The 66644-nt window shown below is 35.5% G+C and overlaps 1 protein-coding gene across 1 annotated transcript; it reads left to right on the top strand.

Annotated features, from left to right (window-relative positions):
• Positions 1 to 19396: 19396 nt before the first annotated feature.
• On the top strand, positions 19397 to 62139 carry LOC142349587 (uncharacterized). The gene is made up of 4 exons (XM_075401248.1): positions 19397 to 19566; positions 19982 to 20160; positions 38275 to 38468; positions 61827 to 62139. Exons 1-4 carry the CDS (start codon positions 19442 to 19444, stop codon positions 61911 to 61913), a joined length of 585 nt encoding a protein of 194 aa, XP_075257363.1. The 5' UTR covers positions 19397 to 19441; the 3' UTR covers positions 61914 to 62139.
• Positions 62140 to 66644: the final 4505 nt, after the last annotated feature.

Here is a 66644-nt window from a genome sequence, read left to right as displayed (position 1 = left end):
CTCGCATGACAAATTTTGTCAAAACGCTTCACAAACTAGCCAGAGATATTTATCAGCAGAAAAGGAAACACCCTTTCTTCAAAAGCGATAGACGAAGTTAGGAAAAATCTAACGCTACGCACTGTTGGATTTGTGAAAAATTGTTTCCAGAAGCGGAAGATCCAGAGAACACAAATAACTTGGACCATAGCCACTATAGTGGTAAATTCTTGGGATGGGCACTTGAGAAATGCGATAGTTCCAGACGAAATATCAACTTCAACCTTGTTTTGGGTCATAATATTCAAAATTATGACTTACATCACATTTGCTTGGCACATAACAACTGTGAATCAACCACAACCATCAGCGTCATACCATCCACCGACAAAAAGTACATATCATTGATATTTGGTGTGCTTATTGTAACTTTCGTAGTGGAAAAGCGAAAAACGGTGAAATTTTACGAATACCTTTGATTCATAGACTCCTTGAAAATGATGAACAGTGCTTTGAAAAAACTTGTTGAAAATTTACCCAATGACTGCTTCGAAATAATGAAGGCAATGTTTTCTACATTATTTGATGCTAACCTTCAGCTACTTAGCACAAAGGCAACTAACCTTATTCCTATGTGACTGGTCGGGCCATGTTCAGTGACACCAGTCTGCCACCACTGAGCAAGTGGGGTAAAGTCTGGACGGAGCGGCAATGAAGGTAACGGAGACTAATTTACAACATGCACGCAGGGTGTGGGAAATTATCGAATGCGGAGCACTGCAGGATTATCATGACTCATACATTAAGCTCAACTGTGCACTACTTGCATATGTTTGCGAATTCCATAGACAGTTGAGCTTTGATAGGTTTAAACTGTACTGCATGCACTTTTTCACCCTACCCAATATGGCTCAGGAAGCATCATGTAGAATCTGCAAAGCCAATGTCGAGTTATTGACTGAGCGTGAACACTTAGACAGGATTGAACTCACAATTCGCGGTGCAGTCACATCTGTCTTTGAAAGTCGGCGCTTCACTGCAAATAATTTTTATATCCCCAACCACGATAGCACAGAGGAATCCTGTTTTGGTTTCTGTGTTGGCGCTGAAAACTTTTGTGGTTGCGTACTGCAACTAGAGAAACTACCTGTCGCCGACTTTGCGTTCAACACAGAGATTCCAATTCAGGAGATTTTGGACATCGCCGATGACGCTGGCATTGGATACTTTGTAGAGGTCAATCTTCCTTAACCGTTGAGTCATCATGATGAGCACCTTGATTTTCCGTTGGTGCCCACAAAAGTTGTGGTGGAAGACGAGTGGTTGAGCCATTACCAGATCGAATTGAAAGAACATCACAATCTCCCATCTTCCAAAGTAAAGAAACTCCTTCAAACGTTCTTTGATAAAGAGATACGTGGTCTACTACAAACTGCTGAAACTCTATGTCCAATTCGGCTTGGTAATCAAAAAATTTCACAAAGTGTTTCAATTTCGACAAGAAAACTGGCTGTTGCCATAAATTACATTAAATAGTGAAAAGCTGCAAGTTGCGTCCAACGAAGTTTATGGTAAAAACTGTGAATCTAAAAGACGCAGAAATAAAATAACAATTTCACGAGATGCGGAGCATGCGCTAAAGATAATATCCAAATTTGAGTTCGAACGCTATATGATTTTTGGGGAGAATTTAGCAGACTTAACCACACGGGCCGATGTTCATCTTTTGGAATACTCCCACAATTGTAGGAGCGACTCTCTTAGATCTAGCAAAATACCGCATGTACTCATTCCATTACAATGTCATGCGCCCCAACTTTGACTGTCGCCTTCTGTAGAACAATACGGATAGTCTCCTCTATGCAATAAAAAGTGACGATTTATATACAGAGTTATCTCAGAAGCCACAGTCAGTATTGAACCATTTTGATTTCTCAAATTACCCGCCCCATCACTTTCTGTAAAATACCACTTACAAAAGAGACGTCCTCAAATACAAGGACGAATTCGCTGGTGACTATATTACTGACTTTATCTGTTTGAAGCCGAAGCTGTACTCCATCCTGTCGAAAAGTATGTTTATTCTCTCATAAAACCACCTACGCTCAGAGAACACCAGTTTCGAACAAAACTCTACGCCCGATAATCTGTTCATTAATTTTGCAAAGGCAGAGGAAGCAAATGAAAGCGAGTCAGAGGGCCCAGTGTGTAAAACTGCAAGGCGATATTAGAGTGCATAATTAAATTTAATTTCCCAGAAAGAGACGCGCAAAAAACTGAACCAGTATTGATTTTGCATGCAGTGGGAAATTTGATTTAATTTTATTTTGTTTGAGTGTTTTGAAATCAAAAGCAAGCGGCGAGACAGAACGCATAGTTAAAGGGAAACAAAAGCGGTAAGACTTAAAAGGGAAAGATTGAATAGGAAAGGGAAATACACAGCGGCGGAAAGATTTTATCCCGCCTATTCTATTCCCAATTAACCGCTACAATCTATTATCCTATGCTTAAAAATTGAATGATAACCCGCCTATCTTTACGTAGGTATTATATACTACTGCTATGTCATGAATGAGTAATTAAAAATTGATGCAGTAAAACATAAATTGTCATATCGTAATCTGACCTATTTAGTTCATACCCCTAATTTTAGTAGACCTTTTTCCTTTATTTGGTATGCGTTTTCTGTTTCTTCAATTTGTTTACTTCCCGCTTGGCTGTGACGTTTGTCTGTTCAGGTATTTCATTGATTTTGTAGATTAAGTAGTTTTTCTTCTTTTTATTTTTGCATCTGGTTTTCAAATGTTCAGTTTAGATTTTCATCCAGCTCAGCAGTCCCACCAAAGAGAATCTAGAAGAAGTAAGTTTTTCACACTGATAGCCGTTTGAGCTCCGCTACGCTCGCTGACAAAATTCAAGAAGTGATTTTTCACGGAGAATAACAATTCAAAGTAAAAATCCACATTATATCCGAAAAAGTTTTTTGAAATAAAATAAATGTATTGAAAAAGATTTTTTGTGAAGATTGTTCTTTTATATTCCCGGGTCAAGGTTTTTGGGGAAATTTTTGTAAGAAATGCGGTGAAGGCGGTGAATTTTTGTAAGAAATGCGTTGATTGCGGTGAATGCGGTGAAATTAAACATTTCAACGCATTTCATCACATTTCTTACAAAAATTCATAGCAAAATTCACCGCATTTCTTACAAAAAGTCACCGCATATGATTTCCAAAGTTTTTTTTCAAAGTGATTTATATTCTTAAGAAGTTTTAAAGATGTACGTGACAGTTGGCGCTGTGGACTAAGCAGATGAAGGCATGGAGGAGGTCAGAGGTTCGAACCCGTGTGGTAACGATGTTTTTTCCTAAGAATACTGAGAATGCGGTGAAAATAAATAAATCACCGCGATTCACAGCATTCACCGCAAAAAGATGTAAGAAATACGCGGTGGAAATTAATTTTTTTTTCACCGCATTTCTTACGAAAATTCTCCGCCAAACCTCGAACCAGGTTGGAGGGAGTCAGACAAAGAAAAAAGCGGCTGGTAGAAAAAAGAACAAAAGTAATGCGATCAAGGATATTCTAAAACATGGTCATAGAGCTCCGTGAAATCTTTTGATCGGACTCTTAGCAGAACTTTTTCCCACCATGAAAGTGATAAACTAAAATTCAGAAAACAATTTTGTCACAGGTCGTCATGATTGAGACATATACTTGTAGCTTAAGAGACACCATTAATCATTCTTGATCACCGTTCTTTTTATACCCTAATTAATAATAAAATTATTTATATGCAAACTTGATTCTGGCCTAGTTTTTGGAAAAATTTTGCGGGCAAACGGAGTATTCAGTATTCAGGATAAAAAATCTCTTGTTTGCAAGGGGTTCACCTGGAAATCAGCAAGTTCATAAAAATATTGAGTCGAAAGAAAAAATGAGGCTCGAGTCAAAAGCAGCTAATATTCAACGTACACGAAGCAATAATTTTGAATTAAAAAAATTGGTGTACCATGAAATTGTTTTATTCTTCACTTCCTTTGCTTTTTCCATAGAAAACGCAGCGAGGTTTTTTAGAAGATGTAATTGAAAATATCCGGTTGCGGAAAAAAAACCCCACGGAAAAAAACCCCCACTTCATTTTAGATAGGAAAAAACCCCCATGGAAATAAACCCCCACGGAAATGAACCCCCAATTTACTATAAACCCCCACATTAAACCCCCATAAATAAACCCCCACGGCAAAAAACCCACTTCATTTTAGATGGGGAATAAACCCCCAAGGAAATAAACCCCCACTTTACTATTAAAGAACTGCGCATATAGCGCGTTTGGCCAGACCTTGCGGGCCATGGCCAAGCCTCAGCTGCCCGTGGGACTTGATATGAAACTATCACAACCGAACAAACTATCAGAACTAAAATTCAATTTTAAAATGGGGGGTTTATTTCCATGGGAGTTTATTTCCGTGGGGGTTTATTTCCGCGGGGGTTTATTTCCTATCTAAAGTTAAGAAGGTTTTTTCCGTGGGGGTTTAATTCCCACACAAAATAAATCAAGCTAAAAAAATCAAAATAATGGTTTAAATCTGACACCACTAGGTAAACGTAGTGAAGATGGTGTGTTTTAACTTGTTTTCTGTAAATACTAGTATAAGTTTGAAAGATCTTAACCTATCCACTTATTCCGCTTTCAAATGCTGCTCATTTGGTGAGATATGATTTTTTGTACAAAATTTTATGGTGCTTAGACTTTTCTTTTCGGTAACAAGAAGGGGTATTTATGATTTAACATGGTGTCTGTGCAGAACGGCGGCTGGGGCCAAGAACGGCGTGGCTATACATCATCTTAGTAATTATGGCCCTACTTAGGGCCGTAATTGATGATTTATTCGCGCTGTGTTCCCGAATGCCTCTCAAGTAGCAAAATGACGATTAGTGATGATTTGCGTGCTTTTTGTCAGAATTGTGGAGTACAACAAAAATCTCCCTCCACCATCTAGCAACATCAAAAAATTATCAACAATGTTGAGCGCAATTTTTACAAAAAACCTATAAAGAAGAGGTACCTAATAAACAAACACTAATATAAAAAAATTAAGACATAAAAACAATAATTAATAATTAAAAACCTAACAACAACAATTAATAATTAAGAAACTAACAACAATACTGAACAAAAAAATAACGGCAAAAATGCTCATACATTTCCATCCACTGTCTTTTACCTTCCATTTTAAACTCAAATCAGAGTTACTATTATATTTATGTGCAAGATACGACCTTTCCGACATGACGAAAAGATTACGGTGAACCAGAAAAAACAAATTGCAAAAATTTTGAAACTCTGGAAGTCGAAGCTAGAGGGGATTCTCAAACAGTTGATAAGATTTATTTGCAAGTTACATAATTTTTTAACCAGAAAGCAGCTGTTTTGAGCATTTGGAAAATCAGATCACAAATTTTTGCACAGAAAATTTGAAAAGTTCATCGAGTTCTTGCATCGAGGCTGCTTTTCTGCTTTTCTGCTTAGTGGTTGTGTTCAAGTAAAAAATCTCTTGTTTGCAAGCGGTTCACCTGAAAATCAGCAAATGTAAAATAAAAATGAGTTGAAAGAAAAATTTAATGGCTGTGTTCAAGTAAATACTTTTCAAATCAGAAAACAGTTTCGCCCGAAGCCGTAGTGTTTAAAGATTAAAAAAAACTGCATGCCTAAACAAACGTTTAACAAGTACAATAGCAGAATAGGGAGAAAGATTGGCCTTCTTATTCTACTACTCAGGATCAAAAATTTGGTCCCGCAGGATTCACTATTTTTGTTTTTGCCTTTCATAATTTCTTATGTCTTCAGTTTACAACTTTTTCGAACAATTTGAGAAAATCTGATTTTCTGGGGAATTAATTAATTTTAATGGATTGATTTTGTGTTTATCTAGCTGCTGCTTTCAAAGTTAGATATTTTTAATCTTCTAGGCTACACTTGTATAACTTGTAAATTTTGTTCTTTTGAAAAAAACAGCTTTTCAAATTCAGCCAAATACTCAAAAATGACCGTTATGCCGACTCTATGTCCAATTCGGCTTGATAATCAAAAATTTCACATAGTGTTTTAATTTCGACAAGAAAACTGGCTGTTGCCATAAAGTACATTAAATAGTGAAAAGCGGCAAGTTGCGTCAAACAAGTTTGAAATGAACTTCTACAAACTGATGAATAATGCAGTTTATGGTAAAAACTGTGAATCTAAAAGACGCAGAAATAAAATAACAATTTCACGAGATGCGGAGCATGCGCTAAAGATAATATCCAAATTTGAGTTCCAATTGTCTAATCTAAAGTTAGACAATTCATAAATGAGTTTCCAGTGTTGTAATTGTGATTCTTTTCTGAGTACAAAAGGAAATCGCTCCAGGCATGAGCATATCTTCCATCCTGATGAGATTGGTTTACCAGTTTATCAATACTAATTATGTGAGTTTTTTTGGCGGAAGATTTCTTTGCTCGAAGAACACATGAAAACTGCACACGAACGATACACCAATTGCTGTCAAATCTGCCGACTTGGATTCAACGATTGACATCTTTACGTGCAGCATATGACCTCTGTTCATCACTTAGTCGTCCTAGGAGAACAATTTCAGCCTCGAGACACTCCGTCGGAAAGTGTCACTCCGTCGGAAAGTGTCATTCCATGGAGTGCTGAGAACGTTCGAGTCAACAGAGGCCGAAGAGTCCAATGATCTCGAAAACTTCATGCTGATACAAAAACCCAAAGTAGACACTCTAATAAGTGAGCAGTTGACCCAGGGACCTCAAAAAGTTCAACTGTAAGCAATATTGGGGCTTATCAAAGTTCTGTATGGTGAGCCAGATATACCAGAAGATGATCGTAATGAAATATACGCAAACTCTCTGATGACTTTTTCTACGCAAACGGACTGTCGGATGAAGCTTATTGGCAAATGTTGGAGAAGATGATGAGCGTATTGGCATCCTTCAATTCTTTGGGAAGTGGTTGGACACTCGAAAAAGTTCTGAAAGTTGACGTCAAATTCGCACGTTTCAGACCTATTCATAGTTCATCATACATCGCGTTGCCTTCAAAAAATTCCAACTGTAGAAGATTGCTCAACGTTAGGAACCATGAAGACCGAGATTGCTTCAGGTATTGCTTTGTGGAGGCCCATCACAAGTATCACCAAATAAGTCTCTATAAAATTGATAGAAACAAACCAACAAAACATCACCAACTACATACAATCAACCAGGACTTAATCAACCTTTGGGCGATTTCACTATACCTGTGGGCTTGGCAGACATTCCTCAATTTGAAACACTCAACAACGTTCAGGTAAACATGTTTGGATACGATAACGGCTAGTTTTTCCCTCTGAAAATTTCGTCATACAGTTCAGATTTTGTAATGGATTTACGTTTGCTGTATGACTGTGACCAACACCACTACGTCTTTATAACAAACCTTGTGAAGGTTGTTTGCTACGTGCGAGGACTTGATTGTAGATTCTTCGACAAAATTTGTCGAAACTACTTTTGGATTTGTCGAGAAGGTCTTGAAAGTAACAACCTACATCTCAGTAACTGTTGCAAAAATGCACCAGCTTTTATTCATATGCTTTCAAGTGAGAACAACTCATACAAGTTCACGAACTTGGCTGCTATGTGATTTGTCCCTCTTGTCGTCTATTTGTGTCTACGACTTGTGTCTGCGTGCACGGGACCACGTGATAAAGCTTTTACACAAGGCAAGGAGATATATGAACCGTGTGGCATTGCGCTAACAGTGATAGATCACCACTCATCAAAGCCAATCTTTCATCATGTAGACAGTTCTCTTGCTCGCATGACAAATTTTGTCAAAACGCTTCACAAACTAGCCAGAGATATTTATCAGCAGAAAAGGAAACACCCTTTCTTCAAAAGCGATAGACGAAGTTAGGAAAAATCTAACGCTACGCACTGTTGGATTTGTGAAAAATTGTTTCCAGAAGCGGAAGATCCAGAGAACACAAATAACTTGGACCATAGCCACTATAGTGGTAAATTCTTGGGATGGGCACTTGAGAAATGCGATAGTTCCAGACGAAATATCAACTTCAACCTTGTTTTGGGTCATAATATTCAAAATTATGACTTACATCACATTTGCTTGGCACATAACAACTGTGAATCAACCACAACCATCAGCGTCATACCATCCACCGACAAAAAGTACATATCATTGATATTTGGTGTGCTTATTGTAACTTTCGTAGTGGAAAAGCGAAAAACGGTGAAATTTTACGAATACCTTTGATTCATAGACTCCTTGAAAATGATGAACAGTGCTTTGAAAAAACTTGTTGAAAATTTACCCAATGACTGCTTCGAAATAATTAAGGCAATGTTTTCTACATTATCTGATGCTAACATTCAGCTACTTAGCACAAAGGCAACTAACCTTATTCCTATGTGACTGGTCGGGCCATGTTCAGTGACACCAGTCTGCCACCACTGAGCAAGTGGGGTAAAGTCTGGACGGAGTGGCAATGAAGGTAACGGAGACTAATTTACAACATGCACGCAGGGTGTGGGAAATTATCGAATGCGGAGCACTGCAGGATTATCATGACTCATACATTAAGCTCAACTGTGCACTACTTGCATATGTTTGCGAATTCCATAGACAGTTGAGCTTTGATAGGTTTAAACTGTACTGCATGCACTTTTTCACCCTACCCAATATGGCTCAGGAAGCATCATGTAGAATCTGCAAAGCCAATGTCGAGTTATTGACTGAGCGTGAACACTTAGACAGGATTGAACTCACAATTCGCGGTGCAGTCACATCTGTCTTTGAAAGTCGGCGCTTCACTGCAAATAATTTCTATATCCCCAACCACGAGAGCACAGAGGAATTCTGTTTTGGTTTTTGTGTTGGCGCTAAAAACTTTTGTGGTTGCGTACTGCAACTAGAGAAACTACCTGTCGCCGACTTTGCGTTCAACACAGAGATCCCAATTCAGGAGATTTTGGACATCGCCGATGACGCTGGCATTGGATACTTTGTAGAGGTCAATCTTCCTTAACCGTTGAGTCATCATGATGAGCACCGCGATTTTCCGTTGATGCCCACAAAAGGTGTGGTGGAAGACGAGTGGTTGAGCCATTACCAGATCGAATTGAAAGAACATCACAATCTCCCATCTTCCAAAGTAAGGAAACTCCTTCAAACGTTCTTTGATAAAGAGATACGTGGTCCACTACAAACTGCTGAAACTCTATGTCCAATTAGGCTTGGTAATCAAAAAATTTCACAGAGTGTTTCAATTTCGACAAGAAAACTGGCTGTTGCCATAAATTACATTAAATAGTGAAAAGCGGCAAGTTGCGTCGAACAAGTTTGAAAAGAACTTCTACAAACTGATGAATAATGCAATTTATGGTAAAAACTGTGAATCTAAAAGACGCAGAAATAAAATAACAATTTCACGAGATGCGGAGCATGCGCTAAAGATAATATCCAAATTTGAGTTCGAACGCTATATGATTTTTGGGGAGAATTTAGCAGACTTAACCACACGGGCCGATGTTCATCTTTCGGAATACTCCCACAATTGTAGGAGCGACTCTCTTAGATCTAGCAAAATACCGCATGTACTCATTCCATTACAATGTCATGCGCCCCAACTTTGACTGTCGCCTTCTGTACAACGATACTGATAGTCTCCTCTATGCAATAAAAAGTGACGATTTATAAACAGAGTTATCTCAGAAGCCACAGTCAGTATTGAACCATTTTGATTTCTCAAATTACCCGCCCCATCACTTTCTGTAAAATACCACTAACAAAAGAGACGTCCTCAAATACAAGGACGAATTCGCTGGTGACTATATTACTGACTTTATCTGTTTGAAGCCGAAGCTGTACTCCATCCTGTCGAAAAGTATGTTTATTCTCTCATAAAACCACCTACGCTCAGAGAACACCAGGTTCGAACAAAACTCTACGCCCGATAATCTGTTCAATAATTTTGAGGCAGGGGAAGCAAATGAAAGAGAGTCAGAGGGCCCAGTGTGTAAAACTGCAAGGCGATATTAGAGTGCATAATTAAATTTAATTTCCCAGAAAGAGACGCGCAAAAAACTGAACCAGTATTGATTTTGCATGCAGTGGGAAATTTGATTTAAATTTATTTTGTTTGAGTGTTTTGAAATCAAAAGCAAGCGGCGAGACAGAACGCATAGTTAAAGGGAAACAAAAGCGGTAAGACTTAAAAGGGAAAGATTGAATAGGAAAGGAAATACACAGCGGCGGAAAGATTTTATCCCGCCTATTCTATTCCCAATTAACCGCTACAATCTATTATCCTATGGTTAAAAATCGAATGATAACCCGCCTATCTTTACGTAGGTATTATATACTACTGCTATGTCATGAATGAGTAATTAAAAATTGATGCAGTAAAACATAAATTGTCATATCGTAATCTGACCTATTTAGTTCATACCCCTAATTTTAGTAGACCTTTTTCCTTTATTTGGTATGCGTTTTCTGTTTCTTCAATTTGTTTACTTCCCGCTTGGCTGTGACGTTTGTCTGTTCAGGTATTTCATTGATTTTGTAGATTAAGTAGTTTTTCTTCTTTTTATTTTTGCATCTGGTTTTCAAATGTTCAGTTTAGATTTTCATCCAGCTCAGCAGTCCCACCAAAGAGAATCTAGAAGAAGTAAGTTTTTCACACTGATAGCCGTTTGAGCTCCGCTACGCTCGCTGACAAAATTCAAGAAGTGATTTTTCACGGAGAATAACAATTCAAAGTAAAAATCCACATTATATCCGAAAAAGTTTTTTGAAATAAAATAAATGTATTGAAAAAGATTTTTTGTGAAGATTGTTCTTTTATATTCCCGGGTCAAGGTTTTTGGGGAAATTTTTGTAAGAAATGCGGTGAAGGCGGTGAATTTTTGTAAGAAATGCGTTGATTGCGGTGAATGCGGTGAAATTAAACATTTCAACGCTTTTCACCACATTTTTTACAAAAATTCATAGCAAAATTCACCGCATTTCTTACAAAAAGTCACCCCATATGATTTCCAAAGTTTTTTTTCAAAGTGATTTATATTCTTAAGAAGTTTTAAAGATGTACGTGACAGTTGGCGCTGTGGACTAAGCAGATGAAGGCATGGAGGAGGTCAGAGGTTCGGACCCGTGTGGGAACGATGTTTTTTCCTAAGAATACTGAGAACGCGGTGAAAATAAATAAATCACCGCGATTCACAGCATTAACCGCAAAAAGATGTAAGAAATATGCAGTGGAAATTAATTTTTTTTCACCGCATTTCTTACGAAAATTCTCCGCCAAACCTCGACCTAGGTTGGAGGGAGTCAGACAAAGAAAAAGGCGGCTGGTAGAAAAAAGAACAAAAGTAATGCGATCAAGGATATTCTAAAACATGGTCATAGAGCTCCGTGAAATCTTTTGATCGGACTCTTAGCAGAACTTTTTCCCACAATGAAAGTGATAAACTAAAATTCAGAAAACAATTTTGTCACAGGTCGTCATGATTGGGACATATACTTGTAGCTTAAGAGACACCATTAATCATTCTTGATCACCGTTCTTTTTATACCCTAATTAATAATAAAATTATTTATATGCAAACTTGATTCTGGCCTAGTTTTTGGAAAAATTTTGCTGGCAAACGGAGTATTCAGTATTCAGGATAAAAAATCTCTTGTTTGCAAGGGGTTCACCTGGAAATCAGCAAGTTCATAATAATATTGAGTCGAAAGAAAAAATGAGGCTCGAGTCAAAAGCAGCTAATATTCAACGTACACGAAGCAATAATATTGAATTATGAAAATTGGTGTACCATGAAATTGTTTTAATCTTCAATTCCTTTGCTTTTTCCATAGAAAACGCAGCGAGGTTTTTTAGAAGATGTAATTGAAAATATCCGGTTGCGGAAAGAAACCCCCTTGGAAAAAAAACCCCACTTAATTTTAGATAGGAAAAAACCCCCATGGAAATAAACCCCCGCGGAAATGAACCCCCAATTTACTACAAACCCCCACTTTAAACCCCCATAAATAAACCCCCACGGCAAAAAACCCCACTTCATTTTAGATGGGGAATAAACCCCCACGGAAATAAACCCCCACTTTACTATTAAAGAACTGCGCATATAGCGCGTTTGGCCAGGCCTTGCGGGCCATGGCCAAGCCTCAGCTGCCCGTGGGACTTGATATGAAACTATCACAACCGAACAAACTATCAGAACTAAAATTCAATTTTAAAATGGGGGTTTATTTCCATGGGAGTTTATTTCCGTGTGGGTTTATTTCCGCGGGGGTTTATTTCCTATCTAAAGTTAAGAAGGTTTTTTCCGTGGGGGTTTAATTCCCACACAAAATAAATCAAGCTAAAAAAATCAAAATAATGGTTTAAATCTGACACCACTAGGTAAACGTAGTGAAGATGGTGTGTTTTAACTTGTTTTCTGTAAATACTAGTATAAGTTTGAAAGATCTTACCCTATCCACTTAGTCCGCTTTCAAATGCTGTTCATTTGGTGAGATATGATTTTTTGTACAAAATTTTATGGTGCTTAGACTTTTCATTTCGGTAACAAGAAGGGGTATTTATGATTTAACATGGTGTCTGTGAAGAACGGCGGCTGGGGCCACGAACGGCGTGGCTATACATCATCTTAGTAATTATGGCCCTACTTAGGGCCGTAATTGATAATTTTTTCGCGCTGTGTTCCCGAATGCCTCTCAAGTAGCAAAATGACGATTAGTGATGATATGCGTGCTTTTTGTCAGAATTGTGGAGTACAACAAAAATCTCCCTCCAACATCTAGCAACATCAAAAAACTATCAACAAAGTTAAGCGCAATTTTTACAAAAAACCTATAAGGAAGAGGTACCTAATAAACAAACACTAATATAAAAAAATTAACCCATAAAAACCATCATTAATAATTAAAAACCTAACAACAACAATTAATAATTAAGAAACTAACAACAATACTGAATAAAAAAATAACGGCAAAAATGCTCATACATTTCCATCCACTGTCTTTTACCTTCCATTTTAAACTCAAATCAAAGTTACTATTATATTTATGTGCAAGATACGACCTTTCCGACATGACGAAAAGATTACGGTGAACCAGAAAAAACAAATTGCAAAAATTTTGAAACTCTGGAAGTCGAAGCTAGAGTGGATTCTCAAACAGTTGATAAGATTTATTTGCAAGTTACAGAATTTTTTAACCAGAAAGCAGCTGTTTTGAGCATTTGGAAAATCAGATCACAAATTTTTGCACAGAAAATTTGAAAAGTTCATCGAGTTCTTGCATCGAGGCTGCTTTTCTGCTTTTCTGCTTAGTGGTTGTGTTCAAGTAAAACATCTCTTGTTTGCAAGCGGTTCACCTGAAAATCAGCAAATGTAAAATAAAAATGAGTTGAAAGAAAAATTTAATGGCTGTGTTCAAGTAAATACTTTTCAAATCAGAAAACAGTTTCGCCCGAAGCCGTAGTGTTTAAAGATTTAAAAAAAACTGCGTGCCTGAACAAACGTTTAACAAGTACAATAGCAGAATAGGGAGAAAGATTGACCTTCTTATTCTACTACTCAGGATCAAAAATTTGGTCCCGCAGGATTCACTATTCTTGTTTTTGCCTTTAATAATTTCTTATGTCTTCAGTTTACAACTTTTTGAACAATTTGAGAAAATTTGATTTTCTGGGGAACTATGTAATTTTATTGGATTAATATTGTGTTTATCTAGCTGCTGCTTTCAAAGTTAGATATTTTTAATCTTCTAGGCTACACTTGTATAACTTGTAAATTTTGTTCTTTTGAAAAAAAACAGCTTTTCAAATTCAGCCAAATACTCAAAAATGACCGTTATGCCGACTCTATGTCCAATTCGGCTTGATAATCAAAAACTTCACATAGTGTTTCAATTTCGACAAGAAGACTGGCTGTTGCCATAAATTACATTAAATAGTGAAAAGCGGCAAGTTGCGTCAAACAAGTTTGAAGAGAACTTCAACAAACTGATGAATAATGCAGTTTATGGTAAAAACTGTGAATCTAAAAGACGCAGAAATAAAATGACAATTTCACGAGATGCGGAGCATGCGCTAAAGATAATATCCAAATTTGAGTTCGAACGCTATATGATTTTTGGGGAGAATTTAGCAGACTTAACCACACGGGCTGATGTTCATCTTTGGGAATACTCCCACAATTGTAGGAGCGACTCTCTTAGATCTAGCAAAATACCGCATGTACTCATTCCATTACAATGTCATGCGCCCCAGCTTTGACTGTCGCCTTCTGTACAACGATACGAATAGTCTCCTCTATGCAATAAAAAGTGACGATTTATATACAGAGTTATCTCAGAAGCCACAGTCAGTATTGAACCTTTTTGATTTCTCAAATTACCCGCCCCATCACTTTCTGTAAAATACCACTAACAAAAGAGACGTCCTCAAATACAAGGACGAATTCGCTGGTGACTATATTACTGACTTTATCTGTTTGAAGCCGAAGCTGTACTCCATCCTGTCGAAAAGTATGTTTATTCTCTCATAAAACCACCTACGCTCAGAGAACACCAGTTTCGAACAAAACTCTACGCCCGATAATCTGTTCATTAATTTTGAGGCAGAGGAAGCAAATGAAAGCGAGTCAGAGGGCCCAGTGTGTAAATCTGCAAGGCGATATTAGAGTGCGTAATTAAATTTAATTTACCAGAAAGAGACGCGCAAAAAAACTGAACCAGTATTGATTTTGCATGCAGTGGGAAATTTGATTTAAATTTATTTTGTTTGAGTGTTTTGAAATCAAAAGCAAGCGGCGAGACAGAACGCATAGCTAAAGGGAAACAAAAGCGGCAAGACTCAAAAGGGAAAGATTGAATAGGAAAGGGAAATACACAGCGGCGGAAAGATTTTATCCCGCCTATTCTATTCCCACTTAACCGCTACAATCTATTATCCTATGGTTAAAAATCGAATGATAACCCCCTATCTTTACGTAGGTATTATATACTACTGCTATGTCATGAATGAGTAATTAAAAATTGATGCAGTAAAACATAAATTGTCATATCGTAATCTGACCTATTTAGTTCATACCCCTAATTTCAGTAGACCTATTTCATTTATTTGCTATGCGTTTTCTGTTTCTTCAATTTGTTTACTTCCCGCTTGGCTGTGACGTTTGTCTGTTCAGGTATTTCATTGATTTTGTAGATTAAGTAGTTTTTCTTCTTTTTATTTTTGCATCTGGTTTTCAAATGTTCAGTTTAGATTTTCATCCAGCTCAGCAGTCCCACCAAAGAGAATCTAGAAGAAGTAAGTTTTTCGCACTGATAGCAGTTTGAGCTCCGCTACGCTCGCTGACAAAATTCAAGTAGTGATTTTTCACGGAGAATAACGATTCAAAGTAAAAATCCACATTATATCCGAAAAAGTTTTTTGTAATAAAGTAAATTTATTGAAAAAGATTTTTTGTGAAGATTGTTCTTTTATATTCCCGGGTCAAGATTTTTGGGGAAATTTTTGTAAGAAATGCGGTGAAGGCGGTGAATTTTTGTAAGAAATGCGTTGATTGCGGTGAATGCGGTGAAATTAAACATTTCAACGCATTTCACCACATTTCTTACAAAAAATCATAGCAAAATTTACCGCATTTCTTACAAAAATTCACCGCATATGATTTCCAAAGTTTTTTTTCAATGTGATCTAAATTCTTAAGAAGTTTTAAAGATGTACGTGACAATTGGCGCAGTGGACTAAGCAGATGAAGGCATGGAGGAGGTCAGAGGTTCGAACCCGTGTGGGAACGATGTTTTTTCCTAAGAATACTGAGAACGCGGTGAAAATAAATAAATCACCGCGATTCACAGCATTCACCGCAAAAAAGATGTAAGAAATACGCGGTGGATTTTTTTTTCACCGCATTTCTTACAAAAATTCTCCGCCAAACCTCGACCCAGGTTGGAGGGAGTCAGACAAAGAAAAAGGCGGCTGGTAGAAAAAAGAACAAAAGTAATGCGATCAAGGATATTCTAAAACATTGTCATAGAGCTCCGTGAAATCTTTTGATCGGACTCTGAGCAGAACTTTTTCCCACAATGAAAGTGATAAACTATAATTCAGAAAACAATTTTGTCACAGGTCGTCATGATTGAGACATATACTTGTAGCTTCAGAGACACCATTAATCATTCTTGATCACCGTTCTTTTTATACCCTAAATAATAATAAAATTATTTAAATGCAAACTTGATTCTGGCCTAGTTTTTGGAAAACATTTGCGGGCAAACGGAGTATTCAGTATTCAGGATAAAAAATCTCCTGTTTGCAAGGGGTTCACCTGGAAATCAGCAAGTTCATAATAATATTGAGTCGAAAGAAAAAATGAGGCTCGAGTCAAAAGCAGCTAATATTCAACGTACACGAAGCAATAATATTGAATTAAGAAAATTGGTGTACCGTGAAATTGTTTTAATCTTCACTTCCTTTGCGTTTTCCATAGAAAACGCAGCGATGTTTTTTAGAAGATGTAATTGAAAATATCCGGTTGCGGAAAGAAACCCCCACGGAAAGAAACCCCACTTCATTTTAGATAGGAAAAAACCCCCATGGAAATAAACCCCCACGGAAGTGAACCCCCAATTTACTATAAACCCCCACTTTAAACCCCCGGAAAGAAACCCCCACGGCAAAAAACCCCACTTCATTTTAGATGGGCAATAAACCCCCACGGAAATAAACCCCGACTTTACTATTAAAGAACTGCGCATATAGCGCGTTTGGCCAGACCTTGCGGGCCATGGCCAAGCCTCAGCTGCCCGTGGGACTTGATATGAAACTATCACAACCGAACAAACTATCAGAACTAAAATTCAATTTTAAAATGGGGGTTTATTTCCATGGGAGTTTATATCCGTGGGGGTTTATTTCCGCGGGGGTTTATTTCCTATCTAAAGTTAAGGAGGTTTTTTCCGTGGGGGTTTAATTCCCACACAAAATAAATCAAGCTAAAAAAATCAAAATAATGGTTTAAATCTGACACCACTAGGTAAACGTAGTGAAGATGGTGTGTTTTAACTTGTTTTCTGTAAATACTAGTATAAGTTTGAAAGATCTTACCCTATCCACTTAGTCCGCTTTCAAATGCTGTTCATTTGGTGAGATATGATTTTTTGTACAAAATTTTATGGTGCTTAGACTTTTCATTTCGGTAACAAGAAGGGGTATTTATGATTTAACATGGTGTCTGTGCAGAACGGCGGCTGGGGCCGAGAACGGCGTGGCTATACATCATCTTAGTAATTATGGCCCTACTTAGGGCCGTAATTGATGATTTATTCGCGCTGTGTTCCCGAATGCCTCTCAAGTAGCAAAATGACGATTAGTGATGATTTGCGTGCTTTTTGTCAGAATTGTGGAGTACAACAAAAATCATCCTCCACCATCTAGCAACATCAAAAAAATATCAACAAAGTTGAGTGCAATTTTTACAAAAAACCTATAAGGAAGAGGTACCTAATAAACAAACACTAATATAAAAAAATTAAGACATAAAAACCATAATTAATAATTAAAAACCTAACAACAACAATTAATAATTAAGAAACTAACAACAATACTGAATAAAAAAATAACGGCAAAAATGCTCATATATTTCCATCCACTGTCTTTTACCTTCCATTTCAAACTCAAATCAAAGTTACTATTATATTTATGTGCAAGATACGACCTTTCCGACATGACGAAAAGATTACGGTGAACCAGAAAAAACAAATTGCAAAAATTTTGAAACTCTGGAAGTCGAAGCTAGAGGGGATTCTCAAACAGTTGATAAGATTTATTTGCAAGTTACAGAATTTTTTAACCAGAAAGCAGCTGTTTTGAGCATTTGGAAAATCAGATCACAAATTTTTGCACAGAAAATTTGAAAAGTTCATCGAGTTCTTGCATCGAGGCTGCTTTTCTGCTTTTCTGCTTAGTGGTTGTGTTCAAGTAAAACATCTCTTGTTTGCAAGCGGTTCACCTGAAAATCAGCAAATTTAAAATAAAAATGAGTTGAATGAAAAATTTAATGGCTGTGTTCAAGTAAATACTTTTCAAATCAGAAAACAGTTTCGCCCGAAGCCGTAGGGTTTTAAGATTAAAAAAAAACTGCGTGCCTGAACAAACGTTTAACAAGTACAATAGCAGAATAGGGGAAAAACTTGGCCTTCTTATTCCACTACTCAGGATCAAAAATTTGGTCCCGCAGGATTCACTATTCTTGTTTTTGCCTTTCATAATTTCTTATGTCTTCAGTTTACAACTTTTTCGAACAATTTGAGAAAATCTGATTTTCTGGGGAATTAATTAATTTTAATTGATTGATATTGTGTTTATCTAGCTGCTGCTTTCAAAGTTAGATATTTTTAAACTTCTAGGCTACACTTGTATAACTTGTAAATTTTGTTCTTTTGAAAAAAAACAGCTTTTCAAATTCAGCCAAACACTCAAAAATGCCCGTTATGCCGACATTCAAATGAGAGCATTTTAAAGCCTGCAAACTGATTAAAAATTCGCAATTGCCAAATTTTTCTAAAGTAATTGCCCAAATTTGTTTTAAAGACTCCAAAAAAACCCATTGGAACTAATCAGATTGACCAATTGCTATCAAATAGTTTGGGGGCTTTCTGTTTTGAGCATAAAAATGGTAAAGTATATAAACAAAGTGAGCGCTAAATTTTGATTTCTTATCTGCCGGAGCGTTTATACTCTTTCACGTGTTCTGATCGCTCGCTTAACGTGAAAAGTTTTTATAAAACCTTCTTTTTCTCGTAACATCCAGTTGTTGTATGGAAATAGTCGAAATTGGATTTTGTGTTCGAAAACCCAATTTTTTAGCTAGAAAATACAGAACGTCAGATGGTCAACGCAGATGCTTTCACGTTCATACTCTTTCACGTGTTCTGATCGCTCGCTTAACGTGAAAAGTTTTTATAAAACCTACTTTTTCTCGTAGCATCCAGTGGTTGTATGGAAATAGTCGAAATTGGATTTTGTGTTCGAAAACCCAGTTTTTAGCTAGAAAATACAGAACATCAGATGGTCAACGTAGATGATCTTGACTTTACTTTTTAACGCTATTCGATTCAAGGCTTGGTGAATGTGGTAAACTTTGTGTAAAATTCTACTTCATTTTCCTCAAAATATCCTATAATTGCATGGAAAGAGTCCAAATTGGAATTGTGAAAACCTATAGAAGTGGAGCATCATTTGACTTACATCTTTTTGACCGGGTTCAAGTCATGCTTTCCCTAAAAAAAATCCTAACTGAAGACTTGAAATTGATTCGTCTCTGTAACATAATACCAAATAGTTGAGATTTCTCTAAAACAAAAATTTTTGGTTAATTTTTACAAAATTAACATGTTGATTTTCATTCCGCATTTTGTTTTTCTGGGAATATTTGTTGTCTTCAAAGTTCAAGGTGAACTGAAGTACAGCAGTGAAACATGCCAAAAGGCGTTTGACAACGCAGGAAGCTACACAAGGTAAAAATCAATTCTAAATATGATCAAAGAATTGTGGTACAACAGAAAGTTATAAATAATTCATCTCTCAGATTGAGCTATTCATTAAATTTCAAGTTACAATTGAACCTATTGGATCTGCAAACTACAAAATCCAAAAGCAAGTGATACCAGAATTTTGATCAAACATTTTGAATTACTCAAATTGTTTAAGACCAGACTTAAAATCGCTGTGATGTTTGATCTGACTTCAGCTTGTTCAAATGATTTTGTGACCAGATATTACTTCGCTCAAACGACGTCAAACTAAGAGGGTTTTTGAGTGCACCCCACTACAATAAGCGTGCGTTTTGATGGTATTTTGATGGCGCCTTTGATTAGCAATTTTTAAGAACGAAGGCCTCAACTTAGGGCAATTTTGCAACATCTGTTTTAGCAAAGCTGGGCAGGAACTTGGGGAAGATGATCCGTTCTCCATTGTGATGCTATGCTTCCACAACTGGTACAGGGAAGCAGCTAATCTGGATCTGGTTTCATGGAGCAGCAATTTAGCTAAGTCTGCTGCTGAGTGGGCTGCTGTTTTGAATAAGGACAAACGATGTGACTTGATGCACTGTAAAGGAAACAAGTTTCTTTATACTTTCTCTCCCCCCACACACACTCACATTTTCCTCCCCTACACCCCCCCCCCCCCCACATACGTTTCTGTCATCCAAAAAACCTTTCATTTCCTGATTTCCATTCCCATAACCTATTTCCATTGAAGCTCTTTATATTTGTTGATTTAATTGAAGAAGTCAGAATGGCTGACATTCACTTCCAATATGATTTATAGTAGGGGATTTCCCGTTTTTGACCATAATTTGTGTGCCAATGGCGCGAATTATAAGGTATATAGGGAGCTTGATTTGCTACCGTGGTTGCGACTTTTAGAAAAATAAATATTATTGAAAAGTCATCTTGGTATGCAAGAGTTAGGCCGAAGAGCATAAAGAATTTTGACGTATCCTAGGGTCAAAGGGAACCTTAAACCTTGCTCGACTCAGGTTGGGGAATTTTTGATTTTATATAGGGAAACTTAGACATTTGACACTTTAGCATGTTTTAAGCTCTGTTTCTGAAAACTTCACAAATTTTTAATCAAAACATCACAATCACAAAAGATCCAACTGATTTTTAATTTGCCCATACAAGTGAGACTGAGATGAAAGTTCTCGTAAGTAGGATGCTTGCTTGGGACAGATGGACTGGCCTTATTTGCAGTTTTGAATGTCTCATTTCGAAGGCTGAACTTCAGAAGGCGTCTAGAGATTAATAAATTTATTTTTATTTCCGCATAATTTTTGAAAGGAGTAGGTCCTACTCCAGGTGAAAATTACGTCACTACTAACACACGTACTGACCAAGGATAAGTTGAAAGGCCTGGTTTACCCTTGCTACATTAAGGTTTAAAGGAACGTGAATTTATCCCCCCATCAGTGTCATTAGACACACACATTAATCAAAAGTTAGCCACCACAGATTAGGGCTCTTTCTGTCGCGCTCGAAATACAATTAGGCAACCGGACAAACATCAAATTTATTTAAGTTTGTACGAAATTCATTGATTAGTGAAAAGGTTTAATTTCTGATTATTGAAGCATCACATCTGTATCAAACACCACCAATTAGTGATAATACCACAAAAACAGCAGTAAATTGTTAAACAAAAACATTAGTTAAGCACATACCCAACGGCCTCATTTAAACCAAAATGTTTAACATAAAAAAATCAAGAACAGGGCTGATACGAGGAATTATAGCGCAGTAACAGTGCAGTATAAACTTTGTAAATCAAGACCGTCTTCAAAACCAGTCAACATGCCGAATAAGTCCGATACATCGTCATCAGCAAAGAACAGCCCCAAGCAACATTTTCAGTTGAAGGTGATAAAATGGAACACAGCAAAAGGCATCTTTGAAGAACAAAGCAATAGTAACGAAGTTGTAAGCATACTACAAAAAACGTAAATCTTTGGAACTCTTGGGGTCACAGAAAGAGCTCATAGATATAAGTTGCAGTGGAATCATCAAGCTACAGCTAACGAGTGAAAGTTGACAATAGTTACTAATGAAACTGCCAAGAAAAAGGCAGTCATGCTGAAATAAAAACAAAGAGCAAAACCAAACAGAACGGATGCAAGTGACACTGAATCTGCTTTTAACACAACCATCATGGCTTCTCCTACTCCACTGAGAAAACAATACCCTTTACGGAATAGAGCACTGAAGCATCAGTTTGCAAGCAGCAACAATCAGGAAACTAAAAAAGCTGTCTCGTCCCACTCAGAAGACCCTGATTGACCTCAACCCAATCGGAACATTAAAGAGAGAGAGAGAGAGAGAGAGAGATATATATATATATAGAGAGAGGAAAGAACGTGGACTCACTCAAGGGATTTCACTCAGAGGCACTAAAAACAGATAATGGCGGGCAAAATTCAAGTCGATCGAGAGAAAAGATCCATGTTCGAGGACAGTGCAGACTTGAGAGTGAAGATGAGAGAGCAGGGCAATTCCAACAACCAGGTTCTTTTCACAACAATGGCCAAGCTGGACCGACCCTTAGCCACAGGTACACTCCACAAAACAATGAACAACCACTGAACAATTGTACCAGACTTGATGGACACTATAACAACGGCTATAACAACAACATATATAATGGCCTCCCAAGTTTGCTGCATCTTCTAACAGACTGGATGCAAAACCAAGCACCGATGGTCCAGAACACACTGAGTGTGCATAAGATATCAATTGATAATTTGACAAGTGATTCTTTGAAAGGGTACCAGTGGTTTGGTTTCTTCAAAGCAACCATTCACAACAAGAATGGGCTCTTATTTGCCCAAAACATGACCTACCTCCAAAACTCTGTAACACATAAAGCAAGAGATTGCATAAGTGAATACTCCGACAATGGGGACAACTACCATGAAGCCATCGTTGAACTGACCCGGAAACTTGGCAAAACACGGCATATGGTTGCTGAATTCCTGGATCATATGAAGAATTTGCCTAAACCCAGATTAGAAGAACCAAACACTTTTGTGAGCTTCACTCTTTCTTGAGGAGGCTGGTGCAAACATTCCTGATTAACAACTTCGAAGCTGATCTGAAGTCTCTGGCCAGCAACACATTGAACGCAACCATGATAATCAGATGGAATCAACCCACAAGAAGCCAAGCCTTGCTGCAGCATAACCTTACCCACTTCGCTGAATGGATTGACTCATACGCATAAGCGTGAGAGGACATCTCACCCCAACGAATCCAGAGAACCAGAGCGAACAATTCTTCTAGAAATGGACTAACGGATGTGTATTGTCAATTCTGCTCACAAAACCACAACATTGGCCGATGTCCCGAATAGTGGGAAAAAGCGATTTATTACCAACAGGGTTAGGCGAGGAGGTTCAATTTCTGCCATGTCTGTGTAGGAGCTCACGAAAAGGGTCTCTGCCAACCAAGTGGATGCTCCTACAAGGGGGACTACTACTATCCAGCCATCGTTGAACTGACCCAAGAAATTGGCCAACCACAGCATATGGTTGCTGAGTACCTGGATCAGACGAAGAAGTTGCCTGAACCCAGATTAGACGAACCAATCACTTTTGTGAGCTTCTCTCTTTCTTGAGGATGCTGGTACAAACATTCCTGATTAACAACTTCGAAGCTGATCTGAAGTCTCTGGCCAGCGACACATTGAAAGCAACCATGATAATCAGATGGAATCAACCCACAAGAAGCCAAGCCTTGCTGCAGCATAACCTTACCCACTTCGCTGAATGGATTGACTCATACGCATAAGCGTGAGAGGACATCTCACCACAACGAATCCAGAGAACCAGAGCGAACAATTCTTCTAGAAATGGACTAACGGATGTGTATTGTCAATTCTGCTCACAAAACCACAACATTGGCCGATGTCCCGAATAGTGGGAAAAAGCGATGTATGAACAACGGGGTTGTGCGAGGAGGTTCAATTTCTGCCCTGTCTGTGTAAGAGCTCACGAAAAGGGTCTGTGCCGATCAAAAACAAGGTGCCTCGTGGACAGGTGAAATGATTTTCGCACCACTCAATAGGACAGATGCAAGGCAGAAGCAACTATGTGCGAAACCAAATGGAACTTGAATCAAATCTCACAAAACAATATCTTAACAAAACAAACAAATCAAAACCAGGCTAACTTTAATAATGAAAACCGAAGGCAGCAAACGAGTTCAAGCAGCAACCAACACAATGGAAACCAGGACAAACAAGGTGGATCTAACAGCAGCACTTCAATCAGGGGCAACTGGACTAAAAACGGTTTTCAATTTTAGCCGATGAACACGAATAACAACAATAACAGCAGACAAAAATGAGCTCACTGTAGCCCAACAGCAAGCAACTACTCCGCAACAATGCTACACCTGCAACTATCAACAGTAATTTTCTTGAACAGACCGCAAACACAGTTGCATGCGATACCAGTAAAACTTCTCAACAAAGATATATGCAATGAAACCTACGCACTGCTGGACTTGGAAGTGACAGCCTTCAAATAACACAGAAGGTTGCCAATCTCATTCGAGTTCGTTCAAAAAACCAAACACATAGCTCTTCAAATATTTTCACTCCATGGTGAACTCTCAGTTGAAACAGCAGATGTCTCGATCTTCGTACAACAGTTGTCCTTGATCAGAATCCCTTTGTCTGCAACAGCAATGGAATTTTGGAGTTTTGAATGCCAAGATTTCAAATTGAAAAGTTGAATGAGATCTGCAGAGACCATTCTTTCCTCCGGCACATAGGATTCCAAACAATCAGGGACAACCGGTAGGAATACTGGTTGGAGCAGATTTATTCACAGCAACATTTCACAATTGGACCCATTGGCAAACCATACGGTGCTAACATACACCCAGAAGAGGGTCCGCCAATCAATCAACACAAACATAAGACTAATCGATCACATCAAAAGTAAAAAAACGATCCAGATGAAGATCTTTTCCTGCTTTTTCGGACAATTGACCCAGTGGATTTCAATCAGTGCTCTTTCAGTGGACAACGCTTCGATGAGAAAGAGGCTGTCTATCCTCAGTGATACCACAAAGTACATTGGTGACAGATACCTGATTGGACTTGCATGGAAGACAAAAATAACACTCCTTAACAACTACTTCATGACCAAAGTTTAATAGCACGCTCTGCAACAGAGTTTGAAGATGGAAACAATTTTGAGAGACCACTGAGGGAATAAACCAGGCTAAATTTAATAATGAAAACCAAAGGCAGCAAACGAGTTCAAGCAGCAACCAACACAATGGAAACCAGGACAAACAAGGTGGATCTAACAGCAGCACTTCAATCAGGGGCAACTGGACTAAAAATGGTTTTCACTTTTAGCCGATGAACACGAATAACAACAATAACAGCAGACAACAATGAGCTCACTGTAGCCCAACAGCAAGCAACTACTCCGCAACAATGCTACACCTGCAACTATCAACAGTAATTTTCTTGAACAGACCGCAAACACAGTTGCATGCGATACCAGTAAAACTTCTCAACAAAGATATATGCAATGAAACCTACGCACTGCTGGACTTGGAAGTGACAGCCTTCAAATAACACACAAGGTTGCCAATCTCATTCGAGTTCAAAAAACCAAACACATAGCTCTTCAAATATTTTCACTCCATGGTGAACTCTCAGTTGAAACAGCAGATGTCTCGATCTTCGTACAACAGTTGTCCTTAATCAGAATCCCTTTGTCTGCAACAGCAATGGAATTTTGGAGTTTTGAATGCCAAGATTTCAAATTGAAAAGTTGAATGAGATCTGCAGAGACCATTCTTTCCTCCGGCACATAGGATTCCAAACAATCAGGGACAACCGGTAGGAATACTGGTTGGAGCAGATTTATTCACAGCAACATTTCACAATTGGACCCATTGGCAAACCATACGGTGCTAACATACACCCAGAAGAGGGTCCGCCAATCAATCAACACAAACATAAGACTAATCGATCACATCAAAAGTAAAAAAACGATCCAGATGAAGATCTTTTCCTGCTTTTTCGGACAATTGACCCAGTGGATTTCAATCAGTGCTCTTTCAGTGGACAACGCTTCGATGAGAAAGAGGCTGTCTATCCTCAGTGATACCACAAAGTACATTGGTGACAGATACCTGATTGGACTTGCATGGAAGACAAAAATAACACTCCTTAACAACTACTTCATGACCAAAGTTTAATAGCACGCTCTGCAACAGAGTTTGAAGATGGAAACAATTTTGAGAGACCACTGAGGGAATAAACCAGGCTAACTTTAATAATGAAAACCAAAGGCAGCAAACGAGTTCAAGCAGCAACCAACACAATGGAAACCAGGACAAACAAGGTGGATCTAACAGCAGCACTTCAATCAGGGGCAACTGGACTAAAAATGGTTTTCACTTTTAGCCGATGAACACGAATAACAACAATAACAGCAGACAACAATGAGCTCACTGTAGCCCAACAGCAAGCAACTACTCCGCAACAATGCTACACCTGCAACTATCAACAGTAATTTTCTTGAACAGACCGCAAACACAGTTGCATGCGATACCAGTAAAACTTCTCAACAAAGATATATGCAATGAAACCTACGCACTGCTGGACTTGGAAGTGACAGCCTTCAAATAACACACAAGGTTGCCAATCTCATTCGAGTTCAAAAAACCAAACACATAGCTCTTCAAATATTTTCACTCCATGGTGAACTCTCAGTTGAAACAGCAGATGTCTCGATCTTCGTACAACAGTTGTCCTTGATCAGAATCCCTTTGTCTGCAACAGCAATGGAATTTTGGAGTTTTGAATGCCAAGATTTCAAATTGAAAAGTTGAATGAGATCTGCAGAGACCATTCTTTCCTCCGGCACATAGGATTCCAAACAATCAGGGACAACCGGTAGGAATACTGGTTGGAGCAGATTTATTCACAGCAACATTTCACAATTGGACCCATTGGCAAACCATACGGTGCTAACATACACCCAGAAGAGGGTCCGCCAATCAATCAACACAAACATAAGACTAATCGATCACGTCAAAAGTAAAAAAACGATCCAGATGAAGACCTTTTCCTGCTTTTTCGGACAATTGACCCAGTGGATTTCAATCAGTGCTCTTTCAGTGGACAACGCTTCGATGAGAAAGAGGCTGTCTATCCTCAGTGATACCACAAAGTACATTGGTGACAGATACCCGATTGGACTTGCATGGAAGACAAAAATAACACTCCTTAACAACTACTTCATGGCCAAAGTTTAATAGCACGCTCTGCAACAGAGTTTGAAGATGGAAACAATTTTGAGAGACCACTGAGGGAATAAACCAGGCTAACTTTAATAATGAAAACCAAAGGCAGCAAACGAGTTCAAGCAGCAACCAACACAATGGAAACCAGGACAAACAAGGTGGATCTAACAGCAGCACTTCAATCAGGGGCAACTGGACTAAAAATGGTTTTCACTTTTAGCCGATGAACACGAATAACAACAATAACAGCAGACAACAATGAGCTCACTGTAGCCCAACAGCAAGCAACTACTCCGCAACAATGCTACACCTGCAACTATCAACAGTAATTTTCTTGAACAGACCGCAAACACAGTTGCATGCGATACCAGTAAAACTTCTCAACAAAGATATATGCAATGAAACCTACGCACTGCTGGACTTGGAAGTGACAGCCTTCAAATAACACAGAAGGTTGCCAATCTCATTCGAGTTCAAAAAACCAAACACATAGCTCTTCAAATATTTTCACTCCATGGTGAACTCTCAGTTGAAACAGCAGATGTCTCGATCTTCGTACAACAGTTGTCCTTGATCAGAATCCCTTTGTCTGCAACAGCAATGGAATTTTGGAGTTTTGAATGCCAAGATTTCAAATTGAAAAGTTGAATGAGATCTGCAGAGACCATTCTTTCCTCCGGCACATAGGATTCCAAACAATCAGGGACAACCGGTAGGAATACTGGTTGGAGCAGATTTATTCACAGCAACATTTCACAATTGGACCCATTGGCAAACCATACGGTGCTAACATACACCCAGAAGAGGGTCCGCCAATCAATCAACACAAACATAAGACTAATCGATCACATCAAAAGTAAAAAAACGATCCAGATGAAGATCTTTTCCTGCTTTTTCGGACAATTGACCCAGTGGATTTCAATCAGTGCTCTTTCAGTGGACAACGCTTCGATGAGAAAGAGGCTGTCTATCCTCAGTGATACCACAAAGTACATTGGTGACAGATACCTGATTGGACTTGCATGGAAGACAAAAATAACACTCCTTAACAACTACTTCATGACCAAAGTTTAATAGCACGCTCTGCAACAGAGTTTGAAGATGGAAACAATTTTGAGAGACCACTGCGGGGAAACAATCAAAAATTATTTGGATAAAAACTAAGTCACTTTGGCAGACCCCAGTTGCAGACACTCTGATTGGTACCTTCTTCATCACCCAAATTTTGGAAAAACAGAAGCCAGGAAAATATCCGCACAATCACAAAAGCCGCTTCAAAGTATAAAAAATTCTCACTAGATAATGCATTGCTGACAAGGCCTGATCTGATCTACTTTGCAACCTGCATGGCCGTCTTCTCCGCCTCAGACAGCACTCAGTAGCATTCAAAGCAGACATCGAGGGAATGTATATGCAGATTTGCATCCAACCACAAGGCCTGGGCTGTCTACGTTTTCTGTCTTCACTCCATGGTGATAACTCAAAGAAAATAGCAGGTGCCATGAACGGCATAAGAGCTGTGTACAGCAGTTGTCCTCTGATTATAATCCCTTTGTCTGCAACAGCAATGGAGAAGTTTTTGAATGCTAAGACTTCAAATGGGAATATTGAATTAGGTCTACAGATGCCATTTTCACATCTGGAACATAGTTTTCCAACAATCAGGGACAACCGGTAAAAATACTGATTAGAACTGATGCATTCACAGCAACAGTTTTGAGAGAGTTCACATTTGCACCCGTTGGTAATTCATACGGAGGCATTACTCTGCTTGGTTGGACACTGGCAGGGCCCATTCCTCAGAGATACAAACAAAAGGACGTCGGCTAATCAAAGAACAGGAACATAGCACTTTTCAATCACATCAAGAGGCTGCAAGATGATCCATATGAAGATCTTTTCTTGCTATTTCGGACAACTGAGTCAAAGAATTTCAAACATTGGATTTCTTATAGTGGGCAACGCTCCGATGATAAAGAGGCTGTGTCCATCATCACTGACACTATAAAACATATTGATGACAGATACCAGGCTGGTTGTCCATGGAAGTAAAGCCTGACACTCACTAACAACTACTTCATGGCCAAAGTTCAGTAGCAGTCTGTGCAATAGAGGTTGAAGAGGGACACAAATGTGAGAGACTGCTACGGGGAAACAATCAAAAAAGAATTGAAAAAAGCTACATCACAATTGCAGAACCCAGTTGCAGACACTCTGTTGGTACCTTCTTCATCACCCAGTTTTCAACAAACAGAGGCCAGAGAGAATTCACAGAGTCACAAATGACGCTTCAAAACCCAAAGGAATGTCGCTCAATGGTGAATTGGGGACAAATCCGGATCTACTTTGCAACCAGCCTTCTTTTCCGTTTCAGTCAGCACTCTAGCAGTCAAAGCAGACATCGATGCAATGTTCATGCAGATCGGCATCCAACCACACAAACAAGGCTGTTGACAGAGGATGACAATGAGAAAATCTTCAAATACAATCGACGCTTTTTTGGAGCCAAATGTTTACCTTTTAGTACGATCTTTGTTCTGCAGAAGTGTGCGAATGACCACAAAGAAGAGCACCCAGAGGCGTAGCCATCAATCATGCAGCATTTCTAATTGAATGATTTCTTGCAGACCAATTTTTCTGAGGAGGAGGCCCGCAGAAGTTCAGAAGAGACCAAAATTGTACAGACAAGAGGATTCTAAGCAACAAACAACCAACATTAGAAAACCTACACGAAGAAGACAAGGCAGAAATGAAACCCAGATAATCCTTGATCAGATGTGGCACCCAAGGAGTGAGAAGTTGAAGTCCGCAAAACCAAAGCTTCTCTACGCAGGTTAACAGCTGACTCAAGTAATGTGCTAATAATGTTAGAGTCAATTGGACTAGTTTCACCTTTTACCATCAAATTTAGGTGCATTCTCCAAAAAAAAATTAATGAGGGAATAAACTGGGACCAACCAGTGTCAGAATGCTACAAAAAAGAGCTGCAAGAGTGGATGGAAGAGTTCAACAGATGACTTCAATCCAAATTATTCATAGATGTTTGGTTCCCAACACCAAAGGGACCCATCAACATCACACATTCACTGGAGCCTCAATGAGTGCATATGCGGCCATTGTGCATGTGAGGGCAACCAACACCGATTGATCTTCCACATCCCGATATGTGTTCAGCAAAAGGAAAGTGGCAACAATCAAGCAGCTGAGCGTTCCAAAACTGGAAATTGAGTCGGCAGCAGTTGGAGCAGAGCTAGCTGGGTTCTGAGAATTAAATTAGGAACGACGATAAAATCAAAGTACTTTTGGATAGAAAGACCACTGCATTGGATGGATCCAATCCAAGCAGAGACAGAAGATGTACAATGCCGACAGATTGAACAAAATTCACGATAAATCCAACCCAGACAATTAGAGACGAAGGAATGATTATCTTGCTGAACGCGGCACACGAGGCCTCAACCCATCAGACATCCCAAAGCTGTGGCTTGAACCAGCGGACTTTCTGAGCACACATTGGGATTCCTGGAATTTTGTCTAGGGCAAGGATAGCAACATATGGGCTACACAACCGACATAACTTCAGGCGCCTGTAATTGAGGTTTAAAATTTTTCAACGTGGAGTCAAAAACATAATTCAAAAGATGCAATCAATCGAAGCAATAGAAATTTTCTCTAAATTTTAAAAACTATTTAATAAATCTCAGGGCACAAATTGTATCGATTTTTTCAGGCTAGATCAATTAATTTAGTTATGTAGATTTTTTTTAGCTTCTTCAGTCCTGAAATCGTTGTTTCAAAGCTCAAGAAAGTTTTTCGTGTGTTCGATGCTAGATAGACAAAAAACGCTTAAAGCCCTAATTTTATGTTTGATATTACAATATTTGGTCTCATAAAATTTTAGTGGATTTTTCTCTTTGACCCTTTTTGTTATTTGTTTGGTGGTTTTAGTATTTAAGTATGTAAATGAGAGGCCACATTGGCTTTGTAGTGAAGTAATTTGTATACTTTATTTTTCGTTTGAAAATTTTTTAAATTTCGTTTGAGTATGTTGTAACCTCTACATCACGTACTTCAATTAGGCTTGAAGATTGTTTTCAGACTCTATGCAAGATTGTCAAAAAGTAGCGCTCAACTAAAAGATTCGAGAGGTTAACTTATTGAACTTGATTTTTTTGTGAATAGTAGTTGTTCTAAATAATTCAGTTTTTTATCTAACCGAATGCCAAGCAATTTTCTATAACCAAATTGTTCTAGTCTGACCTCATTACAATTAAATTTAGAAGGTTTTTTTAAAAACCCAAACGTGATAACCATAGTTTTGCACTGATTTATTCAAAACTTGTTCTGAGACATCCATAAATCCAATAATGTCAGAGCATCATAACTTGTTTTTAGTTCACCAACAATTGTGGTATCATCAGCATAAAGTAAAAGATCAACATAATTACATACACTTGACGATTCGTTGGTATAAATAAGAAATATAAGTGGTCCACAAGCAGAATCTTGTGGTACCCCGCAGGTAACGCCTAGATTGCTCGGTGTTTTGCCATTAAAGTCTTCAAATTGTTTACGGTTACTCAAATATAATGTTAAGATATTTGATGATTTTTTCTCGTAGTACATAGATCTCAACCCAGCTGATAAAAAATCTATGACTACAGTATCAAATGTTTTTGATAGATCTACTTAAGTAAAGTGAGCAACCGGTTTTCAGATCTCAGGTCATCAATGCATTCAACTACCTCAAAATAACGCATCGATTTTTGATCGTTTACTTATAAAGACGAGTTGTTTTTTGACAATAAATCGTTTTCAATTAGAAAAGACTTCAAACATGAATGCATGAGTTTTTTTGAAACTTATTTCAAATACTGGTATAGGTGTTATTGGTCGGTAATTACGGATGACCTTTTCGGATTGGATAGGTGACCCCTTTTTTTGTATAGAAAAACTTTTACAATTTTCAGACATTCTGGATAGACTCCATTGTCTAATGTTTTGTAAAAGTTATCAGAAAGAGATGAGGAAATGGCTGGCGCAGCTATTTTAAGGAGATTGTTGGAAAAAACCCATGTGATCAGTGCTGAGTTTATTTTTAAGTTTTTGATTTCAATTTGATAGTCAATATCTGTAATTGATTGCAGATATATTGTGTATATTGTCTTGTTTATTTCTTTCATGTATTCTAAATTTTCATGACAAGCTGTTTTTGCGGCAAGCTTTGGTCCACTTCGTGAGAAATAAGAGTTTATCTGAGTGGTGGTCAATAGATTGGACTTATCGGAGGTTGTTGCCTTGGGTTCCATTTTTTTGTTAAAATTTTTAAAACAGTTATTCTTTGGATCGTTACACTTGTTAAAAGAATTTCAAAAAAGTGTCTAGTTTTCTGGACCAAGCTCTTTGTGACCCATTTTGATTTAGAAAATTTTTTCTATTTATTTCTGTTTTCGTTTTGCGATAGGCCTGAAAACATTGTTGGCCTTTTCATACAAAAACTTTTCAGATCGTTGTTTATTCAGCATCTCTGAATTGGTTTGTTTGAGAGCTGTTTAGGAGGTATCACAACTTCCTCAGCAAAAGTCAAAACCTTTTCAACTTTAAGGAGGGCTTCATGTGTTTGGCATTGTTTCAATGATTGGATTCCTCTCCTAATTTAAATGTTGGAATACAATTCAAATGTTCTCGCATTTTGTGCTGTTTTAGCTTTGATCAGTTTTTCCCATTATATTTTTTCTTTCTCGAGGCTGTATCATTGTTGAGGTGTTTGTTTGTTCTATGATAATACAGTGATCTGTTATGGTAAGTGGTAATTACATTTTGTTTGCGATTAAAATCTGCAAAACTGGCCCAATAGTGGTTTTTGGTGATATTGTATTCCACGTTCTTTCATTTGGTGTTGCGTTTAGGTTGAAGACCAGGTTCGAGAATGTTTTAATTAGTTCTGTTGTTATTGCAGACTTTTTTAATTGAAATTATGATTGAAATCTTCACAATTTACGTGGTTTGCATTATTATGGTCTGCGATTTCTATGACTTGAGTTGTCAATTCATCTTGAAAATTTACATCTCTCAATTTATGAGCTTTAAAAATGAGTGTTATGAACATGCAAATATTAAGTTTTCATTCAACTTTGTAGTTCAGGTAGATTGGTCTTTTTTAGCTGTATGCATTTTGGTATTCTGACGACACATATTTGCTACACATCCCACTTTGCCTCTCTGACGACTAAAGGTTAAATTTTTCTATACGTATTTTGACAAAATTCGATAAGGTGAATTTTGCTTTTAACCAAAATTTAATCATCACAAGAAAAAGAGATTAGTAGAATATGTTTTCGACCTCCATCATAAGTTCATCGTACTTAGCGCCTTGCGACCGAATATTTTGAAGCATTAATAAATCTTTCCTTAAAAGTTTTCATACCACTTGCTGTAACATTTTACTCTGTCTTATGACTCCATGTTTTATCATAAATTGATTTTCGTTTTTCGTTACAATATTCTTGGCCAGTGCCCCCTAGAAACACGCGAACAAATATGTTAACCACTAATAGATCAATATGGATACGTTTACTCTTTGGGGATAATAGCATCTAGTGAACCACGTATGTTATTCAATTCTGTTAAATAATTTTAATGTGTCCAAATTGCAAAGACCGGACAATCGTATGTTCAACCTAAGTCTAATCAGAGATAATGACACCTGGTCTTTATTTGTTGTGGAGGTATTGGCTAAATGCGGAGAATCGCATTAGGCAAACCGTTCAAATCGGCATTTAAAAGCAATTAAACCATGGAAAACTCTCTACCCTTCTTACCCTCTCCCTTATCTCCCCTCCAACTCCCCCTACCTTCGCCCCTCCCCTCCTCTGTCTCCCCCCACCTTCCTTTCGTCTTCCTCAGTTTTCAATTTTAACATTAAATCAGATGCGCAAATTGCTTTGTGCAGACAATCGCATGTTGCAAACTCCACACTTTCGACAAAATTACGGTTTTAAAAGACATGTTCTATTTTCCTTTCATTTTATAGTTTACTGGCTGAGAACGATCGCATTGAGCAAACAAATTTTTTTTGGAACAATCAAAAACTGTTTGTGGTGCATTTCAAAAAGTTGCTCCATGTAAAGTTCTGAGTGACAGTTTTGTGCAATGAAAACCTTATCAAAACTTACAGTTTTTACTAATGGCTCAAAAATTTGCAGCAAGGAAGAGCGTTTAAAAGATGGGAATATGTGAAAGAACAAGAAGAAAGGTTTGTGAAAAGAGTTTCAGGTAAAGACGAAAAAATTGTCAATTTATATTTATATTTGTACTGCGCTACTTTTTGAAAAGTTTGTAGGCTGTCAGTAATTCTGTAACAAAACAAACGACTGAAATTTATTTATGTCATTTCAATAATCAGATAAAAGTCTTTGCTGAAACTAGAAAACAGTAAACTTTACCAATTCAATATAACATCACAACAAGTGAAATATAATTTTAAAAACATAACACAGGTATAATTATTTAACATTTTGAACACCTTCATTAGACACAAAAATTAAAATCATTTCTTCTTGAATGGAATAGGGGTATTAGTTTTATTCTTGCCCGAATTGTTATGCATTAAATTTTTCTTTACAACCGCGTATTGAATTTGATTCAGATCGTTATTGCTAATTACAGGCACTAAGTTTTTGATGCCGCTCTGTTAGCTGGTATCAGAACAGACGACTGACACTGCACATTTTTCTGAAGAGGTTACTTAATTAATGTCTTCAGCTGCAATTTTGGTCATTGATTCAATTGGAGGCAAACGCTCATTAATATCAATCAATTTACCATTTGAAGGCCTAGCCCTGTAGTGGTTGTTTTCGTATTCTGCTTTGAGTAGTGTTCTAAATTTTATCCTATAATTGGAATTGCACAAATTTTAAAATAACTGAAGGCATAAAATTACCAGTCAGTAAACAATTGGTGAGTAGCACATGATAAGCTTTCCGATTCCCTTCAATCTGTCATAATTTAAAAAGTTTTGCGAAAGTTTTTTTTTGCTGTCAAAAAGATTTTCAGTTTCCATTTTTCTGTTGTCAAAGGAGAATTCACGATGGTCAGTGAATCTTTGGAGCAATACCTTTCTTGATCGTGTACCCTCTCATTTATGTCGGCAATTAAAAGTTGCAAGTGTGCATACCTGGCGTAATCTTCTCAAGTTCTTTCTCTAAAAATTACTGCCATTTTTGTAGCGTTATTTGCTTTCCTCACACGGGCACGGCATACATTTATTTCTGCAACTCTTTGTCCGCTTCCAAGTTAACATTGCAGTCCATCGACATGCGGGACTTCATTGTCATATATGTAAACGACAAGGTCATTCAATAACAAAAAACAGTATAAATTTTTTTCACGAAGGTGTTTTGATCTAAAAAGATTCAGTTCAAGAGTTAAAGCAGGCGGCAAAGAAAAATGTATGAGTGAGCAACCACTTTCCACTGTTCATCTGTCTGATTTTTGACCTTGTAGCTAAATGCTTTTTAATGTGGACCAAACGATCCTTTTACGGGGCATTTTAAATTCAATTAGCGGTTTGAGTTTATAACATTTCATTTCACTTATACGCCAATTGATTTCGATGAGAGAACTTTTTTTTATTTTTTCCTAACTCTGTCTCATTTAGTAGACAAAAAAAGTCACATTTTTTTTGAGCGGGGTCGGAATATACCGCGCGAACGCAAATAAACGAGATTCCTCCTTTGTTTTAATTTAGCTGTCTTTTCTCCTTATTAACCCCCTCATAACATATTGTTATTTTCTTTCACGTGAAGTGCTGCTGTTTTTGTTGACAACTGTCACTTTTGGCGCTGAAACATTTTTTGCCTTGATTAAACAATGCTCAGGTTTTGACCGGCGGTATGTATCGCGTTAACATGATACTAAATTAGTCTTTTGACCCCAGAGACTAACTAAAGTTAGTCTTCGAATAAAGAGAGTGGAGATGTTAACAGTCGGTTATGGGTACCAGACGAGTGATCGGAGATGGAACCTTATTTTTGTTTATTAAGAACGGGGATTGCAAATTTGAGTGGTGGGTTTCACAGACAATTGGGTCGCTCACAGAGGCTAGACCCAATGAACTCAAAATGGCTCTGTCTACAACGCATTAGATTTGATCAAGCCAATCTCAACTTTTTGTTGACTGGCTTCTCTACCCGAGCTGACTGGGTCTGAAACACTTCTTGTCAGGTCCAAAAAAATCAAATGAATAAATTTTTGCGGGGTCTTGAGTATCCCTGTTTGCTGCGCCCCACGACTGTAATTTAATCCAAAGGGGTACGACCATTTTCAGAAAATGGTTCAGTTTTGTCACATGAAGAAATGTTAACGCTCATCGATCACGATAACGTTGTTAAAAATCTTAACCTCTATAGTTCGCTGAGCTCAGTTTTTGAACGTTTCCCTTTGTTTTTCAGGAAGCAATTTGCCAGCGAAATTCTAAATATTTGATGAAATATTTGATGTGATTACCAAAAAAAACGTAGTGCGTAATGTTTTTCCCTATGTTAATTTACGTGGTTACACCTGTTTCTATTTCACAGCAATTTTTTCTTATAGTTCAGTTTTGATCTGCTACACCATCAATCTCTTGTTACCCAGACCTCATTTGAGCAAGCCCTGTGCAGAGGTGTCAACGCTAAAAAACGCAAAACTGCGTATGCTTCGCGGTGAATGTGCTGAACTTATGTAAAATCTAAGCTCAAGCGTAGATTTTACATAAATTCAACGCATTCGTCGCTAATCTAACTTAATTTTGCGTTTTAAAGCGTAGATCTTACATAAACTTGAGTTGAAGTTAGCGTAGATGTTAACATAATTTTGCCTCAAAGTTATCTTAGATCTGAAATAAATTTGTGTTGAGGCTAGCGTAGATTTTACATCAATTTGCGTTGAATTTAGCGTAGACCACACATAAATTCAACACATTCAACGCCGATCTTACATAATTTTGCGTTTTTAAGCATTGATCTTACATAATTTCGCGTTTCCAAGCGTATATCTGGCATAATTTTCCGTTTAGTTTAGCATTCATTTTACATAACTTTGGGGGACTAGGTATGGGCTTGTGTGTTTGTGGGGGACGAGTTGGGGGAATTAGCAATAGGTAGTGGGGGTAGTTGGGTACGTGGGGGGGGGGGGTTAGGGTAAGGTTGTTGATTTTTGAGTCCCAGATGTGACTCACTCAGTACTTATTAGTTGCATTAAGCAAAGTTTCGAGGTTTCATAGACAGTTTGTGAGTGTAATTAAATTAAAACTTGAGCTTAAAACGAGTTTTCGGTGCGCCTAACATGAACTTGACAAAGAATTACCGGATATTTTCCGCTTGTGTCCCCCCCAATTACAGAGCACGTGCCATTACATAATAACCTATTATGTAGAAATATGTCATGTGCATCTGGAGGTTGCAAATATTATGCTTAAGCTGGGGACAGAAACTGAAAAGAACCAATAATTGTAAGAACTACGCTAAGAAACGCAAAATTAATTACAATATGCGTTAGAAACCGCAAAATTACGCTTAGAAACGCCAAAAATTGTGTGCAACGGGATGTTACAATCAGATTTATAAAGAGTGCAGTTTTGAGAAAACTAGGGTTCTGTTGTACAGTGGTAGTAGGAGAGTTGACGAGTATTAAGGAAGTCAGTGGTATAAGTCGCATACGCAGAGGTCTACGCCTTTTTTTGTAAGATCAACTCTAAATTCAACGCAAATTATGTAAGATCTACGCTTAATCCAACGCAAATTTACGTCAGATCTACGCTAAATTCAACACAAAATTATGTAAAATCTACGCTGAGAAACGCAAAATTATGTAAAATAAGGGGTAACTAGCGTTGACAAGTCGGAAAGTTCGCCGCAATTTTCGGATCTATTCTGTCCCCCCCCCCAACTTAGTGAGCATAAATCTTTTATGAGCCTCAGGCGCACGTGCTATTTTCTGACACAGTAACGTGCTATATAACAACATATAATTTTGGGTCCTTCCCATTATAGCCCCGCCCCCAGCTTAGTGGCCAGATGACCTAAAGCCCCCCCAATCATGGTAATTATACCATAATGGGAGAGGGGGGGGGAGGGTGGGCTATAAATTGATGGGGGGCCATAATGGGAAAGACCCATGTTTTTTCCATTGGGGTCAAAAAAAAAAATTGGGGGTGGGACAGGTTTTCTTCGGCCCAGGGCTCAACTAACACACGTTACTTTGATTGAAGTATAGTTAAGTAAAATTTCAAAAGCTCTAGTGTGATATCCGAGGAAATTATCACTCATGCTTTATAAATACATTTCGAAAACAGGGTATATATAAAAGTGCGGACAAAATATTTCTCGTTCATAAACGTCTTTCCTTTTTCAGCACGCACTCCAGGAAGAGGAGAAAACCTGGCAACGTTTTTTATAACAACTGGTATCGAAGCTAACCGTATCCTTGAACATGGGAAAGAGGCTGTTGTAGGCTGGTTCAATGAGTCACAGTATTACAAATTTGGAGGCGAGTCTGAAGATTTCAACAAATGCAACATGACCGATAAAACTGGCCATTTTACGCAGGTGATGTTAATCTTGATTTTTTTGTTATTCCTCATTCAAATTAAATGTACATAGTTTTAACAGCATTCCCTTCTTAATCAGCTATAGTTTGAAAACTTATTCACGTTCTTCATAGAAGAATCACCTCTTTGATTTCTTTCAGTTTTCAGAAACTTGACATTTGACTTCTATTTTTACTCCCCATTACACGGTAGGAACTATATACTCAAATAGTTTTTTTTCTGTAGACAATTTTGGCCGATCGATATATTCATCGTAGAAAGTTGTGAGTGGTATCATTTAAAAGCATGTACGTCCTAGAATACGTAGTGAAAAGATTTTTTCATATTTCGCTTTTTACAGGGAGTTATCGAGGTTTAAATCTTTGTGAATACTCGACAGCTTCATTCAGATTTTCAGTAAATTTTGCTAAAATTTGGCACAATTATGCTAATATTATTCAAGTTAAAATTTTTAATAGTAGAATGTTATTGTTACTGTATGAGACAGAAGAACGTTGCTGAATTGTTTGATTGCAGTTTCTTCGGCTAAAAATTTCGATAAAATTTTCAAAATTCAGACTTTTTCGTAAAAAATTGCACAAAATAATCTTTTTCGGTCCACTTTGTTTAAGTTCGCTAAAAGAGGAGATCTAGAAACCACTGAGACAATCTCTTGAAACTCCGAAACAGATCTAGTTGAAACTCGGCACCCTATAAAAGTCGAGAATTATACAAAGTGAATCATTGTTGTTTTTTAATATTTGAAATTTTTCACTCAACAATTGGTCTAATTCGCATACATTAGGATTACTTGAGCTGATTTATCGGGTGTCAGTATTGATTGACACCCAATATTAAATCAAAAATTTTTTTTAAAAGAAAACAATAGTTTTTAAATACTCGTTTGTGATTGGTTGAAAATAGATTTATTCTTTTCCCTACTTTGATAGTCTTATCCCTTCACTCTTTTAGCTGGTTACTATTGGAGTCAGACCTGACATAACAAAAAAGTATATATATATATATATATATATATATATATATATATACATCTTTCTACTCCTCTCGTTAAATATATAAGTTCAGACCGTAGCAATGGGGCCCGCGCACCGTCTACTGGTACTCCTATCGAAGGGTAACAGACTAGAGACACTGAACTTATTTTAGTCATGTAGGTCTTAAGACTACTCTGATTCTTGAGACGACTATAAGACCATTTGGAACATCTTACAAGAAGATGGTAAGTCTAGACCACGTTTTATCTGGTGCAACTAGTGTTGGTAGCAAACAAAAACCAAACCATTAATCTTTTTTTGTACTTTAGGGACAAAAGTAATTACATAACACATAGAATACCAATAACAGATAACCATGAATAACAATATATCGGTAATACAATTTGAGCTCGATCCAGAACGCCCACCAGATAACCGAGAATTAGTTCATCGAATTATAATAAACCTAAAGTTAAACATATTTCACGAGGTAACAAAAATACAACCATTAGCATTACAAAGATATCCTTCACGTTATATGCCAGCTATATTATTAACCAACGATCAAGCGAATAAAAATTAAATTTTCAAATTAACAGATGAAAAGGGGAATGTAACCTCATGCAATAACAGTCAAAGCGAGACTAGTCTAGAAGACACATTACGTCTTTTCTAACATAAAAACGAATCACAACAAGATAAAACAACTGACAGCTATACCGGATTCAACATATAAAATGCTGAGAGAGACAATGCAATAATTTTTAGAAATAACGATAAGCAAAAACAAAAACATTCTGTACACAGTGAACTCAGACAAGACATCAAAAACTACAAAAATTGGCTGAAAAATCTAAAAGAATTTTGCAAAGAAGATAGCCATGGAGTAGCAAAAGGTATCATGAAAATAACTTTGGAATTCTCATATCTTTTCTGGATACATAAAGTAGTACACATGGATGACATACGGAAACTATTCGCACAACATAACGAAAAGGAAATACCATTCCCTGAACGAAACAAACTAAAACAAATTTGAAACAAAGACTACAAATCATCATTCTTTGAAATTATCGTAAAAATAAGTTCAAATAGTGTTAGCTATATAGCAAGAACAAACGAATATATCAAAATTAGTTATCGAAAAAACCTAGCAGATTTTTTCCATAAGTAGATTCACAGTCGTTTATAACGACATCAAATAAACATCAACATCAAAACCCAAGGAACAGATGAACTGCGCGACATTCCGAAACACAATAAAATCAACAATAGTACCAGATAGACGACTAACAGCAAACAAATTTAAAAACAAGAATAGTTACCCTTATAACTTATCTTGCTTATTGGATCATGGAAACGAACTTGATTATTCCGTAACACAAACAAAACATGGCACACCAAGAAACTTCAATATATCAAACAACTTCGGTTTCAGAAATAAAGAACAATACACAGTAAGTATTTTAACCAGTAATAATGATAATGACCACAGAGATAACGAACAAATAGCAACGGAAATAAAAATTACAAGATAAATTAACAGAAAAAAAACAAATCAGACAAATAAATTATTAGAAAACCTTGAAGATAAATTCATCAGAATGAGTGAAAACCGACAAATTAAACAAGAACAGAACATAGATCAAGCATTAGAACAAATACATCAAACGAAAATAGAATTTAATATAAATCATAACCAAAGAAAAAAAAGTGCAGTTCATCAGCCTTATAATAGAGTAAACAAACAAGATGACGACTTTAGACCAAGACGTTCAAAAATAAATCCAAGAGAGGAACATGAAACGACAGTTTCAGAACCACCTTTACCATTTTATAAACAATTGACGTCAATGAGTATAAACAAAGATATTCCATTATAACGGACAAGCTCTAAAGATTCAACACCAACAACAATTATACATTTGACGGTACAGATCCAGGATATACTGCAAAAGAATGCCTAAACAGAATAGGAGCAGCAATGTTATCTAGCAGCGAAATTGATGCTACACACCCTACAGGGACCTGCATAAAAATGATATTCGACTCTACCAAGTAAAAACGAAATGGATGTGAATCGATTTTGGAAAAAGAATTCTCAAATATGTTCGCACCGAAAACTCTAAACAACAAGCGAAAATAGTATTACAACAAATACAAAAACATAAAAACTATTCACAAAAATCAATAGCTTTACGTATAGAAGCACTAGTGAAAACAGCGTATATACTACATGCTGTTGATTATAAAAATAGTGTCATGAATCAAACAAATATTAGTTGTCTCGACATTGAATTAAAAAATGCAGCGTTCAAAAAACATGCAAACCATAAACAATTACCAATAGAATCAGAAATGCCATTTAAAACATTAGTAGATGAAGTGGACCAATTGGACCTAACCAGAACCATAACTAACAACCACATACGACTATGTGAAGTAAACGACTGTATGCACTGTACTGAACGGCATAGACAATAAATATGACGGTAAAAACTTCAAGGGAAGACCAAAGTTTGCACTTTTCTAAAATTTTTGTAGTTCGTAGTTCACATGGACACAAAAATCAAATTTTTATAAGAACCCAAAGAGAGTCACAACAGAAAGTGAGAGAAAAATCATTTTACGTACACATGAGAAATAAACAAAGCTTACCAAAACGAATACACAGTAATCAGAGAGGTAGAACTTCTAAAAGATTATCGTACAGATACCAAAACAACAACAGAAGAACAAATTCCAATAACAGGTCATATAGTAATAAGAGATCATATAGCAGAAACTATTATAACAAAATTGATCGCAACCGTTCGAGGACTTGCAATCGAAGAAACGAATGATAGAAAAATTAAATAGCAGAAGCCGTAGCAACAGTTACAATAGATCATACAATAACAATGGAACAAATCCCGGATGTAAATCCAGAAATAATTCATGTTATATTTCAGGAAACATTTCTAGAAACATTATGAGAACTAGATCACCTTATAACAATAACAATAACAGAAAACAAAAAAATAACAGAGATATTTATAACAGAAATAAATACTCAAATGGTAGAGATAATATTCAAACAGATCAATTTATAACAATTCTCATTCGAACATGAGATATAACAGATATAACAAAGGTAATTACTCAGAATCATCTAATAAAGGACATTAACAAATCTGGATAGCAAATTAGAAATAGGAAAAATAAAGTTGAAGAACAACAAAACAACAGTAATGAACCCCTGGCATTGATCAATAACATTATTCATCAAAGTCTTCCGACGAAGATCAACCCATTTTAGATAATTTCTATAATGCGAAAGAAGACACTTTCAATTCGGTAAACACTAATGAATCAAACCCAACATGGATACTACTAATGTATCAATGTTCGACTTTACAAGGTGACTTTAAACAACAAAAAAACAATAATAGAGATAGATTTCCTGTTGGACTAAGGATTGACATTAAATCTATTAAACGGAAACAAATGGAACGAATTGAAATACATTTATCCAAAATTAAAATGGACGCCATCTATGAAAACACTAACGCAGCAAACAAAACAAAAATCAAAATTTTGAGAATCATACTTTTAGATCTAACACCAGTACAAATTTAAAATAACAGACATGAACCTCAACAAATATTTAAAGTTCACTTCTATATTACACAAAGTACGCATAGCATTCATGGAACACCATTCTTCAAAATTTACAATGAAACAAAAAAGGTTAACAGAAACAAGTTGACGATAAAATGTAAATACAATTCCAGATAACGATATTACATTCTTTCAAAAATCTTAAAAGAGTATCGGTATTATTCGAAAGTATATCCAGTATACAAGAAAGAACAGTTATAAATTGAGCAAAACCAAAATAGGACGGAAAAATCAACCTGGAAGATAATATACGGATCACTCCTCTACTTCGAGCCAATACGCAAAAACTAAAGCATATCGTTCACGGATATTAAAATATATCACTAGAAAACAAAAGTTCTGTTAATATATACATGATCAATGAAAAACAAATCATGAAATTTCAATTAACAAGGAACTGATAGGTTTGATTTACCAAAATATAACAGTCAAAGCCCTTCATATGGAAATATATCAAACCAAATCATTGGACTCGTTCACAGCGTGATATCACTTAACCTACGAAAACGCAAACGATATTGAAAAAATACTAAATATTGATTAAAGCGTAGCGACAGGTAAAGTTGCAACAACGACAGGTCATATGCAAATTTGAAATTTTTAAATTTAACCAAAACGAGCAAGAGTACATTCAAAGGCTTGATATTCATTATCCACATTCAACACAAGATCAGTTTGAAAAAATAGAAACCTTATCCTAAAATACAGAGATATATATGCAACAACAAATATTGATGTCGGAAAAACAAATGTCAAACTTAATCTACCACTGAAAAAAGCTGCAGTATTCAGAAAACTAAAAATCAGCAAAGCACCAATTCACCTTTGAGAATGAAATCAAAAATTGCTAGATGTTCTAAAAAGATGTAGTATTATATCACCAGTTAACAAAGAACAATTGTCAACTGGAAATTACTTTACAATAATACTTTACAATACAGTTATAGCTCTAATAAAGGGAGGTTCTTTAAAAACAGATATAGATGCTAGATACCTAAATAGCTTGATCGATGAATAGAATTGCAACTGGTCATTAGAACCAGTAGATGTAGCATGAACCAGAATAAATGGAACAATCTTCACAACTCCAGATTTAAATAAAGCATATAACCAAATACCTCTGCATAATGAATCTATGAGGTATACATATTTTACCATTGGAAATGAACAATATTGTTTTAAACGATTATTTTATGGTAAATCAATTGGACAAGCAGCCTTTGCATCAACATTAACACATCTCTTATAACCACTAATCCAAAAAGGATCAGTTATAACATATTTAGATGATTTCATCATACAAACTAATTCATACGAACAAATGTTCAAAACTCTAGTAGAGTATCATAAGATCCTAGAGAACAAAAACCTAAAAGCAGCATAAAAATACTTTATGATAAAACATACTTTATGTTAATGGAAGTCACATTTTTCGGACATATAAAAGAAAACAACAAAGTTAAACCTCTGACATCATGGTTAAAAGGATTTCAAAAGGTGGAATCACCTACGTACAATCAATTTCTCAGCAAAGATGTATACGGTATGCAACCGACCTTACAACCGCTATACAAAAAATTACACAATGAAAACAAAGTCAAATGGACAAAAGAGCATCAACAAATATTTGATTAAATGAAACAAACAATAACAAAGCAGCTTGAAGTCATTATGCCAGACATTAGCAAGCCATTCCATATATTAACAGGGGCTTCTAACACTGGCTTTGGAGCAGCCCCACTCCAACAACACCCAACAGAGAAAAATATGAACCTAACATCGGCAAATTCCAGACTTTTCACCCCAATCGAGATGAGATTATCAATACTATTTCGAGAATGTTCAGCAAAAATTTTTGCCTTAACAGAATATAAATTCCCCTTAACAGACTCAAAACACCCAATTGTACTTTTCTCAGATCACAAACCGATTTTTTTACTAACACAAAAGAAAAAACCGAATCTCAGATGTACCGATTTCAACTTATATTAATGAGATTCCCAAACCTCCATATAATAGTGACAGAAGATAAAAACCTAACAATAACAGGGTTGCATAGAAGAACGATTAACGAAACTTATTTTACTAAAACCTGAGATTTAACTGGAGAAATACCGGACAATAACAAATTCTTTGCTTAAACACCACTTTGAAATAATATAGAAGACCAATGTCATTATAGCATCTGTGATAACACAAATGACGGAAAATCATAACAAACACATTACCCTCTACTTGCAAACATACTTGAGCATTTCCTTGAAATCAACATCGACAAAAACAATTATCAACCGATATCCTATGAAAAGTACATACAAGAAACAAAAACAAATCGAAAACCTAAATACAAACATTAACATAAAAATTAGAATTTAACAATAATTGAAGAGGACGATTTATTCATAGCACGTAATCAAAAGGGACCATATGTCGATAATCATGGTGATGAAAGCGAAATATAAAAACATTAAAATAAATGATATTTTCTACGATGAAAAAACAAAATTGACAATTACTTTGAAAAAAGATACTCAAAATCCGGACCCAGCAATTAATTTAGGCGAAACATGAAAAGAACATAATAACAAACTAGATTCAGTTGCACATGAAACTCGAGCTAACAAAGGATTATTCGCCTATTTCCGAAATTTTAGTTTTCTTACTTTTGATGAAAACATAGGGATAACGAAATTAATAGTAAACTTATACAAAAAATGTCTCATTAGAATCTGCTTATCACTAACAGTGTTATCATGTACATTCCATGAAAACCACTGTATTGGTTTGTTAGGCCATACAGATTTAAAAACAGCAAAAACTATAATCATGGAAAAATGGAAACCTAACATGATTGAAAAATATTGTTTTCCAAAATTTAACACTTGGATTAAAATAGTATTAGTTAATTGCAAACAATGCCAGGCAAACAAACTAATACAGAACAATTAGCAACAACAAAAAACATGTATTAACGAAATGATAATGATCGATACAGAAGGATCAATTAACCCTCCAAATGAAGGAAACCACTTCACTTTCGTAATAGTAGATGCATTCTCACATTATGTCACGATAATGTGTGCCCCAAAAACAATTCCCACTATGCAGACACCGCCTTATTCGAACACTGTTTTATGAAAGTTGGATTACCAGAAGAAATCAGATCGGATAATGGATCAGAATACATTAACAAAGAACTAACACATTTATGAAAATATAAAATATGTTAAATTGAAACCTAGTACCACCTAAGCACCGTGGGGCAAATGGCCGACCTCGTAGAAGGCACAAACAGAATTACCCGACAATTCATTCGATCTCTAGTTATTAGGAAATATAACAATTGGTCAAGGCAATCAAAATTTTTCCCACAGGCATGCAAAACATAATACCAAGCAAGACCAGGGATTTCACCCTACAAAGTTGTTTTTAATCAAGAAGCACGAAAACCAACTTAACTCAAACTAGGAACAACAACCAATGAGCTGGGATCAGATAATAGTGCATGTAAAAGAAAACCTACTCATACTCATCTAGAAAAACAATTCAGTCACCCAAAAATAGGAAAAATACAAAAAGGAACATTCCATATGGTTCTTAAATAAGGAAAACGAATTTAATGAAACATACCAAACCATATCACGTATACTTAAAAACAGAAAAATTGTAACAGATGAAATGAACTCAAGAATTAGACCAGCAAAAACAATGGAAGAAAACACTTTTTGTATTACTGCACTTTTTGTACTATTGCAATTTAAAAAAGTAATTACCTCTTAAAACCGGACCGTACATGATAATAGATAAACCAACTGAAACAAAGTATGTTTTACAGGATAAAAATAAAGAAAAAACAGTCATCCACAGAAGCCATATAGTACCATGTTACCCAAAAGAAAAACGTATCAAAGAAGAATAGCAAAACTATCTTCTAAGAGATAACATTCCAATTTTAAGACAACCAGAACCACTTACACTAACAGAACCACAGCAACAGAGTTCAAAATTGCCAAATCTAGAAACAGAGCTCAAAAAAGTACAAAAACTATTTATAATCTCCGGAAGAGAAAGATAACAATGCAATATAAACTAGTTTATTCGTTAGACACACACTTTAGTTACTACAATAACATTTGGGCATGATAACGTCTGGTTATAATTTGGAATTTGCAAACAAACATTCGATTCTCCTCAGTTTAACATGTATAAAAACCAGACACTACAAAACATGAACCCCTATACCGTTAGATAACAGCTAAATCACAACGGTTGTAATAACAGCAGTGTAATGACCCTCTTAACTCCCTGTTATTGTAACATCAGCCAACAATCATATCTATCTTACGCGGTATTAGTTTACACTTTCTGTGACTTATATTTGTCTTACACATATCTGTCTAACCCAATATCAGTTTAGGTGCCGTGAATATTAGCCGAAAGGAAAATTAGCCGAATGGAATATTAGCCGAAAAGGAGATATTAACGAATCAGATTTGAGAACGCGCAAATGCTATTATGATAATAACAAGTTCGGTCGTGGTATTTTTTTTGGTTGTGATAGATTCATATCAAGTGCCATAGGCCGCTGAGGCATGGTCGTGGCCCGCAAGGCATGGTCAAATGCGTTATTTTCATGTGTAAAGCGAGTTAGATAATTGCGCGTCCCACTTATGTTTGCTAACCGCAATCATCTCATGCAATTAGTTCTTCTAATTTTCGATTCTAGGCAATACCTACTACGCACCAATACTTACTATGCATCATTGATACGAATGATAATTAATTCTATCGCCACAAAATCAATACAGTTTTCCCCCAATGACCATCTGAATGGTCATTAAGCCGAATACCCACATTTTCCACTTGTAATCTATTCCATTTCCATTTTATAACCAACTTTTCCCTTTGCAACCAATTTCTCCATATGAAACAGATAACACATTTGTTGTGAACCAATTAACAAAACCCTAATTACACTTAATCAGCTGTAGTTAACAGTCAGCCCTCAACAGAACTATAATTACCCTGGAAACAAAACGAGGATAGATTGAACTAAACAAAAACTGTTACATATAATAAAAGTAAACTTATGTTTAATCTTGATTAAACTTGCCACGATCATGGTTCAACATGGCACTATAAATTTCACTGTAATTGAGAGGCGTGAAAAGTAATCAAAATGTTGTGAATGCTCTTTTCATGGACATTATATTTTTGAGTTGCTCTTTCCAAGGATTTTCGCATTTATGCAAACGTTGTTCTCCTCGGATTCTCGATCCGTTTCTGTTGGTCATATAACAATAAAAAGAGAATTCAACCCCCCAAAAATGATGTTTTGTAAATCACTTCAACCCAATTTTTTACGGATTCAGGTACAAAACATCAAAAAAATATGAAAGGTGATAGTCTTTAAACAAAAGAGGGTAAAATGGATCAAAGACGCTTTTCGGTATAAAATCGACTAATACATTTTTTCGGATCTACAATTAGCAAAAAACTATCACAGGGCACATCCGTTTCAATGACAAAACACGAAATTAAAATATCAAGTAGAACTGTAGAGTTGTTACTTTAATATCAGGCGAATACTTTTATTATTTCTTAGAAAAACTTTTTGAAGTCGTTTGTAAACTGACAGTTATACCGGATTCAACCTATAAAGTGTTGAGAGAGACAATGCAATAATTTTCAGAAATAACGATGAGCAAAACAAGAACATTCTGTACACAATGAACTCAGACAAGACATCAAAAACTTCAAAAATTTTGCTTAAAAAATCTAAAAGAACTTTGGAAAGAAGATAGCGATGGAGTAGCAATAGGTATCAAGAAAATAACTTCGGAATTCTCCTATCTTTTATGGATACATAAAGTAGTACACGTCGATGACATACGGAAACTTTTCGGACAACATAACGAAAAGGAAATACCATTCCCTGAACGAAACAAATTAAAACAAATTTGGAACAAAGAGTACAAATCATCATTCTTTGAAAATATCGTAAAAATAATTTCAAATAGTGTTAGCTATATAGCAAGAACAAACCAATATATCAAAATTACTTATCGAAAAAACCTAGCAGGCTTTTCGATAAGTAGGTTCACAGTCATTTATAACGACATCAAATAAACATCAACAACAAAACCCAAGGAACAGATGAACTGCGCGACTTTCCGAAACACACACAAATCAGCAATAGTACCAGATAGAGGACTAACAGCAAACAAATTTAACAACAAGAATTGTTAATATTATAATTTATCTTGCTTATTGGATCATTGAAACAAACTTGAATATTCCGTAACACAAACAAAAACTGGCACACCAAGAAACTTCAATAAATCAAACAGCTTCGGTTTCAGAAATAAAGAACAATACACATTAAGTATTTTAACTAGTAATAATGATAATGACCACAGAGATAACGAACGAATAGCAACGGAAATAAAAAGATACAAGATAAATTAACAGAAAAAAAACAAATCAGACAAATAAATTATTAGAAAACCTTGAAGATAAATTCATCAGAACGAGTGAAAACCGACAATTTAAACAAGAACAGAACATAGATCAAGCATTAGAACAAATACATCAATCGATAATAGAATTTAATACAAATCATAACCAAAGAATAAGAAGTGCACTTCATCAGCCTTATAATAGAGTAAACAAACAAAATGACGATTTTAGACCAAGACGTTGACAAATAAATCCAAGAGAGGAACATGAAACGACAGATTCAGAACCACCTTTACAATTTTATAAACAATTGACGTCAGTGAGTATAAACGAAGATATTCTATTAGAACGCACAAACTCCAAAGGTTCAGCACCAACAACAATTAAACAGTTGACGGTACAGACCCAGGATATACTACAAGAGAGTGATTAAACAAAATAGGAGCAGCAATGATATCTAGCAGCGAAATTGAAGCTACACACCCTACAGGGACCTGCACAAAAATGATATTCGACTCCACCAAGTGAAAACAAAATGGATGGGAATCCATTTTGGAAAAAGAATTCGCAAATATGTTTTACTTCGAAAACTCTAAACAACAAGCAAAAATAGTATTACAACAAATACAAATACACAAAAACCATAGAAATTATTCACAAAAATCAATAGCTTTACGTATAGAAACTCTAGTTAAAACAGCGTATACACTACATGCTGAAGATTATAGAAATAGTGTCATGAATCAGACATATATTAGATGTCTCGACATTGAATTAAAAAATGCAGCGTTGAAAAAACATGCAAACCATAAACAATTACCAATAGAACCAGAAATGCCATTTAAAACATTAGTAGATGAAATCGACCAATTGGACCTAACCAGAACCATAACTAACAACCACATACGATTATATGAAGTAAACCAACGCATATCTAAACGAGAGGCGGATAAAAATCAAATGCGAGAGTTCTGTAACAATATTGACAACCTAGATCAAAATAACGTCGAACAGTTTGAAAACTTTGTATGCACTGTACTGAACGGTATAGACAATACTTATGACAGGAAGAACTTCAAGGTAAAACCAAAGTTTGCACTTTTCTAAAAATATTGTAGTTCGTAGTTCACATGGACACAAAAAGCCAAAAAGCAAGACTTTATAAGAACCCAAAGAGAGTTACAACAGAAAGAGAGAGAGAAAATTCATTTTACGGACACATGAGAAAAAAACAAAGCTTACCAAACCGACAAATCTTTTCTGATAACGTTACTGGTAGACAATTACCTTCGAGATCACCAGTACACAGTAATCAGAGAGGTAGAACTTCTAATAGATTATCGTACACATACCAAAACAACAACAGAAGAGCAAATTCCAATAACAGGTCATATAGTAGTAAGAGATCATATAGCAGAAACTATTATAACACAATTGATCGCAACCGTTCGAGGACTTGCAATCGAAGAAACGAATGATACAAAAATTAAATAACAGAAGCCGTAGCAACAGTTACAATAGATCATACAATAACAATGGAACAAATCCCGGATGTAATTCCAGAAACAGTTCATGTTATTTTTCAGGAAACACTTCTAGAAACATTATGAGAATTAGATCACCTTATAACAATAACAATAACAGAAACTCAAACAATAACAGAGGTAGAAATAACAGAAATAAATACTCAAATAGTAGAGATAATAGTCAAAACAGATCAACTTATAACAATTCTCATTCGAACAACAGTTATAACAAGTATAACAAAGGTAATTACTCAGAATCATCTAATAAGGGACATTAACAAATCTGGATAGCAAATTAGAAATAGGAAAAATAAAGTTGAAGAACAACAAAACAACAATAATGAACCCCTGGCATTTATCAATACCGTTATTCATCAGAGTCATCCGACGAAGATCAACCCATTTTAGATAATTTCTATAATGCGAAAGGAGACGCTTGCAATTCGGTAAACACTATTGAATCAAACCCAACATGGATACTACTAATGTATCAATGTTCGACTTTACAAAGTGACTTTATAAAACAAAAAAAGTAATAGAGATAGATTTCCTGTTGGACTAAGGAGCGACATTAAATCTATTAAACGGAAACAAATGGAACGAATTGAAATACATTTATCCAAAATTAAAATTGACGCCATCTATGAAAACACTAAGGCAGCAAACAATACAAAAATCAAAATTTTGAGAATCATACTTTTAGATCTAACACCAGTACAAATATCAAATAACAGACATGGACCTCAACAAATATATAAAATTCACTTCTATATTTCACAATGTACCCATGGCATTCTTGCAACACCATTCTTTAAAATCTACATTGAAACAAAAAAAGTTAACAGAAACAAGTTGACGATAAAATGTAAATACAATTCCAGATAACGATATTACATTCTTTCAAAAATCTTAAAACAGTATCGGTATTATTCGAAAGTATATCCAGTATACAACAAAGAACACTTATAATTTGAGCAAAACCAAAATAGGACGGAAAAATCAACCTGGAAGATAATATACGGGTCACTCCACTACTTCGAGCCTATACGCAAAAACTAAAGCATATCGTTCACGGATATTAAAATATAACACTAAAAAAAGAAAGTTCTGTTGATATATACATCATCAATAAAAAACAAATCATGAAATTTCGATTAAAAAGGAACTGATAGGTTTGATTTACAAAATATAACATTCAAAGCCCTTCATATGGAAATATATCAAACCCAACCTTATCCTAAAATACAGAGATATATATGCAACAACAAATATTGATGTCGGAAAAACAAATGTCAAAATTTAATCTACCAATGAAAAAAGCTGCAGTATTCAGAAAACTAAAAATTAGCAAAGCACCAATTCACCTTTGAGAACGAAATCAAAAATTGCTAGATGTTCTAAAAAGATGTAGTATCATATCACCAGTTAACAAAGAACAATTGTCAACTGGAAATTACTTTACAATTCCAGTTATAGCTCTAATAAAGGGAGGATCTTTAAAAACTGATATAGATGCTAGATACCTAAATAGCTTGATCGATGAATAGAATTGCAACTGGTCATTAGAACCAGTAGATGTAGCATGAACCAGAACAAATGGAACAATCTTCATAACCCCAGATTTAAATAAAGCATATAACCAAATACCTCTGGATAATGAATCTATGAGGTATACATATTTTACCATTGGAAATGAACAATATTGTTTTAAACGATTATTTTATGGTAAATCAATTGGACAAGCAGCCTTTGCATCAACATTAACACATCTCTTATAACCACTAATCCAAAAAGGATCAGTTATAACATATTTAGATGATTTCTTCATACAAACCAATACATACGAACAAATGTTCAAAACTCTAGTAGAGTATCATAAGATCCTAGAGAACGAAGACCTAAAAGCAGCATAAAAATACTTTATGATAAAACATACTTTATGTCAATGGAAGTCACATTTTTTGGACATATTAAAGAAAACAAAAAAGTTAAACCTGACATCATGGATAAAAAGATTTCAAAAGGTGGAATTACCTACGTTCAATCAATTTCTCAGCAAAGATGTATACAGTATGCAACTGACCTTACAACCGCTATACAAATTATTACACAATGAAAACAAAGTCAAATGGACAAAAGAACATCAACGAATATTTGGTTAAATGAAACGAACAATAACAAAGCAGCTTGAAGTCATTATGCCAGACATTAGCAAGCCATTCCATATTTTATCAGGCGCTTCTAACACTGGCATTGGAGCAGCCCCACTCCAACAACACCCAACAGAGAAAAAAATGAACCTAACATCGGCAAATTCCAGACTTTTCACCCCAATCTAGATGAGTTTATTAATACTATTTCGAGAATGTTCAGCAAAAATATTTGCCTTAACAGAATATAAATTCCCATTAACAGACTGAAGACACCCAATTGTACTTTTCTCAGATCACAAACCGATATTTTTACTAACACAAAAGAAAAAACCGAATCTCAGAGTGTACCGATTACAACTTACATTAATGAGATTCCCAAACCTCCATATAATATTGACAGAAGGAAAAAACCTAACAATATCAGACTTGCTTAGAAGAACGATTAACGGAAAGAATTTTAGTATTATATGTATCAACAGAACTTTCTTTTTTTAGATGTAGTATTATATCACCAGTTAACAAAGAACAATTGTCAACTGGAAATTACTTTACAATAATACTTTACAATACAGTTATAGCTCTAATAAAGGGAGGTTCTTTAAAAACAGATATAGATGCTAGATACCTAAATAGCTTGATCGATGAATAGAATTGCAACTGGTCATTAGAACCAGTAGATGTAGCATGAACCAGAATAAATGGAACAATCTTCACAACTCCAGATTTAAATAAAGCATATAACCAAATACCTCTGCATAATGAATCTATGAGGTATACATATTTTACCATTGGAAATGAACAATATTGTTTTAAACGATTATTTTATGGTAAATCAATTGGACAAGCAGCCTTTGCATCAACATTAACACATCTCTTATAACCACTAATCCAAAAAGGATCAGTTATAACATATTTAGATGATTTCATCATACAAACCAATTCATACGAACAAATGTTCAAAACTCTAGTAGAGTATCATAAGATCCTAGAGAACAAAAACCTAAAAGCAGCATAAAAATACTTTATGATAAAACATACTTTATGTCAATGGAAGTCACATTTTTTGGACATATTAAAGAAAACAAAAAAGTTAAACCTCTGACATCATGGATAAAAGGATTTCAAAAGGTGGAATTACCTACGTACAATCAATTTCTCAGCAAAGATGTATACAGTATGCAACCGACCTTACAACCGCTATACAAATTATTACACAATGAAAACAAAGTCAAATGGACAAAAGAACATCAACGAATATTTGGTTAAATGAAACGAACAATAACAAAGCAGCTTGAAGTCATTATGCCAGACATTAGCAAGCCATTCCATATTTTAACAGGCGCTTCTAACACTGGCATTGGAGCAGCCCCACTCCAACAACACCCAACAGAGAAAAAATGAACCTAACATCGGCAAATTCCAGACTTTTCACCCCAATCTAGATGAGATTATTAATACTATTTCGAGAATGTTCAGCAAAAATATTTGCCTTAACAGAATATAAATTCCCATTAACAGACTGAAAACACCCAATTGTACTTTTCTCAGATCACAAACCGATATTTTTACTAACACAAAAGAAAAAACCGAATCTCAGAGTGTACCGATTACAACTTACATTAATGAGATTCCCAAACCTCCATATAATATTGACAGAAGGAAAAAACCTAACAATATCAGACTTGCTTAGAAGAACGATTAACGGAAAGAATTTTACTAAAACCTGAGATTTAATTGTAGAAATACTGGACAATAACAAATTCTTCTTTGCCTAAACACCACTTTGAAATAATATAGAATACCAATGTCATTATAGCATCTGTTATAACACAAATGACGAAAAATCATAACAAACACATTACCCTCTACTTGCAAACATACATGAGCATTTCCTTGAAATCAACATTGACAAAAACAATTATTAACCGATATCCTATGAAAAGTACATACAAGAAACAAAAACAAACCTAAAACCTAAATACAAACATTAACCTAAAAATTGGAAAATAACAATAATTGAAGAGGACGATTTATTCATAGCACGTAGTCAAAAGGGACCATATGTCGATAATCATGGCGACGACAGCGAAATACAAAAACAATTAAAATAAAGGATATTTTCTACGATGAAAACACAAAATTGACAATTACTTTGAAAAAAGATACTCAAAATCCGGACCCAGCAATTAATTTAGGCGAAACATGAAAAGAACATAATAACAAACTAGATTCAGTTGCACATGAAATTCGACGTAACAAAGGATTTTTCGCCTATTTCCAAAAATTTATATTTCTTACTTTTGATGAAAACATAGGGATAACGAAATTAATAGTCAACTCATACAAAAAATTTCTCATTAGAATTTGCTTACCACTAACAGTGTTATCATGTATACACCCTGAAAACCACTGTATTGGTTTTTTAGGCCATTCAGGTTTAAAAACAGCAACAACTATAGTGATGGAAAAAAGGAAACCTAACATGATTGAGAAATATTGTTTTCCAAAACTTAACACTTGGATTAAAATAGTATTAGTTAATTGCAAACAATTCCAGGCAAACAAACTAATACAGAACAATTAGCAACAACAAAAAGCATATATTAACGAAATGATAATGATCGATACAAAAGGACCAATTAACCCTCCATATGAAGGAAACCACTTCATATTCGTAATAGTAGATGCATTCTTACATTATCTCACGATAATGTGTGCCCCAAAAACAATGCCCACTATGCATACACCGCCTTATTCGAACACTGTTTTATGAAAGTTGGATTACCAGAAGAAATCAGATCGGATTATGGATCAGAATACATTAACAGAGAACTAACACATTTATGCAAATATAAAATCTGTTAAATTCAAACCTAGTACCACCTAAGCACCGTGGACAAACGGCCGGCCTCGTAGAAGGCACAAACAGAATTATCCGACAATTCATTCGAACTCTAGTTTTTAGGAAATAAAACAATTGGTCGAGGCTATCAAAATTTTTCCCACAGGCATGCAAAATACAATACCAAACAAGAACAGGGATCTCACCCTACAAAGTTGTTTTTAATCAAAAAGCACGAAAACCAACGTAACTCAAATTAGGAACAACAACCCATTAGCTGGGTTCAGATAATAGTGCATGTAAAACAAAACCTACTCGTACTCATTTAGAAAAACAATTCAGTCATCCAAAAATAGGAAAAATACAAAAAGGAACATTGGCAAAATGGTTCTAAAATAAGGAAAAAGAATTTAATGAAACATACCAAACCATATCACGTATACTTAAAAACAGAAAAATTATAACAGATGAAATGAACTCAAGAATTAGGCCAGCAAAAACACTGGAAGAACACACTTTTTGTACTACTAACAAATCAACAAAACGTTAATGGAATTTAGGAAAGTAATTACCTCTTAAAACCGGACCGTACATGATAATAGATAAACCAACTGAAACAGAGTATGTTTTATAGGATAAAAATAAAGAAAAAACAGTCATCCACAGAAGCCATATAGTACCATGTTACCCAAAAGAAAAACATATCAAAGAAGAATAGCAAAACTAATTTCTAAGAGATAACATTCCATTTTTAAGACAACCAGAACCACTTACACTAACAGAACCACAGCAACAGAGTTCAACAGTACCAAATCTAAAAACAGAGCTCGAAAAGGTACAAAAACTAATTATAGTCTCTAGAAGAGAAAGAGGATCTTTTCAACAATTGCCCACCTTTTGCAAAGGGGGGGGGGCTATTCTTGAATAGAATTTGAGCGAGCCATTTATTAACCAATCAGGGACGACTAATAACTTTCGACGCATGCGCATACTATGTTAAATTGAATTGAATAAAATACGCCATGGTATGGCAACTAGACGAACCGGAATACCCAACTGGCGGGTCGGTGGGCGCGCTTTGCGCGCGTCGCGGCTTTGCCGCGATAACCGACCCGGGATTACATCCCACAGCGCATGAGAGGCATGGCCATGAACAGCAGTCAGCGATTGCGCTTAAGCTATTATTCGGCTATCTAAACTGTAGGCCAAGTAATATCGTGGTAAAATATAGCACAGAAGGGGGGGGGGGCGGTTCGCTACTAGGTACCAAAGGGGGGCAATTGTTGAAAAGATCCCTTTTTTTAAACTACGATCGAACATTCGAAAAAGAGTCATCAATGACCAAAAACACAATAACCAAACCGATTTATTAATGTATATTTTTTTTCTTCCAACCAGATGGGATACTAGGTATTCATGAAGAGTGTTATTAAAAACCATAAAATTGAAACTAATCTTAACAGGGACCTCATTTGCAAGTAGACAAAAGAATTTTTAAATGAATTACTTGTTGAGTTTAATACAATTTAGACAAAACTCAAAAACCTCGATAGCACTATAAATCTTTTATTGAAAATCTTTAACATCTAACAGCCTACACACAGTTTTAATCTCAAAACAGACAGGTAAGTCAGATAAGCCAATCTACAGACGAAGAAGGAACATCAGACATAACATTGGAAAGCCGGATGCAGCGTAAACTGGGGCTTCGCGGGCGATGAAGTCGTCACCTCTCTGGAGGGCTCTTGGGACTAGCCAAACCTCGAGTTGATTGAATAGATACTTTTTGGATTTTGATGTTCATGAATTTCTTCGAGATCGGCCTCATTTGACGAACCTAAAAAAAGAAGAAAGAGAAGAGACAGCAGAAAATTACAAATTATACTTTTCAAAAACTCAGCAACCCGGAAAGACGAAGTCAATATTGATTCACATCCAACATCATTCAAAAATTTTTATATAAAAGAAAATAAATATTTTTAATTACTCAATTGTGGTTAAAAATAGATTTAATCCTTTCCCTATTTTGACGGTCCTATCATTTCACTCTTTTAGCTGGTTACTATTGAGGTCAGACCTGATAAAACAATAAAGTATCTCTCTCTCTCTCTCTCTCTTTCTCTCTCCCTCTCTATTCCTCTCGTGAAATGAATTTTGAGACTAAATTTAGACTGTAGCATTGAGGCCCGTGCATCGTCTACTAGTACTCCTATCTAAGGTTAACAGAAAGGAGACAGAGAATTTTAAATATTCAGGTAAGCATTAGGATTACCTTTATTCATGAGACGACCATAAGACTACATGGAATATCTTTTAAAAAGGTAAGAATAGATAAAGTCTTAGTGTGCAGCGCGGTAAAATCAGGGATAGGTTAAATATTATAATGGATTCTTAAAATCATAATTTTTTATTTATATATTGTACTGCTTTTTTCAAAAAAAATTTGCTTTTATTTCTTTTCTGTTAATTACTGGCAGAATGTTTCATGTCCGGCTGCATTAATGACATTTTCAGTAAACTTTAACTGAATGCTTGTGTTTTGCAATCAACTGTTATTATTTTTGCAGTCTAATAACTAAGTTTATTCATTCAAAGTTCCAAATTGCTTTATCACGAAGTATAGGCGAACCTGTGCCGTGCCTTCCTTTGTTACCTATTGTCTCTCATGTCATTGAATTTATTATGTTTTAAGAAAGTTTCAGTATTTTTTGAAGTTTTATATTATTTCTGACAGCTTTTAACTTCTTCTAAGTAAACACAGGTTAAACTGCTTTTCTTATAAAATACAAACTAATTTTGTGGTGAATTGCATTACAAGAAGGGTTTATTGGTTTTTGTTATTACGAGTTTTCTTACAAAATTTTGTATTTTTTGTATTTTTGCCCATATTTGCTGTTGTTTTTGTTTCTTTGGTAAATTGTCTCGTTAATTAACAATCCAGCAGAAAAAAAACGGTACCAAAATTGTAACTGAACGTATTTATTGTTTTCATAATATATAATATTAAGGGTTTCGACAACCTTCTCTTGCCAAATTTGGTTTTTTATTTTATTTTTGCCATCTGTTTTTTGTCGCATGCAAAATATTGGGCAAGTAAAGGTATCAGTGGCCAACTTTAGTAACATAAATGAATTTAATAACAGGAATTTTGTGTAAAGCTAGTAAATCTTTTTTGCTTTCAAATAAAATTTTTCGAAAAAAAGTATAAGTATCCTTCAACTTATCGCTTTTGTTCTCGTTTGCGTTTTTTTTTGTATTTTTAAATGTGGCTCAGTTTCGTAAATTAGGCTCAACCTTAAGAGACCTCTTCAATGTTTTGTTGAACCAACTAAATTTTTTAATGTTTCGATTGATGTCTTAGGACTTAGACATTTTGTGTCAGAAAAATTTTGTGAAATTTAGATACTTTTGCAAAATATGTCTTTTTGCTGTCATTTTGAAATAGTCGCTTTACGAAAAGAACTTATGATGTTCAAAAGAGACGCAAAGGAAGATTCACAACTCTCGCATTTGAAACATAATGGCTTCAACACTGTGGTTTCGTTTGTGAAGTTTTCTAGATCAGCTTTTATTTAATGTTATTTTCCGGTTTTATGACTTAGTTCCAATAATAACAAGCATAAATAGTTTTCAAAGACGTTGCAAGATAAACTGTCTACTCTTTTTGTCGCAATATTATGTTGGCTATGAATTTTGAAAGTATTTGTTTTTTTAGGAACAGACAATGGAATTCTAAGATTTTCCAATCTTATTTCTGTTAAATTGTAGCTTAAGCTTTCTATTACTTTTTTGTTTTCGTCAAAGGCTCTTTGCTCTTAGTACAACCAGTTTTCAAAGAATTTTCGTGATTTTTGCATAATCGCCCATTTTTCAGTTTTTTGTTTTTACAGAATCACAATAATGGCAGGTCCTCTGGTCATTTAAAAAAAACTCAATCAATGTCTTTTTAATATTTTTAGTGGGCAGTTTAATGTTTAATTGGCTGGGACAATGTTTTCGAGCACATTTTATTCGTGCAAGTTTTTTGCAATTTTGTTTCTTTTTGGCTGTATATGTCGTACTTTTTGATAGTCGTATGACATACGCTTGCTAATGAAAGGTTTCAATTGCCCTCTATGGAGGTATAAATTGATCTCTCAATGTTTTCATCTGATTCGTAATGTTTTTTATCAGTTTGACTTAATTTATTTTGAAAACAAACAAGTCGCATTAAGGAAAACAAGAATATTTTGTTTTAATGAAGTACAGGTTACTCTTCTCTAGTACAAGTTTTGTCTGATGCCATTTTGATTTGGTTATTTATGGTTTTCAAAAAATTGAAAGCGAGCTTTGGTCGGAATTAGTATTTGTTATCATTTGAATTTTTAACGCCGTCTTTTCTGGTAGACATATTATCCTAGTCACAGGTCTCATCGGTCCTATAAATTAGATAGTTTTATTCATTTAATAGGTTGTTGAACGATATGTTGATTTGTTTATTTTTTAACCTCTTCCTCATTTGGTAGACAATTTAGTGAAAAATGTAGATGAGCGGGGTTGGTAATTTATGTGCACGTTTACCGCATAGTACCAAGCCTCCTTGTTATAAATAAACCAGGAACATGAATTATATTAAAGCAGATTGATTGTGACCGTGCTGGTGAAAGATCTTATCTGGTGACTAGTCAAAAAATGTCAAATGCAAAACACATAAAATTTTATATTTTTTTCAACTGCGCCGTCACAGCGAACGAGAATTTTTATTGCTGTATATGAAAACTAAAATGCTCAATTTTGCTCCAAAGCTGTTATTAATTTTCTCGGCATACAAATTTGCTAAAAACGAAATTTCCAAGCTTTCATCGAGAATTTCAAAATAATTTTATTGTAGTTTTGATGACAAATTTTAACGGTTTCCTTGAGCTAGTATGAATCATAAATCCTGCAAATTTATCATTAACCATTTCTTTTGAAATTTTGGTCTAATCTTTAGCACTACGAGATTTTAAAAATCTGTACATTGCTGATAACAAAATTTTCATCGGGTCACAAATAATGACTACTTAGGCATATGAAAGTTCCTTAGGTGAACTTATACAAAAACTAAAAATTTTTAACAATTGTCATTATTCTGAAAAACAAAAACTTTTTTGCGAGAACCTTTCGAAAAAAAATTATGGTTTGCACAGTTTTCAGAAAAATAGCCTTTCTTGTGTGTTTATTATGCTTGCTATTCAAAATATCAACTAATTAACTGTTAACACCGCAGCATACGAGGAAAATTACAATTTTTATTTTTTTCAAGTTTTTTTTCACCAAATTCTAGTTTTGTCTTCAGTTCAGCGTCTGAATGTAGTTTGTCAATTATCTATCCCTTCATTTATCAATGACAGCATGTCATTTATCAGAGTTCTTCAAATTTCTCTTTCATCTTTAGTAGGAAACGTTTTATAATATAACTTGTTGCCACTATAATATTCAAAACTAAATCACTACTCAGGGCTATCACAGCTTGTCAGGTATAATTAATGGATTTTTTCGTCTTTGTCGTTGTTCTAGAAAATTGTATTTTCCAAAAAAGCTATTTTGAAAAAAGGTCACTGTTATCATAGTTTTTTTAATGGAATTTTGATTGTGTCGCTATTCAAAATATGACATCAAAATATTAACACCGTTTCGACGTGCATTAAATCACTTTTCAATTTGAATTTTTCATTTCAATCAGATTCAGTTTCATATACAGATGAGTGTGTTTTTTTCTAGTTAATGTGGCAAAGCTCGGACCGAAATTGGTTGCGCATACGACGTGTGTCGTGGAATGAAAATAGTTGTAGTGTGCAATTATTTTGACCAAGGCAATATGTCGAACCATCCAGTGTTCAAAGACGGCAACTTCTGTGTTCTCAATGAGAAAATGAGCAGCTTGAAAGCACCAGTTGACTCGATGGGCACTTGCTTGGACTTCGATGGATGCTAAGGAAAATGAACAAATGTGGGATTTTTTCAGCTTTTCTGTTGGAATATAACCTGAACATCCCCCCTACATCAACGGGCAACTGATATTCATAACAAATTAACTCGGTATAATAATAATAATAATAATAATAATAATAATAATAATAATAATAATAATAATAATAATAATAATAGTAATAATAATAATAAATTGTTTACTGGTGTCTTTACAGCAGAATAAATAGAGCACTTACACAGTTGATCAATACAAAAAAGAGCACCAGAAAGATCGCCATTAGACCATAAGGTCCGTTTTCAGGCGTCTCATAGTCGGAAGAGAAATTTCATGTTATTTATTTCAAAGTTATTCAGTGGAAATCAAAATTAAAGTGATAGCGATATAAAAAAAGCAAGGAAGGTTAGTGTTAAAATGATTTCAATTTGGTTATACTTTTTGATGAATAAATTTTCTAATTTAAGCCATAAATTATCCCAGTGAGTTGTTCAATCAGTAAAAAATAGTTTTCTAGCTTTTCGTGAGCAAAATTATTTAACTGTGCGCCGCTCAAATTTTTCACTTTTGTTACAAAATTAGAATCCAGTTTGAGGAAAATGTTTAAGAGTTTTCGGATTTTATTTGACAGACTGTTTTCGGAAAAAGATGAATTAAGGGGGACAGCTTTAACACGTTTTTCGCATGAGCACAGTTTTGGCAGTTCATTTTGTGTAATGAAGTGATTTATGTCCATGATGCAACTTTCATGTCTTATGCATTTTGTCATCAGTTTAAAAACTTCGTACAGATGAAGCTCCTGGGCCGAAAATCTTTGTATTTCTCTCTGATGAGAGAAACTGAGTCAAACTTTTGAACAAAAAAGATTACTCTCAGTATTCTATTAATTTTTGCATCGATTTTCTGCATCGTAGCTCTACTGGCAGTACCATAGACTAGAATCCCGTATTGAACCACTGGTTTAACATAAGTGTTGAAAATCTTGATCAATTGGCTGCGATTTAAAATTTTTCTCAATTTCTAGAAAAGTCCGCAAAATTGTACCAATTGATTTTCTACGCGATTTGAGTGTTCTCTAAAACATAATTTTTTGTCAATCGTTATGCCCAAGTAACTTAAAGAATTTATATTTTCAAGGCACTTGCCGTTCACTGTAAAAAAATCACTTCTGTCATGCTTAGTCTTAAAGGTTATGGTTTTAATTTTATCCGTGTTCAGTGTAAGTTCATTTTAAGCCAGTTTTCTGTTTGAGATAAGATCTGTTGATGTTCCCGACAAGCATTTGCTTTATTTGATTTTGTGTAAACTGCAGTATCATCAGCATAGAAAATGAAGTTCGAGCATGGGCTGTTGGTTTTCGAATCATTTATGTAAACAATGAAAAGAAGTGGGCCTAATATGGACCCTTGTGGTACCCCGTATTTAACTTCTGTCATTTGCGACTTCCTTTGTCCAGACTGTACAAATTGTTTCCTGTTTTTCGAATAAGATTCCAAAATAGTATATACAGGACCCCTTAATTCATACATTTTACACTTTTGAAGCAGAATTTTTCTGTCAATAGTGTCGAAAGTTTTACGTAAATCTAAAAATTTTGTATTAGATAATTGTATTTTCACATTAGATAATTTAGGACTTGGGGGCATTGAACGACATTGAAGCGGGGTAAGGGTGGGGGTGGGGGTGGGTCTGATAAAATCCCATATATAAACTAAAGCTTGGCTTTTAATGTCAAAACTGAAAGCAAACGCAGACGCAGGATAATAATTAGTCCGCAAACATATCTGATTGGACTTCTAAATTTCTTCTATTTGGTTTCGGTGTTCTGAAGTCACACATCAATTTTTTGGGAAAAGAAATGGTTGGTCTAATCTTTTCCACCTAAGTTGAGGTTTTTATTCACAAACAGAGAGACCATTTTATCACCAGAGATGAAGTTCAATTAAATGGATGATGTCTGCTGTATCGACCGAGAAAGGCAACTAAAATTCAGTTCAACAGTTGCGGAAATCATGTTTTTGCGACTTTTAATGTGCCAGTGGAAGCATATTTGACTACTGCTGGTCTGCTTATCTAGTTGTTAATCCAATGAAATGAGGCAGCCGCGAAAACAGTAGAAATAGAGTCTATTATACTTAAATCTCGACTGAGTTTAAATCCGGCACTTCAAATTCATCGATTTTTTTATTTACTCGATCATCTTTTATTAATATGTTGTATTATCTTTTTTTGCCTGATCATTAAAAATGAGGAATGTAAGCTGACAAGAAACATAATTGAGTTAATATCACATAAAAATTTTTGCCCTGCTTTTTCACCCCTATTCTTTTAACCCCCTATATTTTGACACAGACTTTTAAGCCTTTATCATTTATACCCTAAATAATTTATTCTCTAAATTGTTTCAAGCGATTTTAAGCTTCCTGCAAATATAGATAATTAAGTCTCAATCAGTTATTTTTAGTCTAATTAATAGAGATTAAAATTGGGGTGACATGAATGAGGTGTCGTATAGTTTTTAGACTCAGACAGATTTTGAGCTTTTTGATTCAAATCGAAGTGCAACAAGAAAGAAATCAGCCTAGTCAAGTGTTGATTCTCGAAGGCATTGCGCTAAAAATACGTCGTGTCATTATTCTTCGATTTCAAACAAACGCAAACTGTGCAATGCCGAACTATTGGTGGTCAGAGTTTTTTGTTATTTAAGTCCTTTGAACTTTAGCTTTGCTAATTGTTTCTTGGACGCCGATATAGATAAAAATTTTTAGTGTTAAACGGATTGTGGAGTGGTAAGTAGCGGGGTTAGATGACTAAGGGGTGATTACTAGCGAGGTTAAATTTTAGGTGGTTAAATAAATTGGGTGAAAAAGGAGGAACCCTAAAATTTATATCAACCCAAGTTGTCAATCCCGCATTGTCCCCCAAGTTGTCAATCAGACCTGATTTCAATCCCGCATTACCTTGCAAGACTCTTGTGCAATGTTATTAATTGTGCAAGATTTTGCATGTTGATATTTTATTAGATTCTTTCTCTTTTCACCGCTATATATTAAGCCCCTACAACTAACCCGGAATATATTCACCCCTCAGTCTTTTAAACCCACCCAATTTGTTCACCCCCAAAATCGGTTAAACGGCAAAATCTATAATCTATTTCAGCGTCCAAAAAAACAAATAGCAAAGCTAAAGTTAAAGGGACTTAAATAGCACAAAACTACTGACCTTCAAGAGTGTGGCATTGAACAGCTTTGCGTTTGTTTAAAATCGAAGAATAATGAGATTGAGTTCTTAGCGCAATATCTTTGACCAAAATTTCTTAATTAGACGAAATAGAATTGATTGAGACCTAATCCTACATGATAGGAAGAGGAAGCTTAAAATCGGGATGAAACAAAATAGGGGTCAAATTATTGAGGGGATAAATGATATAAGAATAGAAAATCGGGTTTAAAATATAGGGGGTTAAAAGAGTAGGGGTGAAAAAATAGGACACTAAATTGAACAGAAATGTGCTGCTTACAATCCTTATCCAAATAAATACTTGCCAATTTAGTATACAATTAATAGTCAACTTTTATCGCGTTCGCCAATTCGTAATTGTAAATCCTTATAGAAGTTGATGGTCGGACTCTTTTGCTACAGCTTAATTATTTTAGTCAATTTTGAGCAAAAAGGGTTTGCTCATGATCTTGTCATAATACGGCTTGCATGCTTTGAAGTCTTCATACATGCCAGCATTCTCCTCAGCCAGAGCCTCCAAGTCCACTTCTCTCTCCTTGGAATCCTCGAAATTACTGGAACTATTAGCTCGTTTGAAGGAACCATAAATTGTATTTGCAGTTGTTGCTATTTCTGGCAATACCCAGCTGGGGTCAAAGCCATCACATGATTCCCAGGTGAGCATGGAGTCAGAAACTCAAGTCCAGCTTCCTGGCATATGGATTTAACCACTTTTGCAGCACTTTCCTTAGTTGAAAGCAGCGCGCCTTAAATTTAGAAATGAAGAGATGTAAGAAGTTTAGGGGGGGGGGGGTTTGGGTCGATAAACTACAACCGATTTCAAGCTTCATGTTTCAAAGTTTTCTCAGTAAAATAAGGTGAAGTTTGGTGTTCTCAGGAATCAAGCATATGGCCTGTTTACGACGAAACTTGCGTCGGGAATTATGTTTTCGCGGGTCTTTTCGGCGCAAAATCGAAGTTAATGAGCATTATTTTTAATGATAGCACAGAAATGTAGAAATCAGTTAAGTGCTTTGATGATCACAAGAACTAAGGTGTTTTTAAAATAATAATTAATCGCGAAGTTTTGAAGAAATATTTCTGAAGACATACACAACCTAACATTATAAACCCGCTTATGACAACCTACTCAAAATATTTAATTATAATAGATTTTGTTAACTTTTGCATGATTTTCTAAACTTTTAATTCAATTTTTCTCTTGCTAGCTTGGATTGTTCGCCATTTCTCTCTGCAATTCTGAGTAATCGAAAAACAACTTATTATAAGAGACTTTGTTTAACAACGAAAACCACAGAATTCGAATGTTAGCCAATCAGATTGCTCCGTTACAAATTTAGCTGTGTGTGCTCTGTGGCTCTGTGTGCTCTGTG

Source organism: Convolutriloba macropyga, chromosome 11, assembly GCF_964194025.1.
Source record: "Convolutriloba macropyga chromosome 11, txConMacr16.3, whole genome shotgun sequence".
NCBI classification, from domain to species: domain Eukaryota; kingdom Metazoa; phylum Xenacoelomorpha; order Acoela; family Convolutidae; genus Convolutriloba; species Convolutriloba macropyga.
This window is presented reverse-complemented; position numbering and strand designations above follow the sequence as displayed.

Excerpts from the sequence above, each read along its gene's own strand:
- LOC142349587 (XM_075401248.1), top strand. The coding sequence starts at position 19,442 with ATGTTGATTTTCATTCCGCATTTTGTTTTTCTGGGAATATTTGTTGTC. Across the intron at positions 19,567-19,981 it reads AACGCAGGAAGCTACACAAG|CAAAGCTGGGCAGGAACTTG; the intron begins GTAAAAATCAAT and ends CATCTGTTTTAG. Across the intron at positions 20,161-38,274 it reads ACGATGTGACTTGATGCACT|CACGCACTCCAGGAAGAGGA; the intron begins GTAAAGGAAACA and ends TTCCTTTTTCAG.